A 72,089-nucleotide genomic window follows, 5' to 3' on the forward strand; every position below is an offset into this window, starting at 1 on the left:
CATACCTCTTGCTAAGTAGACCCAAGCCTGGCACTAGTGGCAACTTGCCTCAGTTGGCAGCTTATACCCTCTTTCATGCACCTCCAAGGCAGCACAAGTGGTGATCATCTGCAGATCACTTTAAAGCTCATGCCAAGTGGCTCCAGACAGGGCACAAGCAGCAGCTGACCTTGGCCTGAAACAGAATCTCTCCCAAGAGGCCGCAGGATCAACACATCCAGTGGCCAGCTTCAGAGCACCACCCAACAACCTCCATAGATGACACACCTAAAAGGCAGACTGCTAGCAGGCACCAAAGCCCCACTAAAGTAAATTCTGTTCCATAGGGTCAGCCCCTGTGCAACAGTTCTTCCACTGAAGTCACGGCCAGTCCTCACAACCAGTCAGTCTGAGGGTCAATGAGCAACCCTTACTGATGTCCAAACAAAAACCAAGGAGGTCTAACTACAACCCACACAAGGGACACACCTGGAGCAACTGGCTCAGGTGAGAAGGGAGACTGTGTCCCTAAGCCCTATAGGACAGCTACTACATAAGGCCACTCTACGAAGACTGGGAGACATGGCAGCACTACCTAATACATAGAAACAAACACAAGGAGGCAATCACAACACGGAGACAAAGAAACATGTCCCAAATGAAAGAACAGAACAAAGCTCCAAAAAAAGAACTAAACAAAATGGAGATAAGCAATCTACTAGATGCAGAGTTGTAAACACTGGTTATAAGGATCCTCAATAATCTCAGTGAAAATTTCAACAAAAATACAGAAATTATAAAAATGGAGATAGAAACTGTAAAGAAGAACCAGTCAGAAATGAAGAATACAATAACTGAAATGAAGAATACATTAGAGGGAATCAACAGTAAATTAGATGAAGCAGAGAATCAAATCAACAATTTGGAAGATAAGGTAGCAGAAAACACCCAAGAACAGGAAAAAAAAAGGAAGAAGAGAAGAAGAAGAAGGAGAAGAAGGAGAAGAAGGAGAAGAAGGAGAAGAAGAAGGGGAAGAAAGAAGAAGAAGAAGAAGAGGAGGAGGAGAAAAAGAAGAAAAGGAGAAAAAGAAGAAAGAAAAGAAAAAAGAATACTCCCCTCAAAAAATGAGGATAGTTTATGGGGCCTCTGGGACAACATCAAGTGTATCAACATTCACATCACAAGGGCACCAAAAAAAGAAGAGACAGAGCAAGGAATTGAAATTGTATTTGAAGAAATAATGATGGAAAACGTCCTTAACCTGCTGAAAGAAATAGACATACAAGCCCAGGAAGCACAGAGAGTTCCAAACAAGATGAACCCAAAGAGGCTTACACCAAGATACATCATAATTAAAATGCCAAAGGTTAAAGACAAGAAGGTATCTGGAAACCAGCAAGACAAAAGCAGTTAGTTACCTACAAGGGAGCTCCTATAAAATTGTCAGCTGATGTCGCAATAGAAACTTTGCAGACCAGAAGGGACTGGTACAAAATATTCAAAGTGATGAAAAGAAAGAACCTAAAACCAAGATTACTCTGCCCAGCAAAGCTATCATTTAGAATCAAAGGACAGATAAAGAGTCTCCCAGACAAGAAAAAACTGAAGGAGTTCATCACCACCAAACCAGTATTATAAGAAATCTTAGAAGGACTTCTTTAAGAAGAAGAAGAAGAAATTAAAAAAAATATATATGAAGAATAAAATGGTAATAACTATATCTATCAACAATTACTTTCGATGTAAATGGATTAAATGCTCCTATCAAAAGGTAAGGTGGTTGAATGGGTAAGAAAAAAAGACTCTTACATATGCTGCCTATAACAGACTCACTTCAGATTGAAAGACACACAGACTAAAAATAAAAAGATGGAAAAAGATATTTCATGAAAATGGAAATGAAAAATCTGGGGTAGCTTTTTCAGACAAAGTGGATTTTAAAACAAAGCCTATAACAAGAGACAAAGAAGGAGCCAGTAATCCCACATTTGGGTATTTATCTGAAGAAACCCAAAACACTACTTTGAAGGGGTATGTGCATCCATATGTTCATTGCAGCATTACTTACAATAGCCAAGATATAGAGGCAACCTGGATGTCCATCAATGGATGAATAGATAAGAAAGAGGTGGTACGTATATACAATGGGATATTGCTAAGAAATAAAGAAGAATGAAATCTTGCCATCTGCAACAACATGGATGGACCTAGAGTGCACTGTGGTGAGTGGAGTAAGATGGACAGGGAAAGACAAATACCATGTGATTTAACGGAGTATGGAATCTAAAGCACAAAATAAACAGAAACAAACTCATAGATACAGAGAACATTTTGATGGTTCACAGAAGGAAGGGGCATTGGGGCGATGGGTGAAAAAGGGGAAGGGATTAAGACATACAAATTGGTGGTTACAAAATAGTCATGGGGATGTAAAGCAGCATAAGGAAATAGTCAATAATACTATAATAACTATGTATCATGTCAGATGGTGACTAGATTTATTAGATTGATCATTCTGTAAGTTACATAAATGCTTAATCACTATGTTGTACACCTGAAACTAATATATATAATATTGTATGTCAATTATAATGGAAAAAAATTTTTTTAAAGAAATAAGAAAAAAAGAACTAAGAAGAAAGCATTGTTAATACTCCACATTGTTATTTAAATTCTTCATAATGATTTTAAAGAATACTTAGAATTATGAACTTTAACAAGATTTAATAAAAAGTTGAAAAAAATTTAAATCTTTGTATTATTTCTACACTATTATAGCAGGAAATGATTTCTAAAGGATCTCTAGAAAACTGTAAATTGTCAAAGAAACAATTTCTAAATTAGAATATAGTAAGAGTAAATACCTCTATTGAGCAATTTGAGTCAAAAAGATGCCCATGATATAGTTTAGGTGAAAAAGTCATTTAACAGAGCAGTGTATATTTTAATAGTATTTCACTCACATATGTGGTGTATCTCAATGTGGGTAAATCTGTATGGCTACACATGTCTGTGACAAAATGACTGGAATTCTATTCAACAAAATATTAGTTATTATCTTGGGGCAGTGAAATCATGGGTAGTTTTGATTTCCTTTTTTTATAGTCTGACCTATACAATGATTATATATTACATATTTAATTCTTGAGAAGAAATACCTTCTAGTTACCTAATACAATATATCTATAATTTATAGTCTTGATTGACTTAGAGATGGAAACAGGGGTAAAATCTACTTTTTGAATATGTTTTAGAAAAGGTTAAGTGTTGCTGTAAGTTACATAGAGGACTGGCTAAACTAATCAAATCTTTTAACCAAAATTAAGATCTATAGTTAGATCAGTAGTCTAAGATGCAGCTTTCCAAAATCTAAACCTTTTCTCTGTGACTTTAGGAGAAAATATTCAATCCATTCTCACTTTTTAAATAATTCCCAGACTCAGTAAGTGCCTCTTATATACAGGCAATAAATGCAACTATGCCTGTATTCCAGAAGTGCATTGCAAAGTACAGAAATGAATTAAAACATTGTGTAAACTGAAGATTATTACAATTGGAAAGAACAAAATACATGATGCTTTATGTGAAGCCATAGCTTAGGTTAATGTTATTATATATTAAGGAATAATATAAAAACCTTACATCTTATAATAAGGTAAAATTATTTTATATTCATGCAAAACTATTTTAGACCATCCTCTGTGATACGATTTCTTATTACCACTTCCATCCACCACTCAATTTATTTTATGCTTTAAAGTTTTCCCCATTACATTTAGTTTAATCCTTACTTTTGTTCCTTATCATGTCATAGCCTGCGTTTTTCTATTAAATTTGAAGCTGCTTGTAAGGGCATACCTTACACATCTTTGTCATGCTGATAAATTCTAGTGCATAATGTACTGTATAATGTAGGTGTCCAACAAATGTTTATTGAATTGACCTGAGTAATAAAAAATATTTACATGATCTGTCTGTCTATTATCTATCATCATCATTTGCAACAACCAATATTGGGCTAAGGCCATTTCCAAAGAAAACTAAAATGCAAAAAAAAAATCTTTGTATACATAGTTCTATTATGAAGGTTAACCTATCAGTGACCTTTTAATTTTAAATAATTTAATTTATTTTAATAAATATTATTTTAAATAATGACAATTTTAAAGACTGGTACCCACAAAACAAGTGTTGTTATTTAAAATGTTTATTAGAACTGGAACCCAGCTAAGAAATGTAAGGTTATGAAATTCACATAGACTTTTATAGATTTTTCCCATGTAATTCACTCATCAAATATTAATTAAACAGTAACCCTGGGGACTCAAAGAATAATGCAGCATAATACCTAACCTTAAGAAGCTTACAACTTTTGGGGCAAGACACGACATTCATCAAAGATCACTGAATAATGTATGGATGCTACAAATGCTGCAGGTTAGACATCAATGCAATGTTATGGGATACTTATGAGGAGTGTGAATCTAGTACATATATGCTTCTGGAGTGAAGTGGTGTAGACATGTGAAAGTGGGCCTACAAACTTTGCAAACTGTAAGTACTATTATGCAAATATAATCTAGTATTATTGACGTATATTTTTACTGAAGATACATGTCTTTAGAAAAAGACAGTTAAATACTCTGAAGAAAAAAAAATATTACTCAGTTTTGCTAAGACACATATTTCTCATTTCTTAAATGGAACTGCTAGGATACTACCCAGGGACTAATGGGGAAACCAGGAGTAGCAGTGTTAAAGGAATTAAAAAAAAAAAAATAGAAATGAAAAATTACTGGTATATTTGAGAATGGCTGTTCATAAGTGTTCTTACAATATGGTGTGAAAGACGTTAACCAGGATTCATCTTTAATCAGAAATCTACCAGTGAGCTGCAGAATGACAACCTATACATGGTGTCAACTGATAAAGTTTTAAACCTAACTTGTTCATGTAAAAGTGAGATAAGCATTGCTACGTTATTGAAATGTGCATTAAATATACAGTTCTGTCAGTTACTGATGCAATTTGGAACATAAAAAAAAATCTTTGTTTCATATTAACAATTTCATTAACTGCAAATAAACATAGAGTACATTTTCCTCTAGCATAGGTTTAACTTTCTAGTTTGTCATCTTGGTACCATCCTTGTTATAAGATAATACAATGATTTTAGCACATTTTACTTTCTTAAAACTACCTTGAAACATTTGGTTTTTACAGTGTGCTGTGATCTCATATACCCATCAAATGGTGCTAATAAGATGATTAAAAAAAAAGCAAGCCCAAATATAGGCTCAGAAATTGCGAGACAGTACTTAGATATACAGTGTTCAATAAATACATGCTGATATTAATATTTTATGTTAAACATCAAAACAAGAACTGAAATAAAAAATTTATCATAGTCAACTCCTCAACCTTTGAGATGTTCAACAGAAAAGCATATCTTCCATTTGGGAACAAGTAATTGAGAATGTAAAGAAATGGTTTATAAACACTTTTTATTCCTGGAAACATCATTCAAGCAAATTTGATGTGGCTGTCTCAAATATAAACAGATGCCACTCTCTCAACTCACATGTATTAATTTCCATTCAAACTTTCCCTAGAGAGTAGAAAAGAAAGTGAAAGGATATGAAAAATATGATGAACTTGTGAACCATCAACTTCGTTCTCCATTATGAATGCTTTGCATGTAGTGAATATATTCTGAACAAACTGATATAGATTTGAAAAGTCCATACCTTTCAGACCAGTATAAAGAAAGGCATTCACATCAATCATAGAATCAATAGTTAGAAAGTGTAATTGATTTGGAATTTAAAGCAGTAGTTCTGGCTCACTTTTTGGCTAGAGATAGCCTAGATTTTAGGCACACAAGCAAAGCACTGCTCTTCAAGTCTAAGCACTACTGGATGAAATAACAGAAAGTTGATAATTAGGTGGTCAGCAGAATTATGGGCTGTGGCCATTAGTGGTTTTGGCAGATGTGATGTGTACTGGTAATGGTGTCACTATCTGAGCAAATAGAGTGACAGAGTGAGCATCAAAGAAAATTTTCTTACTGAGTCACGTTGCCTCACCACAGTAAATGAAATATTTCATAATCTAGGTCAATAACTATTGTGCTTTTATTAAATCTCTATCATGAATCGAAATTCCTCCTAAAATTACCTTGGGAAATTTTTCTTTAGATACTCAAAAGTTTTTTCCACAATTATTATCTGTGTCTTTTGTTCGGTTTTATTTTAAAAATTATTTTAAATTTATACTAAAATTTATTTTAAATTTAGACAAATAGAAAAAAGACATAATATAATAAATGTCTGTGTACTTTCCACATGTCTGAAGAATAAATTATGAATAGATTTGAAACCCATGGTGTATCCCTTCCTGAATATATGCTCCTCCTTTCCTACCAGAGGAAATCGTGATCTTTATGAATCTCTTTATGCGTTCTCCAGAGAAGAAAGAAAACCAATAGGAAGTGTGTGTGGTGTATCTATATACAAGTATATCTATCTGTCTATCTTCTATCTATCGATCTATCTATCTAATCTATCTATCTATCATCTATCTATCCACCTACCTACCTATCTATCTCTCTATCTATCATCTATCTATCAAAGAATTGGCTGACATGATTGTGGGGGCTGGTAATTCAAAATCGGTGGGCAGGCTGGCAGACTGGGGATTCAGGTAAGACTTGAGTCTGGAAGCTGGAAATTCAGACAGCATTTCTTTGTTGCAATATGGAGGCAGAATTCCTCTTTCTTTTTTAAAAAGATATATATTTTTAATTTTTCAAATACATTTGACATACAATATTATATTAGTTTCAGGTGTACAACATAGTAATTTGACACTTATATAACTTACAAAGTGATCACCCCCATAAAAGTAGTACCCTTCTGACATCATATGTAATTATTACAATATTATTGACTATATTCCCTATTTAGAATTCGTTTTTTCTTCATGAAATCGTAAGCTTTCTTCCTCTCAAGTTCCTTCCTTGTAAGGCCTTGAACTGATTGGATGAAGTACACCCATATTATGGAAGGTAATCTGCTTTATTTAAACTTAACTGACTGTAAATGTTAATCACATCTAAAAAATGCCTTTACAGCAATATATAAACTAGTGTTTGACAAAACAATTAGTCACCATAGTCTAGGTTAGTTGACACATAAAATTAACCATTACAGCTTCTATTCTTAAAATATATATAGTGTTATTCTGCACATATTAAACTTTATATCAATGGCATAAAACATTAGCTTTTGATTTGCCACTTACTTTTTTCTCACTCACATTTATTTATTCATGTGACTACCTGTAGCTGGAATTCAATCATTTTTTTTAATGACGTGTAGAATTCTGATGTGTTATTTGTACAGTTCCTTTGATGGACAGTTATTTCGAATTTCTTGTAATAATAAACACTGCTGCTGTGAATATCTTGCTCACGTATTCCAAAGCACCTGTACTAGAGTTTCTCTCTAAGAACGGAATTATTGCTTCAGGAGATACACACATTTTATTAATCTTTACTAGATGTTGCCAATTTGTATTCCAAGATGATTAAACAGATCTATAATCCCTAATGCAAAACTCTTGAACCAGCTATTTTTTGTAATTCATAATGTTTAGATTTTAGGAAGGTAATATGGTGATTACTCCCATATATCATGTAACAACCAGTAGGCACTATAGCAGAATTCCATAAACAATATGTTAGTGTTTTTGCAGTAAAATGTACAAATAGTTATAATAATTAGGATGAAGAGTATAAAGAGTTTCACTTCAGTTAAGCTTAGGTTTTGCTTCCAAATAAGGTTAGGTCATGTTGGTTTTACTGCAAAGTGAAAAATGAAACACTCATTTTTCAGAATATGTTTGAACTTGAAATTGTAAATAAATGTTTTTTGTCAGAATTTGTGTTTTTTGTGACAGTTCAACAGAGATGAAATATGTGAAAGTATGATTTATACTGGTTTTTCTTTGATGAGGCTGAGCATCTTGTATTGCCTGGACATTTGGGTTCCTTCATTGTGAATTGATTGATTGCAGTATTTGCCATATTTTCTATTGTTTTGTTTATCTTTTAATAATTTGATTTATAGGACTTTTTTAGGGAAGAATATTTTTAATAAAGAGAAAATATATAAATATAATATCTAGGTTGTTAAGTACAAATATTGTGATCCTAAATATAAATTGAAAATGAAATTTTTTAAATAATTTTTATTAAGTTTATTGAGGTGACATTGGTTAGTAAAATTATAGGCTTCAAGTATACAGTTCCATAATACATCATCTATATATTACATTTTGTGTTCACCACCCATAGTCAGTTCTCCTTTCATCACCATATATTGACCCCCTTTACCCTCTTCTACCACACCCCCACATTTACCCTCTGGTAACTACTAAACTGTTGTCTGTTATCTAAGAGTTTTTCTTTATTTGTCTTGTTCATTTGTTGCTTTCAATTTTATATCCCACATATGAATAAAACTATATAGTTTTCAATCTTTTCTGTCTGACTTATTCCGCTTAGCATGATAATCTCAAGATACATCATGTTGTCACAAATGGCAGTATTTCATCTTTCCTTATGGCCAAGTAATATTCCATTGTGCAATATATACGTACCACATCTTCTTTATCAAATCATTTATCGAAGGACACTTTGGTTGTTTCCATGATAGCTGGGTCATATGGTAACTCTAGTCATAATTAAAATAAATTTGTACTAACTGGACAAACCATTGACCAAGTTTACAATTTGGAGGTGCTGAAAAGGCTGCATGAAAAAGTTAGATGAAAACGACCTGAACTTTTCACCAACAATTAATGGCTCTTGAATCACAACAATGCACCAGCTCACATGGCATTGTCTGTGAGGGAGTTTTTAGCCAGTAAACAAATAACTGTATTGGAACACCCTCCCTACTCACCTGGTCTGGCTCCCAATGACTTCTTTCTTTACCCACAGATAAAGGAAATATTGAAAGGAAGACACTATGATGACATTCAGAACATCAAGGATAATATGACGACGGCTCTGATAGCCATTCCAGACAAAGAGTTCCAAAATGGCTTTGAAAGGTAGACTAAGTGCTGGTGTTGGTGCATAGCTTCCCAAGGGGAGTACTTCAAATATGACCATAGTGATATTCAGCATTGAGGTATGTAGTACTTTTTCTAGGATGAGTTCACGAGCTTAATTGGTCATTCGTATATCTGTTGGCCATTTGTATGTTCTTAGGAGAAGTGTCTGTTCAGGTTCTCTGCCCATTTTTTGTTAATTGGATTTTCGTTGTTGCTGTTGAGTTGTCTGAGTTCTTTATATATGTTGGATATTAGCCTCTTGTTGGACGTATTGTTTGCAAAAATCTTCTCCCATTCTGTTTGGTGCTTCTTTGTTTTGCTGATGGCTTCTTTTGACGTGCAGACGCTTTTTAGTTTTATATAGTCCCATTCATTTATTTTTAGCTTTTACTTTCCTTGCCTTTTAGGTCAAATTCATAAAACCCTCTCTGAACCCAATGTCCATTAGTTTAGTACCTATGCTTTCTTCTATTCAATTTAATGTTTCTGGTCTTATATTTAAGTCTTTCATCTATTTTGGCCTAATTTTGGTATATGACGACAGCAGTCTAGTTTCATTCTTTTGCACGTGGCTTTCCAATCTTTCCAGTGCCATTTTTCCAGTACCATATTTTTCCAGTACCATTTTTTAAAGAGGCTTTCTTTTTCTCCATTGTATTTTTTTGGCTTCTTTGTCAAAAATTATCTGCCCGTATACTGTATGTGGGTTTATTTCTGGGATTTCAATTGTATTCCATTTATCTGTGTGTCGTTTTCTACCAATACCATGCTGTTTTGATCACTATCGCTTTGTAGTATAAATTGAAGTCAGGGAGAGTGATACCTCCAGCCTTGTTCTTATTTCTCAGGATTGCCTTGGATATTCAGGGTCTTTTGTGATTCCATACAAATCTGATGATTTTTTGTTCTATTTCTTTAAAAAATGCCATTGGCATTTTGATGGGCATTGCATTAAATCTGTACATTGTTTTGGGTAATATGGCCATTATAACTATGTTAATTTTTCTGATCCATGAACACAGAATATCTTTCCATTTCTTTATGTCTTCTTCAATTTCTTTTAATAATGTCTTATAGTTTTCAGTGTATATGTCCTTCACATCCTTTGTTAAGTTAATTCCTAGGTATTTAATTTCTTTTTGTTGCAATTGCAAAAGGAATTATTTTTCTCATTTCTTTTTCTGAAATTTCACTCTCAGTATATAGGAACACAATGGATTTTTGTACATTGATTTTGTATCCTGCAACTTTACTATATTTATTAAATCTACTTTATATATATTTGTTTCTAATAGTTTTTTGGTGGAGTCTTTAGAGTTTTCTATATAAAGAATCATGTCATCTGGAAAAAGTGACAATTTGACTTCTTCATTCCCAATTTACATGCCTTTTATTTTTTTCTCTTGCCTGATTGCTCTGGCTAGGATTTCCAATACTATGGTGAATAACAGTGGTGAGAAGGGACATCCCTATCTTGTTCCTGATTGTAGAGGGAAAGCTTTCAGTTTTTCACCATTAGGTATAATAGCTGAGGGTTTGTCATATACGGCTTTTATTGTGTTGAGGTACTTTTCTTCTATACCCAAATTATAAATGTATGTTGTTAAGTGCTTTTCTGCATCTATTGATATGATCATATGATTTTTATCCTTTATTGCACTTCTGTGGTATATAACATTTATCGATTTGTATATATTGAACCATTCTTGTGCCCCTGGAATGAACTCTACTTGGTCATGATGTATATTCTTTTTAATGTATTGTTGTATTCGATTTGCCAGTATTTTGTTTAGGATTACTGCATCAGATATATTGGTCTGTAGTTTTCTTTTTGTGTGTGTGTTATCCTTACTATGTTTTGGTATCAAGGTAATGTTGGTCTCAAAATAAGTTAGGAAGTATTGTCTCTTCTTCAATTTTTTGGAAGAGTTTGAGGAGGACAGATGTTAAATCATCTTAGAATGTTTGGTAGAATTCACTGGTCCTGGACTTTCGCTTTGTAGGAGGTTTCAGATGATTGTTTCAGTTTCCTTACTGTTGATTTGTCTATTTAGATTTTGCAGTTCTTCATGATTCAGTCTGGGAAGATTATATATTTCTAAGAACTTGTCCATTTCTTCTAGGTTACTGAATTTTGTTGGATATAGTCCTTCATAATATTCTTGTATGATCCTTTGTATTTCTGTAGTATTTGTCATAACTTCTCCTTTGTCATTTGTGCTTATAAATTTGTGTCTTTTCTCTTTTTGCCTTAGTGAGTCTAGCCATGGGTTTATCAATTTTATGAATCTTTTCAAAGAACCAGCTTTATGTTGCATTAATTTTTCCTATTGTATTTCTGTTCTCTACTTCATTTAATCCTGCACTAATTTTTATTACTTCCTTCCTTCTCCTGACTTTGGGTTTTATTTGTTCTTCTTTTTCTAGTTGTTTAAGATGTAATGCTAGGTTGTTTATTTGGGATTTTTCTTGTTTCTTGAGATAGGCTTGTAATGATATAAATTTCTCCATTATTACTGCTTTTGCAGCATTCCAATAATTTTGATATGTGTATTTTCATTCTCATTTGTTTCTATGTATCTTTTGACTTCTCCTTTGATTTCTTCTTTGATCCAGTTGTTTTTTAGAGTAGCTTGTTGTTTAGTCTCCATATAATTTGTGGCTTTTCCTGCTTTCTTTTTGCAGTTGATCTCCAGTTTTAAAGCATTGCAGTCAGAGAATATGTTTGATATGTTTTCAATCTTCTTAAACTTGGTGAGGCTAGTTTTGTATGCCAACATATTATCTATCCTTGAGAATGTTCCATGTGCAGTAGAAAAGAATATGTAGTCTTGTGTTCTGGGATGAAAGACTCTGTAAATGTCGAGTGTGTCTATTTGGTCTGCTGTGCCAATTAAGGCTGATATTTCCTTATTGATTTTCTGTTGGGATGATCTATCCATAGCTGTCAATGGCATATTTAGGTCCCCTACTATAACTCTGTTTTTGTCAGTTTCTCCCTTTAGTTCTGTCAGTAGTTGCTTTATATAGTTTGATGCTTCCTGATTGGGATATTGATATTATGTTTTCTTGTTGTATTTTCCTCTTTATCATTTTGACATGTCCATCTTTGTCTCTTGTTGTCTTTTTTTGTCTTGAAGTCTATTTTGTCAGATATAAGCACGGCTACATCCACTTTTCTCTGGATGCCATTTGCTGGGAGTATAATTTTCCACCCTTTTACTTTGAGTCTATATTTGTCCTTGCAGCTGAGATGTGGCTCTTGAAAGTAGCATATAGTTGGGTTTTGTTTTTTGATCCAATCTGCTATTCTGTGCCTTTTATTGGTGAGTCGAGTCCATTTACATTTAGGATGATTATTGATACATGAGGATTTCCTATAACTACTTTATCTTTTGTTTTCTGGTAGCTTAGTGTCTCCATTGTTTCTTTGCCTTTGTGTCTCTATCTGTTACTTTAGTTTGGTGGTATTCTATTTTTTTCTTCTTTCCTCTTTTTTATGTTATGTGTCTCAGCTCTGGATTTTTTTTTTTTTTTTGAGTGGTTACCATTAAGTTTATGTAAAAAAAGTTTCATATATACAGTAGTCCTTTTTCTTTTGCATGCATCTTATCTCTATCCCCATTTGCAACTTCAGACCTTTACTCCCACCCCTTTTATGTTTTTGTTATTACAAATTATCCCTGTTTATGCCTTGCATTCATTTCCTAGTTAATTGTCTTTTTCTTCTCTTTTTCTTTTTTATGTTTTTATCTCCTTTGCCTTTTATGTTATATTTATGTATATAGGGCCCTATTCTAAGTAGGGCTTTCCATTTCCTGCTTCTGTGCATCTGTTAGTCATTTAATTCATAGTTTTGTATCCTTTTGTCTTTTTGTTTCAGGTAGAATAACCCCTTCAGTATTCCCTATAAGGCAGGCCTAGTGGTGGAAAATTCCCTCAGCTTCTGTATATCCGGGAAGCTCTTTATTACTCCATCATATCTACAGCGTAACTGTTAGATATATTATTCTTGGCTGGTAATTTCTCTCTTTCAATAGTTTGAATATTTGATTTCACTCCCTCCTGGTTTGTAGAATTTCTGCTGAAAAATCTGATGATAATCTAATGGCCTTTCTTTTGTAGGTTACCATCTTTTCCTTTGAGAATTCTTTCTTTGTCATTAATTGTTGACAGATTTAACATTATGTGCTTGGAGAAGTCCTTTTAGGACTGAAATAATTAGATGTTCTATTTGCTTCTTGGATTCAAGGATCAAGCTCTTTCCATAGATTTGGGAAGTTCTCATTGACTATTTGTTTGAATAGGCTCTCTGTGCCCTTCTCCTTCTCTTCTCCTTCTGGAATACCCATTATTCTTATATTGGTCTTTCTGATGAAGTCAGATAATTCTTGTAGAGTTCTTTCAATTCTCTTAACTCTCAACTCTCTCTTCTTCCATCTGTGTCATTTCCAGATTTCTATCTTCAATATCACTAATTCTTACCTCCATCTGGTCAGCTCTATTGGCTAAGCTCACCACTTCATTCTTCATCTCTTTTATTAAGTTCTTCAGTTCCAGAATTTTTATTTGATTGTTTTTTAAAAATTTAATTTCTTTGGTAAAGTATTCATTTTGTTTACTGATTTTATTCTAAGTTCATTAAACTGCCTATCTGAGTTTTTTCTTGCATCTCGTTGAGTATTTTCAGAACTGCAATCTTGAATTCTCTGTCATTTAAGTCACATATTTCCATGTTTTTAATTTTCTTTTCTGAGTTTTTTTTTCCATTTTCTCTCTGAACTGCCTTGTTATCCTGGTCATTCATAGTAATTGATGAATTATTTCTTTACGTATGCATCTATGGGAATAAATTCTGCATCAGGTTAATATGAAGAGGTATTTCTTTTGTTTTCTGGTACATGGTGTTTGACTTTTTAATTTTCTCTTGCTCTGTTCCAGCTTCTTACAGTGTAAGATTTCCTGGGGAGGTGGACATCTCATCTGTGACCAAGTCACCTTGGTCTCAGGGCACCATGCCCATCGGAGAATGTAGTGGGAGATGGGGTCCTGAGCCCCTGAAATCCCAGTGCACCATGCCCATCGGAGAATGTAGTGGGAGATGGGGTCCTGAGCCCCTGAAATCCCAGTGCTGCTCCTTCAGCCAGATGCAGAGCTGCTCTGGGCAGCTCTGGGTGCCCCTGCTGGGATCAGCCAGGGAAGGTGAGGGATGGGAGAGGCCGATGATGTGTTTGTTGCTTTCTCCACCCTTGTCAGTGGGATTAACCACACTGTGTGTCTGCCACTCAGGAACTGTGCTCTAGATATTCTGCTCTTTAACCCGACACTGGTACAGATTTTTTTCGGGGGCCTGCTACTAGCTCTGGGAGGGTGGGGGGAAGCAGCCAGGCTCTGTGGTTTTGTTTTCTGCCTGGCATTTCTGGCTACTAGACCACAGCTGTCACACTTCTGTGTTTGGTCTCTGCCCTGATAGTTGGGTTCAGCCATATTATATGCTGATAACTCAGGCAGGAATGCTCAGCGCCAAAAAGAATTCACCTGCAACCTGTATCCTCCCTCTCCCGGGACCTCAGTGAGCTCTGGGCTGTGTCAGTGGCCCCCATCTCTGCACTTCTCCCTTCCCTCCTCCTCTTCTCACCCCCACTCGCCCACCTTTAGATGTTTTGATATGTGGCTCTCTCAGACATGTTTGTGTGTTGCACAGGGAATCATTTGTTGAATTATAGCTGTTCAACTTCTTGTAACTTCTAGGGTAGAGATCAAGGGGGACCTCTCACACTGTCATATTTCTGACATCACCCTGTAGGATTTATATATGTATCCTTATATTAATACTTTGTTGTATGCATTACAAATATTTTCTTCCTGTCTGTGTCTTGCCTTTTCACCTTTAATTGTGTGTGTGTGTGTGTGTGTGTGTGTTTCCTACAGAATTTTCTTAATGTGATCTAATTTATTAGTCTTTTCTCTTTTGATAAATGCTTTTCACAAATTATTTAAGAGATTTATTTAAGAAATGTCTTTCTACTTTGAAATCACTGATATGCCCCTAATTCTCTTAAAAGTTTTTAAATTTTGCTTCTCCGACTTAGTCTTTAATTTTTATAGAATTGACATTTAAGTGACTTATGAAGAAGTGATACAATTTCATTATATTTCATGTGGTTAGCCAGTCGCCCTAGAATCATATCGAATAGTCCATTCATTTCCTACCAGTTTTTTGTGTCATTTTGTCATATTTACGTTTAAATAATTCTATTTCTGCACTTTCTGCTTTGTTCCATTGGCTAACTTATTTATTCCTGAACTAATACTAGACTATCTTAATAAAGTTTTAACATAAGTCCTATTATCTAGAAAGGCGTTTCTGCATAGTAATGTTGGCTACTCTGTTTTCTTTATACTTTAATGTAAATTATTGGCTTATTCCATAAAAAGCAAACAAATAAATAAACAAAACCTTCTGTAGGTTTTGAGAATTGTATAGATTAATATGTGAATAATTCAATTTTGTACTATGCCAATTCTTCTTTTTCATGAATATTTATTTATTTAGATCTTTTTAATTTAGGTTTCCTGCATTTCTTTAGGTTTTATTTAACGGCTTTCAATACAGTACTATCATTTTTTCATAAGAATTTGCATAGCCTTCATAGATTTTGTATGTTTGGGTTTTTTCTATTGAAATATATTTTGTAATTAAAGTTTTTAAACTGAACTTATTTCCTAAGCTAAAAATAAAACTTTTAAAAGAAAATGTAAGGAAAAATTATGTTATTTGGTTTGGCGATGAAAGCTTAGATGCTTATAATGATTAATTTTATGGTCAAATTGGCTGAACTACAGTGCTAAGATATTTCATCAAACATCATTCTAGATGTCTTTGTGATGTTATTTTTGGATGAGATTAACATTTAAGTTGGTGGACTTCGAACAAAGAAGATTGTTTTTCATAATGTGAATGGGCCTCATCCAATCAATTGAAGGCCTTAATAGAAAAAGACTGACCTCCCCCAAGCAATGGGAAATTCTGCCAGCAGATGGCCTTTGGGTTTGAACTCCTCTTTCTTAGGTCTCCAGCCTGACAGCCCACCCTGCAAATTTTAGACTTGACTGCCTCCATAATTGCATGATCCATTTTCTGAAGACAAATTTTCTATATATATATATATATATATATCCTATCAGTTATGTTTCTCAGGAGAACCCTGACTACTACACCAAAAACACCATCCATAAAAGAAAAAAAAGATATACTGTACCAAAATTAAAAACTTTTGTTCTGCAAAATCACAGGAGAATGAAAAGACAAATCACAGACTGGAAGAATGTGTTTGTAAATTGTATATCTGACAGGGGTTTAAAAAAAAAATATGTAAGTAGTTCTGAAAACCCAACAATAACAGACAACACAATTTTTTAAATGGGCAAAATATTTAAATAGACATTTCATCAAAGGACATAAATAGATGGCAACTAAGCATAGCATTGCTCTTCATTAGGGAATTTTAAGTTAGTACGACAATGGATACTACCACATACCTACTAGAACGTTGGGGGAAGCATGACAATATTAAGTACTAACAAAGATATGGAACCACCTGAACTCTTGTAAATTACTGGTGAAAACTGAAAACATTGCAACCACTTGGAAAACAGTATAGCTGTTTCTTTTATAGTTAACTATATACTTATCATATCACCCAACATTTTGACCCTTAGGTCTTTATCCAAAAGACATGAAAACTTCAGTTCACAATAAAAACCTGTATGTAAAGCTTTATATCAGCTTTATTAAAAATCACCAAAAACTGTAAACCACCCAAATATCCTTCAACCAGTGAATGGAAAAATAAATTGTGGTAAAGCCATGTAATTCAATAAAGAGGAATCAACTATTGATGCATGCAACCACATGAATGAATCTCAGTTGCTTTTTGGTAAGTAAAAGTCGTCAGAACCAAGTATTTGATTCTGTATGATTCCATGTATAAGACATTCAAAAACGACCAAAAGCACTGGGACAGAGAACAGATCAGTGGTTGTATAGGTTGAAATTGGAGTGAGAGGTTGACTATAAAGAGGAAGCACAAGGGAAATTTTAGTATAAGGAACTATCCTGTATCATGATTATGTAGCATGGTAGCTACAGAAGTGTCAAAACTCATAAAATAATACTATCACAAAGACTGAATCTACTGTATGCCAATGAAAAAAGTTAAAGTATAAAAAATGTCTGCAATATATTTATTCAGCTCTCCTGTCCCAGACTTTGTGTAAGTGCTGAATTCAAATTCTTTTATTTCTGGCTCTTAAAGAAGAACTTTATGGTAGTTGATATAGCGTTGCTATATTCCCAAGCAAAAATGTTGGAATAAGAGAAACTAATTTAAAATGTTGATACCCACTTTTTGTCAAGTACAGTATTATGCCTTTTATATCCATTATGCCATTGAGTTTTCACATCAACCCTATCAACAACCCTAGGTAAGTTGATATCATACAGATATTTATGATTTATAAAGAGCAGGAAATCGAGGCTTGGAGAGGCTAGCTAGGTAAATGTCTGACTCAGCACTTCTGCAGTATCCATTACACTATTATAAAGTACTTATTTATTATTTATCAGAGTTCTTACGATTTGTGGATGACGGATGTGGAAGCAGATGAAGTATTTTGATTGCTAATTCTTTGTTGTTCATTTTCCTCCCCAAGTAACAAATTGTGTGGCATATAAGACAAGTGGTCTTGATGAGATGATGTTGTTTAATAGAAATCCCTCCCTTCAGGACCTTCCTTGTCTTCCCAGGAGCTGGCTGGGCAGGTGGCAGCAGTATATCCAGAGCCACAATGCAACTAAAGTGACATACTATAAGCAAAATTATAGGTGCTTCCTTTTCTATATTTCTTGCAATGTTCCAGAGCCATCAAATGTATAATCATCAAACAATTCATCAAATTATTTTTCTGTGAAAAACAAGACTGATCTTTTCTCAGTTTTTTGAATATGTGTTTGTAGGTGCCAAGGTAAATGGAAAGTATTTCTTAGAGAAAATCTGAGTCATTAAGTTGTCTAAATAATCATTCACTTTGCAAACTGTATTTCTTGTATTATTTGTAATGTTTAACGTGTGCTGAAAACTCTGCATATAAACCTTTCTGTGAAATTGCATGAACACAGGGTTTCTGGGATAATGTAGCTTTTTCAAGGTTAGTACTCAAGTTCATTTTGTGTCATGTACGTAGGTAGAAAACTGGGTTAGGGAATGAGAGAAGGCACTGTTAGTAGCAGGGCTTGGGGGCAAAGTTCAGAAACCCGGAGAACTCAAAGACAGAATCTTTCAAAAAGGCCTAAAAACAAATCTCACAAATGTTAAAGGGCATGCTGAATGGTCCAGAATGCGGGAACTCAGAGGGCCATGGAAGTTAGACAGGGAGTCAAGAGAATCGTTACTACACATTGGCACCAAAGAAACCATAGTTGGGGCAATCTTTTGCAATAGCCTTCTTAATTCATCTCCCACCAAGGCTGACACTGTTTCTGAACAAGAAATCCAAAACTCAAGTATGGAAGCAGGCAGTGAGCATCAGGTGACTGGAGAGAGAAATGTAGTTGGATAGGAAGGAGGCAAATCTAGGCAGTTTACTGATTGTTCAGATATTTACACTTGTGATTTTAAAGTACAAACTTGGTATAATTGTCTTTATTTAGATATGGAGTTTTTTATTTTGCTTTGTCTTCTGTTTTTGGCATTATGAACTGGAGATTATCTACTTGACCTAGAGTCAATTTTAAAACCAACAAAAAAGCACTCATTAACCTGATTTGATTTACTTGAAGCCAGTGCTAATTTTCATCCTTATTTTATACTAGTTAAATGAACCACTTACCTGGACCCTTAAAGCTAGCAGGTATATGCAGGACAATCTATAGGTTATTACTGTGTGTATGGTTTTTCTTAATTTCCTCTCTTCTCATTCAGGCAGGTAGACTGGCCTACATATTCATTGCCTCAAATAATTTCACAGGAGAGAAATCATATAGCAGCCTTTGTTCAATAAATGTCCAACATATTGAAGAGACTATGGAAAAAGAATGAAAAGGGAGAGAATTCCTAGAAAGCAGGAAGAAACAAAGGTCAGTTGCCCCTGCTGTTTGACAGAGCTGGCGCTGTGCGGTAATGCCCTGAAGGGAGGCAAGACCTCAGAAGGGTCGAAGCATGTTGCCTGTAGGAGGCTGGACCCTGGACAGAGCCATGAACCTCTGCAAAGATGCCCATGACCCATGAGTAGCTCAGAAGTGGAGGTCTGCCAGTTACAGAAACTGGGGATGGCAGCAGTCCTCATAATTCAGGCAGAGAATGAAGGTCCTGCCTATTATTTCAGAGGCACATTATCTTCCAAGTCTCTAGGCCTATTCTGTAGAAAGGAAGGACCCTGACTCTGCTTAAAATTGAGTTTCCTTCCAGAGGGTAGAGGTGTAAACAAGGAAGGGGATTTAGAGGCAGTTTTATGTTGGTTTACAGAAAATTTTAAATGTGTCTTTGTTTCTTGCTCTCCAGAGTTTGCAGATTAACATTCATGCATGATATGTGCTTGATAATAATACTTTATATATTAAGTCAATAAGGCTAAATTGACACAAAGGATCGCACATAGAAGTACTGTTCTTGTTTAGATTGAGTTGGTATTTTCAAACACGTGGGACTATAATAATCTTTAATATATTTATAGACTTACAGAATTTTAGGAAGAATAACAAACAAGAGACCATTTAAGCCAATCTTGGTGTTTTGTTTTGTTTCTTTCAGATTAAAAAGAATTTAAAATCCAAAGTTACAAAATGATCTTTAAGATTACACAGGTTGAAAGAGGAAGTTGGGACCAGAGCTCACATCTCCTGGAATGCACCCAGAGCACTACCTGCCTGCCCACATTATGTTCATAAGGCATCCAACACAGTCTGGCCCTCCTTCAAAAATGATGAACTAAGAAGAGAAAACCTCTGCCTTCCTTTAGGGCATATTTGTCTGGTTACTACTGCTGCATTCAGAAAATAATATTCTTCAGTATCTTGTCTACAGAATGGTATTCTTGACAGTGAGCACCTAAGGGTTTCAGGTTTACGATTCTGATTTGCCATCTCACCCAAATTTCATCATTCCATGTGTGGGGTTGAGATGAGAAATTCTGCTAAGAAAAAGAAGGAATGAGTTGTTTTCACTAAGAGTCCTGTAAGAAAGACACTGGAACACAAGTTAGTTTCAGGTAGCAGAGTAGAGGGCAATGCTGATAGAAAGGGAGTCTCCCTATTCCATCCATGACTTGGTGCAGTGTGAACTGGAGAGAATACCGTGTGCATCTGGCATGTGAGACATTCAGCATCGTAGTAGCAGTGAAACAGGGGTGGGAGCCATGGGAAACGGAGACTGGGACATTGGCAAGGCTTCCAGCTCTCTCGGGGAAAACAGCAGTGCCTGAGACACAGGTCAGGTCTCTCTTAAGTGAAAGTGGCCGCAGAGGTTTCTTCATCATTTCTAAAGGGAGCAAGAAATGAAAGACACTATGTGGGAGGAGAGAGGACTTAGCAAGCACGTGACTAACACCCTCTTAGGATTCTCAGACATACTAAGGGTGAGAGGCAAAGTGTGTGCAATTTGTACGAGGCTGAAATCCTAACAATTTCTCTGATGGAGGGCCAGAACGGCGGAAACAGAATCAAGACTTGTTAATGTAATCCAGTGTTTACTCATTGGCTGCTGAGGTTTAGTGACTGTTAAAATAGAATGGAGACCAGGCTTGAAAATCCTCCAAGCAGACAAAGCCATTTAAGCCACATAAGTAAAACTAAATCGCACATATTTCATGAACATAAACGAAACTTAGGTTATTTCTTATACATGCCTCTGATAATCATAAAAGAAATTAAGTCATCTTCCTAAAATGGAATAAGATCATCACTTTTAACCAATTCCCTTTTGTTTAGAAACCTACATGGTATTAAACTGATCACCGGAAAGGTTAAACAACTTCCTCATTTTCACTCTATAAGACATCCTGTTATGTCATTTCCTCTAAGCTTCTTATCAGTTTTGGATTTGAAAGTTCCCATGCTTATTTATTTGTTTACAAACTGTTCTTTTGTGCACAATAAACTGTTACTAAATATTATTTTACTGATCTGGTTATAATTTTCACTGTTTCTGGATTTTTTACCAGACAAAGGGGTTAGACTGGAACTATTATTTAATATTTGCTATATTTATTTAACCTGAGTTGCTTTCTCCTTCATCTACTTTCACCCTCTTCCTCTACCTGTCTCAAACATTTTTTTTCTCAAAATTTTCATTTTCAGAACCCCAACGCTGACAACTATTTTGAAATGCATGCTCTCCAATCGCATCCAAAATGACATTTCTGATCCTATCACCCGGTTTAAATTTATCCACTGCTATCTTGTCTTATTGGTCATCTTTTCATAGCGTATTTAATTTTTCCCTCCTAGATTGTAAACCTCTGGTTTTCATTTTTGAATAAATACCAAACACACAGGAAGGCATCTGTCATGCAGGGTCTCTGGTCCCGCTCCCCGCACAAAAACGCAGTATATGGTGAGGCCAAAAAGGAACACCCACGGAGCCATAGATAAGGGAGTCATACTCGCTGGGAACTGGGTTGGAGACACAGGAAGCAGGAGCCACATGATCCGCAACCTACCATCTGCTTCTCTGCCAACCAACCAACCAACTCCCGAGTGTAGCCACGGCAGTTACATCAGTGGCTAATGACTAACTGGTCACAGCGGATGGCCATCTGATTACAGCTGATGGCCACCTAATAACCAAGCCAGCACCTTTCCTTCCACGTGAGGCCGATGCGTGGAAACTGCTCTCTGGGACTCTGTCCCCACACTCCACCTCCAGGGTCTTGCCTAACAATCTACGCAACAAGCATCTTCTGCAAGGGGCCCTGTGCCAGGAACCCAGCTCATGAGAAAAAGTTTCAGTCCAGTTCAAGTAATGTCTCAGGGGGTGTCCCTTGATGTCCACCTACTTTCTGGGCACAGCCAGTGTTCTCATGGTATCACCAGCCTTTCTAGGCACAGCCAGACTTCCTGCACACAGCCAGGGTTCTCAGGGTACCAGCAACTTTTCGAGGCACAGCCAGACTTCCTGCACACAGCCAGGGTTCTCAGGGTACCACCAGCCTTTCTGGCACAGCCAGACTTCCTGGGCACAGCCAGGGCTCCTTGGAGCACCATGCTGGAACAAGAGTGTCTCATAGTCAAGGTGCTTACATATTCTCAACGGCGGCCAGTCCAGTTCCAATACATGGTGGTACATCCCAAGCACAGTCAAGCGGTCCATCAAATCAGGGATGGAAGGCAATTCCCCATAGTCCACAGTCATCCACCAGGGCTGTGCATTGGCCTCACAATATGTGCCCTCCCCACAGGGCGAGGGCTCCAAGTCCTCCCCAACCTGGGGATGAGGGACAACCTTGACCTCACCCACGTCTTCCACCGAGGACTCAGCAAACGTTTCACCCTGGGACAAGTCCCACATCTGGGCCGTCCCAGCAAGCACTTCCTCCGAGTTATGACACAACACAGTGAGAACCTCCTCTAACTGGTGGTCCTGAGCTTCCAGCACCTCCCCCCGGGGCTGCTGGTCCTGCACCTGGGCTATTTCATTAAGTGCATCTTCCCTGTTATGGCAAAATGTGGTGAGGAACATTCAGCCCACACGGCCAGCTGTAGCCTTTGCCTCCTCTAGCAACCGCTCAGCTAGAACCTGCAGGGCCTTCTCCACACTGGCTGGAGAGCCATCCATGTCCTCCCAGCCCCTTTTGGGGGTCCAACTCCTGAAAATAGTGACTACCAGGTATCGCACACTGTGTGGGGGACACATGTCCTCCTGCTCAGAGTCAGGCACCATTCCTACCTGGCTGGAATCCTGCTTGCCGGCCAGGTATCCGATTGGGTGGAGGCCTCTGTGTAAAATGTCCACAACTCTAGGAACCCATGGCAGCGGCAACCCACCAAAAGGAAGATGCTGCTTGCTTTGGCCAACAGGGCGGTGTGCCATCCAGAGGCTTGAGAAGACCACAAATTCACCAAAGGGTCACGTTTCTCCCAAGCAGATCACGTTTCCTGCTCTCGGTGCTGCTCCTCCTGGTCTTCCTGAGACTGAGTGCTCATATGCACAAACTGCTCCACAGTCCTTCGGAGAGTTTTGGTTGGCACCATACTGTGCTCGCAAAACTAAGCTTTCATATGTATAAACTGCTCCATTACCCCTTTGAAAATTCTGGCTGAAACCATACCCTACTCACTGCGCCATGTGTCATGCAAGGTCTCTGGTCCCGCTCCCCACACAAGAACGCAGTACATGGTGAGGCCAAAAAGGAATACCCACAGAGCCATAGATAGGGGAGTCATGCCACTATATTCTCACTGGCAGCTGGGTTAGAGACACAGGAAGCAGGAGCCACATGATCCGCAACCTGCCATCTGCTTCTCTGCCAGCCAACAAACCAAACCCCCCACCGTAGCCACGGCAGTTAGGTTAGTGGCTAACGGCTAACTGGTTACAGCTGATGGCCATCTAATAACTGAGCCAGCACCTTTGTATGCCTGGAAACTGCTCTCTGGGACTTTATCCCCACAACATCTTAAACTTTGTAAACTTTTAATAAATGTTTGGTTTTGGACTTATCCACATAGAGCGTAAGCATTCTGTACGTACTTTAAAAACACACACATACACAACAATAGCACAACTCTATGAAGTAGCTGATTCCCCTCTGAGGGGTTACGTAAATGGAAACATTCATAGTAGTTTGCACTTGTTATTGAAAGACTTCCTGCTAGAGATGTGTTGTAATAGCAATAATCACTTAGAACAGATGACAAGTTTCTGGTTTTTGTATTTTTTAAGTGCTCCTAAATACTTCCTAACTAAAAGAATAAATAAATAAATAAGTGGGTAGAGAACAGCGATGTTATTGCAGATCAGCTGTCAAAACATCACATTTCACACATTCTATAAGATGTGAAGCAGTTAAGTTTGTTTATTTCAAATACATTTGACTGTTTTCCTTTTGAAAAAGATTCCCCTGAGGCCTCTTTTCAAAAGATGAGTTCCCTAACAACCTTTAAAATCTGAATCAGGCAAATGAAATCTACTCCAGAATGAACAAAGAAACAGATATTTCACAATGCCCCCAGACCTTTCAGAATGCCTTTGGAGAACATTTAGGGCTGGTCCTCATCTATCCTCTGCCTACCCTTCAGCCCCTGGGCTTCTCCTTCCCCAGACTACATGTTCTGGTAAGTCTTATAATTCCTGGAAGGTGCCAGAACTTTCATGCCCTGGCTCTTGCATTTGCCTCTTCATCTGCAGAATGCTCTCCCTCACTCGCTTCATAGAGACGACTCAAGTAGGGCAGTTCCTCCAGTCCCTCTGCCCAAAGGGTTTCTTCCTTGGCTCTTGCCATATTGGCTTCATCCCTATTCTCTTGTCTCAGCTCAAATGTCACAGCCACAAAGATGTCTTTCCTGACCACATTGTCCAAAGAGGTTTTCCTAGTTTCACCTCTGTCTCACTGCCTGATTATTTCCTTCGTGGTAATAATTTTTAATTGTCTTGCCTATTTATTCATTTAATGTATGTTGTCAGATTACCCATGTAAATATTAATTCTTAAAGGATAGAGATCTTGCTTGCCTGGCTCAGCCTGCTGTATTCCTAAATTGCCTCAATTCCTGTAACATAGGCTGCATTCATAAGAAGAGGAATGGGGTTTGAAATGTGCTACATTATCAGACGTAAAAGCAGCAGGGTGGTGTGTCAAGGTAAGTAGCAGGAGACATCTGAGATGGTCTGGAATTTGAGAAGCTGAAGGAAGCCCATCAGTGGAACTTTGCTTCTGGCTTTCCCACTGATAGGCATGAGATCTGGCGTGTGTGACTTACTTTGGATGATATATTTGAGACACTTTTAGGCTTTAAAACTCGATAGTTCTGTGATTTATTGACTCTGCTTTGGATTCTAGTGATTAGTTTGTGCTGTGTTTATAAGGGTGAAACTCAGGGAATCAATAACGTAGACTTAGCTGGCTTGCAGTTTACTTCACGACTTAGCTTGCTATCTAGCCACCTGCAGTTACACATAGCTTATAGTTTGGTCCACCCTGATATCCCTGATATTCAGCTGTTTTCTCTTTGTTTCTCCCGTCATTAATTGATTTGAGAACTCTGTTTTTTTCCCTTCTTAAGGCTACACATACCTCGTTAATCCATTAATCAGCAGAATCCTAACCTGAAAAGAGCAATTTGTTAATCCTCAGGCACTCGGACACCGGAATCCATTTTCCAACTCCCTTGTAGTTTTTACTGGTAACACATAAATCCCAGAACTTGGTGGCCGAGTCCGAGTCTGGAGTCCGGAGATCACATTCTCTTAAAACAGACCAGGAAACGATGTGTGGGGAAAGAGCCAGAAGTGCAGTTTCCAGGCTCGTGCCCTCACGTGGAAAAGTGCTCACTCGGGTAATAAATGGCCATCAACTGTGATTGGATGGCCATCAGCTGTGGCTAGTTGGCCGTCAGCTGTAACCAGTGAGCCAATGGCCACTAATATAACTGCCGTGGCTACGACAGCAGCAAATGGGGCCTAGCAAGTAGATGGTGGCTGAGCTAGCAAGAGCGGATTGCAGTTAGCATGGCGGTTGCAGATCGTGTGGCGCTGGTGGTCCAGCCACCAGCGAGAATATAGTAGTATGACTCCCCTATCTATGGCTCCGTGGGTGTTCCTTTTTGGTCTCACCATGTCCTGCGTTCTTATGTGGGGAGCGGGACCAGAGACCCGCAGCGAGCACCCTGCATGACGCGATGTCAGCCCTTGGACCTGCCTGACCAACTCCCCTTTCCTTTGTTCTTCTTCTTGTGTACCTATAAAACCTGACCATTCTAGGAACAAGGAGGTAGCTTTTGGACAGGAGTCCGCTATCCTCCTGGAATGCCGGCATTCTGAACAAACCTGATTTCTTTCCACCAAACTTGTCTCTCGATTTTTAACTTTTTCAAGAATCCGGCAGCTGGACCTTAGCACGATGCTACTTTTCCTAAAATAGTCAATAGTTAATGCTTAATTTTCTTTATCTCTCTCTCCCTCTCTCCCTCTCTCCTTCTCTCCCTCTCTCCCTCTCTCTCTCTTCCCCACCTCTCCCTCCCTCCGTCTCTCTCTCTTTCTCTTTCTCTGTCCTCCCCCACCCTCCTTCCCTCCTTCTCTTTTTCTTTCTTTCTTTACTAGCTCTCTGAACTCAACCCAGCAACTTAACTTTTTGGGGGGTTTCTTTTTTTATGTATATGTCAATTTCTTCACCTATAAATTGAGAGCGCATGATGAAAGAATGATCATTAAAGTTTCTTTTTTGTTTGTTTGTTTTTAATTTATTTGTTTGTTTTGCTTTTATAACATAGAATGTTATGAAGAAGAAACCAAGGGAAGAAGAAGAACAGATAGACACCAGAAACCTGCCTTGGGGAGAGTTTAGGCTGCTACTCACAAACAGTGTTAATTGCTGGTGATTAAAGCCAACTTCCATCTATTGCCTACAGGTGGAAGTGTATGCATTTCCTGTCTCACCTGTAGTAAACAATTCAGTAAGTTTCCAAGTGTCATTAGCTTGTAGTTTACGAACTAAGAAAATGCTTGTTACAGAGTGAGTCTTAACTAAATGTTTAAAAACATAGTCTTTCAAATAAAAGCTTTAAGTATCGTTTATTTTTTTAATTTCCCAGAGTGATAAAGCTCTGAAACAATAGCACAGGTGGAGGAAACTCAAGTACTGGAAGAGTGAGCATGTTACAAGAGTTTTAGGATGGTCTATTATCTTAGTTGTTGATAATTTTAGAATCTATTTCCTTTTCCCACTAAATCTCGTCAAATACAAGTGTCCATTTTCAGCAGGCAAATTGATGGAGCAAACAGGTTACCCCAAGTAGCACATAGCTTAGGAGCAGCCACCTCTGTGTTCATTTGGAAAATCCATCAACAGAAAACCAAGGTCTACTTCTGCCAAAGGGATGTTGATAGCTGACACCAACTTCATCTGTCTGAATATACCCTGAGCTAAATGGCTATGTTTTCCAGGCCCTTGCCCTATAATAAAATTAAGATTAGTGCTTACCTGATCAAATTCTCTTGATTTAAAAGTGGCCATATTGATAATTAGAGTAAAAATCACTAAGGTTTGTTGAATTTAGTGATTAAGAGTTGCCTGGCTGTGTGTCCTTGCTTTGCCACTTACTTGACTTTTGAAAATTTAAGTTCTCTGTGTTTGTTACCTCATCTGTAAAAGTGATACAGTATAGTACCAGGCACTGCAATAAGTAATTTTTTTAAAAATCCATTTTTCTATTTAAGAAAACGTCCTCCTAAATGGGAATGTTGAGCAAGCACATAACTTTGGGAGGGATGTGGTTGGAGAAGTGAGAAAAGGTTGCATACTGTAATGCAGGAGCTCGACTCCTGGCAGGTTTTTGGATCTGGTAAGGCTGAAAAAAGACAACAGAGCCTTAAGCAAAGGGTTCATACCACAGGTATACTCTCGAGGGTGGCCGATCGAGACACAGGAACAGTATCCACATATGCAAGGGCCTCTGCATGTGCAAGGGCATCCCCGCTCACTGGGGCCGCCCCATCAGTTAAATAGCATGTAGAACAAAGGTGGCTTACAGGAGCTAGTTACATAAGGGGGGACATCCAGGTGATCTGAGTGGGCATGGAACAAACTAGTGACCTTGTAAGCAAGGCTGAGAGCCTGGGAACTGCTCTCCTGGCCCTTTCCTTACACATGCACCTACCCATCATTCAAGCAGATTATTCCTGGTGATAACAGATACTTCAGGGTTACTTTCTGAGACAGAGAAGCTCGATGAAAAGGAAAATCTCTTCCATAACACATTAATTAAATAAAAATTATGCTGCCACTAATTGCCTTCTTTAAGCATTTTATAAATATCGGAAAGTCTAGCTCCTGAAAATAAGTTTTGTAAGTTTTAGGCATATGTAAAGGACTTTTTTAAACTTGTTGACTAATGATGTAAATTGTCAGGAATGGGGGAAACAGGGGACAAGTGAGATGGGAAGAAGAGTTTTTGGTCTGTCAAACTCTATCTTAATCTCATTGGTGAGGTAATATGAACACATTTTCTGGTGATAATAACTAAAATATAAATTATCTTGTTATGAATTATTTCAAGTAGGCTTCCAGAGATGAGTACTTGATACTAAAACTTTAAATGCAGAAATAAACCAATGAAATGTATAAGCATTTTTACATTGTTGTTTTTGAAATCTCTTTTAGGAACATTATTAGTTTCAGTTCTCCAAGATTTACCAGTTAGAAATAATGTCCAAGTCAAAACTCTAACATGTAATGGGTATTTTTAAGAATTTGGTAAACAGTTTTCGTCTTTGTGTTCAATTTTATGTCATTTCTTCTGTGAGTGTACTCTCTTTGATTTCGTTTGCTTTATTTTGAATGACTCTAGTCTGGTTTAGTTTAGGTAAATTTTTGTTGTTCAATTTTGCTATTGGACCTTAGTTATTAAAGTCTATTGGTTAAGAAAATAAATTGTCATCCTATAAATTGTCGTTCTGTGTATCCAATATATTTACGAACCTTCTGCACATATTAACATTTTAAAGGCAAAATGTTATGTTTACTATGGTTTTTAAATAGGTCTTAATAGAAATAAATGGGTCTTATTTTATATTAAAATTAGATTTTATGGAATGTTTTAGAGCTGAAATAGTGAAATTCAGAAGCATTATCTTGAAGTAGGTGTTCTTTTGACTCTAAACATGGATACTTCTGAAGCCTTTACTTACTTGAAGTGTCATCATTATCACCATGTCAGCAAGTAACATTTTGTTTAGTAATTATTAAATATCAGACACTGTGTTTACTGTAATATTTTTCAAGTATTATTTGATTTAATATTTACAGAAAACTTAATATAAGTACCATTATTTCAAGAAATTAAGTAACGACCAAAGTTTCATAGTTACTAAAAGTAGTGAAGCTAGGCCTTCCACGTGATTTATTTGTCCAGAAACTTATTAGTCTTATCTATTAAGTTTGTTCTTATTCTGCTAAATATGTCTATTAAAAAAAGAACCCTCAACACAAAATTCAATACATTTAAATCTATATTACTTGTGCTTTCTCTCTCTCCTTTCTCTTCCTGTCCCTCTCACTTTCACCTCCTTAATTTGTGTGTGTGTGTGTGTGTGTGACAAACAAGACATTTAAATTTATCAGTATATTCTGTAGTCTTAACAAAATGCGTTATATTTTTAATTTAATGTATTTCATTTAAGTCAATGTATTTTTAGGAAAGTCACACAAACATATTTTGAAAGAATTCTTTACCTACACTATTTATTTAATTCAACAGACTGAAGAAGATTTAAGGGAATAAAAATAGTCATCACATATGTAAATTCAAAATTTTTTAGCACAACAATCCATAAATACTTTCAACATTTGGCAAAATAATTCAGCAGTTATTATATTATCCTGAGTTGAATTACTTGTAAGTAAATTGAAAATGAAGAAAATTAAATTCATGTGTTGTGCAGAATTCAATACAAATCTTGCAATAATTGTATTTAAATTTGAACTCTTGCTTAGCTTAAGAATTGCATCCCTGTGAGAATTACTGGGAGAATTGTGAGGGGGAAAAATAGGTATACAATTTCTAGGCAAAAGGAAATTTTAAAAAAATGTTTTAGAATATAGTTGCATATTGAAACACAGTCTTGTTTATAATTAAGTAAAAGCCAACTGTTTTAAGTTGGTAGTCTCAAAACTCACTCATTATACTATATCTCCTGGATTTAGGCTCAAAACTTGCTGTTCAGCTGGGAGTGGGAATTGTTGGTAAAGGTGGGGGTGAAGGATGGAGAGGCTATAAAGTCTGCATAGCCTGGTTCGTGATAGCTGTGAGGAAATAGTCCAATTCCATAGCATCCCCAGTTGTTTCTTCTTGCTGACTTGAATGAAAAAAATAATAATTTAGTAATAGAATTATGATTTGATTTACAATAAGAAAGAATTCAGTTGAGATTGCATAACCTCACAAATCATGATACTGTACTATCAAATAAGAAGGATCCAACAACCCAGAGTGGCCTTGAGTTCTCACTGAAGAATTCTTTTAGTGCAGTGTTTTTTGAAAATGTGGTCCATAGACTATTTACATCATATACCCTAACAGGCTTAATAAAAAACATAGATTCCTGGGAATACCAGGCTACTAAATCAAATACCTATAGAATCTTTATTTTAGCAAGTACCCTAAGTGATTTATAAAACTGAAGTATCACAGTAAAGAAACTTCAAGTGTGCATCTGGATAAATATTTACACATAAGTATACCCATGTAACCGCCATTCAGAATCAAGATATAGCAAATTTTCCTCACCCTAGAAAGCTATTTGATGCCCCATTTCAGGTAATAACATACCCAGAGGAAAAATACCACTATGTTGTCTTTTATTAAACTTCATACAAATGGTATATTTTTTGAAACTGATAGACTTCTTTCAACATTGTATACTTTAGTTTCATCCATGTTGTTGAGTGTATAGTGTATTCTGTTTTATTGTTTTATAGCTGAATGACGGATATTTGAGTAGATTTCCAGGTGATTCCTAGGAACTATACCATTTGAAAATCTTTCGCTTGGATCTTTGAAGAAATATTCTGTGTTTGATCAGGGTAGCCTTTAACCAAAATAAGAACTTCAAAAATACTATCAACAATTTTACCATGAGGTTTGTATTTGATTCACTTCTTTGGTGAATCAGTTACAGAGGTTGAATTTACATTTAAATAAATGTTGTCTGAGAGAACTTTATATGCATAAACCACATAAAATGCTTATCACATTACCACATATAGATTTATTAGATTAGTTGGATTTAGGAAGGTTGACAGGAACACATTAGTAGGAAAAATCAGTAAAGAACATGCAAATAGGTGAAGCCTTGGGAAATCCTATTTTAATCATAGAAAAGAGGGATAGAAAGGTAGTAAAGAGAGGATGGTAACGAAGTGGGTTGTAGGGCTGTGGTGCCCCTTTCTCAAATAAATACATTGCAGCTTCTCCCAGTCCCCTTCACTTCTTGCCATACTCCACCCTGCGACTTGCCACCACTTCATTTGGAAAGTCATCCTGGATAGGAATGAGCATCTCACTCTCTTCCCACGTGTTCTGGGAAAAATATCAGCATCTAATAGGCAGGATTACCTCCTCTGTTGTCTCTTCCCAAATCTAGGCACCAAGACCTACATTGACAAGAAAACCCTCATTGCAGCGATTGTGTGTGCCTTATCCAATACAGCAGTAGACATTACCTTTGCCAGCCAGTAAATACAGAAAGTTCCAGTGATGGTCTATGAATAGACCATCTATGAATAGGTGTTTTTCAAACTTTATACTTCACTCAGCATGGTGTTGGATCTAGGCTACGGAAATTCAGAGACTAGGACAATTAAAACCTCATTCAAATTTATTTGTTGAATAGTAGTCATATTTCTTATGTAATATAACTGGGAACTTACTGAATAAGACTTCCATTTGACTTTGGAATTGGTTTCTTGTTAGGCCCCAGAGTATTCCACAGGAAAATGACTGAACCAAGAGTCAGTGAAGAAGTCTGGATTTATAGTAGCACTCTAAAGCTTTTTGCAGTCTTCTGTGTGAAAATAGTTATGTATATTTACGTATGTGTCCATGTGCATCACACACACACACACACACACACACACACACACACAGTTTCTGAACAGATTTTCTGAAATATGCTTTACTAGACTAGGAGTCTTATGTTTCATCTTCATGTCTCAGTGTTGGAAGCTATGTCAACACTAAATGGTGATAATTCTTTATTGTCAAAGTTTGGTCAAAAGCTAAATATCTAGCATATCCTTAGATCACTTTAAAAAATACCCAATATTTACAAGAAAACATGTTTACTTCAGTGATGTCCATAGAATATTATATACTTTGCATGGAATAATTCATAAACTCCTCCCCCTCCATTTCTTAATTATTTTACCACAGTAACAACTGCTCATTTTGGGGGTATATATATATATATATATATATATATATATATATATGTTCTTTAACCATTGATAGCCATTTACATAATGACTTCGAAGAGTTGAAAATTTTTAGGAATTTAATGTTTTCAAAATAGTGCATGCTAAAGGATTAAGAAAGTTTTGCGACTTTTACAAGACCGAACAGAGTTTTCACTTTTGAGAAATTGGGCAACTAAGGCAAAAAGAAGAAATCGTTGATTCAGTTAAGTGAATCAAGGAAAGATGCTAGCTATAAATCTTACTGTTAAATCATTACCTATATCTCTTCACAAGTTTCTGCTAGAAAGAGAATAGCCAATTCCAGAAGCCTTTTGCGTAGTCTTTTATGAATTTGAGAAAATCATATGTCAAAACTAAAAGAAATGTTGTTCTTGCATAGGGATATATTTTCAAGGCTAATTTCAGGATCACCTTTGCCTTTCATTGTGGGAAAATGCACCATTAATATTTTTATTATAAAGACTGTGAAAATTGTCTCCTCTGGGGAATTTAACACCCAATTAGTTTTGACAAACCCTTTAGGAGACACCTAGATGTTTGACTTCCTCACTTATGTACGTATAGGTCATACTAGCACAATTCAACTTCTATTCTCAACATGCAGTTCAATTGACCTGTGAAGACCTAAGTCAGCTCATATCACTTTGCCAGAACCTTATCTCACTTAGAAAAAAATCCAAAGTCATTAAAAAAAAAAATTCAAATTTCTTACATTGGCCCATAAGATTGTAGATTATCTGTTACTTCCCTAACTTCATTTCCTATTCTTCTTTTCTATGCTTCTTTTTCTTTTTACCCCAGCCATCTTGGCTTTCATACTATTCCTTAAACACCTAAAGCGTAAACCCAGCTCAGAGCCTTTGCACTCAATGAACCTTTGGCCTGAAATGCTCTTTCCAGAACTACTCCCATGGCTTGTTCCTTCACTTCTTTCATTTTCCTACTTAAATATCATTGCATCAAGTAAAGCCCTTATGACTATGCTATATAAAATAGCAATTTATTTTCACTTTGGCTCTCCCTGGCCCCCAGACATACTACATATTCACATTTAAAATTTTTATTGCCTATTTCTCCCAACTAGCAGTCGAACTCCATGAGGTCTTCTCTGCTTTGTTTCCTACTGTTTTTCCAAGAATGGAGAACAGCATGTAGTTGATGCTCAAAGCATCTTTTTAATAAACGAAGAAATAGGAATAGATAATAATATAGTAAAACTTAAATTGTGAAACAGCTGAGTTTGGTTTCGGTTTTATTCATCTTTTATTAGCAAAGACATTATTGTAAAGACATTACAGTTGGCCTAACAGGTGGCAACACAAATGTTTGAAGCTCACAGATAAAAGATTTTGGGGGTGGTGTCTATGTGTGTCAAAGAGGGAGAGTATATTTATGTTTTACTTCTGTGGAACTGATGTCTCTGTAGTATGTCCTCAGAGGTCACTGACATAAATCATGAACCTCACTCAATGAAACAGGTGTGACCTGACACCCTTATCCTCCCTTTGGAGCTTCAATGGACAACTAAATTATCACACACCAATAAAAAGTAAGGGTTCAAAACTGGTTTTGAGATTCTGTTACTTTTAAGGTATATGTTTTAATCCATTTTTCCCTTTTCCCTTGACTTCCCAATTCTTTTTTCACTCTACACACATCATCTTTTCTACCTTTCTGAAAAGTGCCAATTTCTCCAGTTGTAGAATATCTCCACTATTGTTTCTCTTTCTACCTGCATGCCATTTGTTGAGAAAAGGGCCATTAGCTTTTCTCACAGGTCTTGAAACAAACCTACCTCCACTTTATTTACTTGCCAAATATAAGTAAAACTTTGCTCACTAAGTGACATCCTCCATCTACTCTGTATCATATTGAGAGCCAGAGCACATTGAATACTATGGCCAATGCGCCATGGTGCCTGTACATATACAGTGTACTTCTACTAAGTTAAAAGCATGCTGGTCATCTGCTTTATTCCTAAATCTGTTTGTGCCAACTTTACATGTTATTTACTAAAAATAAATAATTTAGTTAGATAGGACATAAAATTCTGAAGTAACAATGGAGAAAATGTTGCTGAATTGATGAAAATTAAGTTGAATGCTTTCAAAAGCCTTAATGAAAATGATTCTTTAAGTGATTACTGTGGAACTAGGTGTGATCCAGACAACTGAAAAAAGACTGGGGGCAGAGGTGGGGAGAATCACAATATTTGGAATGATCCTGTAACAGTTTGATTACTTTAAAGAATAAAAAACTAAAAAATATAGAGGAAGCATTATAAGTGGACTTATATAAAAAGACAATTGAAATTTTAATTGCAGAATTCATGTGTCCTACAACAAAAATCAGGATGTTAATGAACACGTATTTATTTTTCAAAAATTAAAAATGTCTAGGAAGCAACTTTTTGGCTCCTTCTCGAGTCTGTCTGGTTCCGTCTCCTCGTCGCCTCGCTTCCACTCCGGCCTCCACCATGTCCACAATGTCCACAAGGGTGACCCAGAAGACCTACAAGGGGTCCATCTCTGCCCCCCGGGCCTTCAGCAGCCGCTCGTACCCGAGTACACCCAGCTCCCGCATGAGCTCCTCGTCCTTCTTCCGGGCGGGCGCCGGCTACCGGTCTGGTCTGGGCATCATGAATATGGCCGGAGGTTACGGGGGGCTGCGAATATGGGGACCATTACAGCTGTCCAAGTGAATCAGAGCCTGTTGAACCCCCTGAAGTTGGAGGTGGACCCCAACATCCAGGCAGTGCACAACCAGGAGAAGGAGCAGATCAAGACCCTCAACAACAAGTTTGCCTCCTTCATCGACAAGGTGCGGAGCTTGGAGCAGCAGAACAAGATTCTGGAGACCAAATGGAGCCTCCTGCAGCAGCAGAAGACGACCCGCAGCAACATGGACAACATGTTTGAGAGCTACATCAACAACCTTCGGCGGCAGCTGGACACATTGGCCCAGGAGAAGCTGAGGCTGGAGTCAGAGTTTGGCAACATGCAGGGGCTGGTGGAAGACTTGAAGAATAAGTACGAGGATGAGATCAACAAGCGCACAGAGATGGAGAATGAATTTGTCCTCATCAAGAAGGATGTAGATGAAGCTTACATGAACAAGGTAGATAGAGCTGGAGTCCCGCCTGGAAGGGCTGACGGATGAGATCAACTTCTACAGGCAGCTGTATGCAGAGGAGATCCGTGAGCTGCAGGCCCAGATCTCCGACACGTCCGTGGTCCTGTCCATGGACAACAACCGCTCCCTGGACCTGGATGGCATCATTGCTGAGGTCAAGGCCCAGTACGAGGAGATCGCCAACCGCAGCCGGGCCGAGGCTGAGACCATGTACCAGATCAAGTACGAAGAGCTGCAGACGTTGGCTGGGAAGCACGGGGATGACCTGCGTCGCACGAAGACGGAGATTTCTGAGATGACCAGGAACATCAGCCGAATCCAGGCTGAGATCGAGGCCCTCAAAGGCCAGAGGGCTTCCCTGGAGGCCTCCATCACTGATGCTGAGCAGCGTGGGGAGCTGGCCCTCAAGGATGCTCAGGCCAAAATCTCCGAGTTGGAGGCCGCCCTGCAGAGAGCCAAGCAGGACATGGCCCGGCAGCTGCGCGAGTACCAGGAACTCATGAACGTCAAGCTGGCCCTGGACGTGGAGATTGCCACCTACAGGAAGCTGCTGGAGGGCGAGGAGAGCCGGCTGGAGTCTGGGATGCAAAACATGAGCGTCCATACCAAGGTCAGCAGTGGCTTCTCCGTTGCGCTGAGCCCAGCCTATGGAAACGTCATAAGCCCGGGCTTCAACTACGGCTTAAACATCCAGCCCAACTTCAGCTCTAGCAGGGACTCTGGCTACTCCAGCCGCACCAGCACCAGCTCCTCCAGGACCGTGGTTGTGAAGAAGATTGAGACTCGAGACAGCAAGCTGGTGTCTGAGTCCTCTGATGTCCTGCCCAAGTAAAAGGCTAGGCTACTGGGGTCCTTCCTGGCCTCCGACCCTGTGGGAAAGGAGCTGAGCAAGGGGACATTGGTCACAGGAGACACCCCAGTCCTCAGCCCACCCTTGGGGGAGGAGTCTACTGCTTGGGGGACCGCCTCTGACCCACACCCCCAACTAAAAGCCAAGTCAAGTGTTTTTTCCAAAATAAAATCTCAGCTGGCTATATGCCCACCCTAAAAAAAAAAAAAAATTAAAATGTCTATATCACTTGTCATGATTTTCTGCTTTAAATAAAGGTATTGATTAATAAGCCAACTCATCTTGATTGCTTTATTGTATTAGTTTTCTATTAGCAGCTTTAAACAACACAAATCTATTATTTCAGTTTCTTTAGATCAGAAATCTGGCCATGGTGTGGCTGGATTTTCTACTCAGGGTATCATGTAGCTGAAATCAAGGTGTCAGACATGCAGGGCTACCATTTGGGGTTCAGAATCCCTTCCAAGCTCACTGGTTGTTGGCAGAATTTATTTCCTTGCAGTTCTAAGACAGAAGTAGCTGTTTTCCTGTTGGGTATTAGCTGGGGACCATTCTTAGCTTCTAGAGGCTATATGCAGTTTCTTGACATGTGGCCTCCATAGGCAGTTTATAACAGTGATGTTTGGGTTTTGTCCTGATCAGCCAGAATGTCTCTGACTTTCTCTTCTGTGACCAGGTAGAAAAGATGTCCTGCTTTGAAAAGTCCTGTGTGATTAAATTAGCCTCAGCTGGATAACTCCCTTTCTTAAAGTGAAATGAACTGTGGTCACAGCCTGTGGAATTATATAGGGTATGTGCACCAGAGGCTCAGAATGTTAGGAGGCAACTTAGATTCCCGCCTATCACAATCACATAAAAGGTTGATGAATGCTCACAAGGGATTGGAGTGCACCTCTGTCCACATTACATAAGCAAAGCCCAACTGGAACCAAATGGCCACCTGTCACCTCTAGCTTTTGCTTTCATTTCTTCTTCATCCTTCTATCCCTTCCAAAGCAATCTAAATGTTTATAGGATAGTAAGAAGCTCGTAATAATATTCACAATGAGTGGTTGCTGTATCTAGAGAAAGAGAAATTCTGATTTTATTACAAAAACACTTTGGGAGATACTCTTAATCAGACAACCTCCTACACTCTGACACTCATATCACTTTTCTTTAAAATTAGACTTAGTTAAAAAAGAAACTGCATTTATTTGGAGTATTATTAGCTTGGGTTGGTGAGATTAGATTAAAATTGTGATTCCTAAAATAATCATTTGTACTTTCCAAGGAGAAAATACTTCACAATAAACAATTAAAATAATAACAAATGAGAACTATAGCAATAATATTCTGATGCAGTATCAGAATTGGAGAGTGGCCTATAATCAATCAGCAATAAATATAGTGTGAAGTCAACAGCACTGTGCTGATGACCACACGCAGGAATCTCGGAAAAGAAGGTGTTTTGGGGGCTGTGGCATTGTGGTCTTTAGCTGCAGACACCATGATACTGTCCAGCTGTATTAAACTGTGCTTTCCATTTGAAAGGCATCAAGCTGCCTCCCCTTCTTTATAAGACAGGTAGGAAGTATGCCTTTTGTCATCATGCACACTCTCCATGTTCCTTTTTGTCTTGGAATTAAAAAAGAATCATGGCAGATATGAGTGAGAAAAGAATGGCTAAACTTATTTCCACCTCATAAATATATGTTCCATAGACCTCTATGCCCTATGAAGCAAATACTTCCATTAATGAAGGTAAATAACAACTGGAAAAGATGGTTCAGAAGAAATTTAAGTATCAAATGAAAGTTTTGACTAGATGATTTTAAGGCTACCCTACCATACCATTATATGTACCTATGAATAGAAAATACATCATAAAATGTTTAGAAAATTTTAGGGGTCAAGCAAAATTGATATGAGTCACTCAGTAGCTGTAAGTCATTACTCTTTCTGTCTGCTAAGCCAAAAAATAAAAAAACAAAAATCAGTGGACACTTCTTCAACTTACCCGTATCTTTTTCCCTGGATAAATAGACATTCTCTCACACAAAATGTAAACATGTGAATTTTTTATTGTGAATAAATGACCTTCTAAAGCACACCTGTTTTTAAAATGCTTCAAAAGAACTGTCTGAAATATTATTAGCCAAGCTGCTCTGCAAATAGTCCAGATTTAAATAAAATTTGCAAAACTCAAGTTTCTTTGTAAATAAATTCTCAATCTATAGAACTGAAAGGAAAATTTTTCTATATTCAACATCCAATACCTTATTGTCATTCAATATCTCTTATTTTAATGTAGACATGAAATATGAATTTCCAGAATATCTACCAATTCTACTACACAGGAATAAACTGGATAGAAATTTTGCACCAGCTTTTGTAACTTAATTGAAGAACATTTTGCAGTGAAATTATCAGGACACTATATAGAAATGTAAAGATATACCTAAAATCTCTCAGCCACCAAAGGTGAATTACATCTTAAGAAAACTTTGAGTCACAAATGAAACAAACTCAAGATATATAGCTGAATTTCTCTGAATTAGACCTTAAAAAAATAGGCTCCTATTTTTCTCATCTTTTCTGACCATACCTATTTCTGTAATATGTACTTCAGCATTTCACACTGTACACTATAATCTGTTATCAGGTGTTTGACACACACACAAATAATGAGAGTGTAAAATGGTACTATCAATTTAGATAACAAATTTTCAGTTTTGTAAAAAATTTAAACATACATTTATCCTATGATTTGTTGAATCCACTCCTACAGATTCATCCAAAAGAAAGAAAAGTATATGTCCACAGAAAACTTGCACAAGAATGTTCACAGTAACATTTAGTCATGATAGTCAAATAATGGAAATAATCTTTACCAAGAGGAAAATTAAAAAAAAAAACAAATTGAGATTTACAATGAAGTACTATTGAGAAACAGAAATGACTGAACTACTGAAATATACAAAATGACCAAATCTCAAAAATAGTATGTTGACTGAAAGAAAACAGATACAGAAAAGTGTATATGTATAATTCCATTTATATGAAAAAAGCAAGAATGATATATAATGGCACAACACAGATTCATGGATACATCAGGACTTGCAAAAATTGACTGGGAGTTAAAGGGAACTTTTTGCAGGGATGAAATGTTTTATGTCTTGAGAAGGAGATGTGGATTACATTGATGTTTGCATGTGTCAAATATAGACAAAATGTAAAATGAGATTGGTACACTGCACTGTATAAAATAATACTTTCATAAAAACAACTTATAAAATGCTATAAAAATTTGGTCAATAAGTTTAGAAAGTATAGGGTTAAAGTAAAATTTCTTTAATAATACTATTTTTCTAATATCATTAATGTGCACTATTAAACACCGAGAGCTATAGTATGTAAACTTTTACCATAGTCCATTTTAAGGATGCCTTTAAAGACTAAGCTTCCTCATAACATAACACAAGAATAAAACTTTATCGTAATACATAAAAAACATGGACAAAATGATGTGTATCTGTGTGTGTTAGAGCATAATAATAGGAGAGAGACCAAATTAAGAAGACATCTATTTTCATGGCATAATGACATGTATCTTGGGTACCACCTGTTAATAAGATCAGGAGAAAAATGGAAATTGTTACTAAGCCTTCAGGGGAGATTAAAGCGGACAGCTGAAAAGAATAGTAAAAGGAGATGCCCAGGACAGTAACCCCCCCACACACATACAAAAAAAAAAACAGGGCTTTGAGACTTTGATATCGAGAGGCAAAGTAGTTATGTGGAAAGAGTCAGGAGTTTTATTTTCAGCTCTATTGCAGACTTAGCCAGGGGCCCCTGGGCAATTCACACATATAATTTATGACACTCTGGTTGGCTTAGTATATCTGACCTGAGAGTTTTTAATTGTCTGACTGGTGGCAGCTGTCACTGGAGTATAGTAAGCAAGGTTACTCCTCTGTGCTGTATGCTTTGGGAGACACCAAAGCTCCAATAGAAAATCTGCTAGTAAAGAAAATGAAATATTACTAGCCAATATCAACTGTAAACTGATCATTTTGTGAATACTGTTTATAGATTGTAATCCTCATTGTAAGAATGCTCAGGTGGTTTAGAGCTTTTAGAAAACGGTAAAATACACTCTCAGGGTTGGAGGTGAGGAATGGGTTAGGGATGATTCAGGTGGCAGTCTGATTGATACTAAGTGCTAACTTAAGTGCATCTACATAACCACCATTACCAAAATCAGTGGGTAGTTTGTATCTTTCACATTAATCCTTTATGCCACATATTTATATTCTACATCTTCCCTTTCAAGAAAATGGGCCTCACAAAACAAAACCCAAAGTGCCCAAGGTCTGAATCAAAAAGCTCGCATCACACTAAGAACCAGGAAATTCTCAACTTGCATGAGGAAAACAAATCAACACATACCAACACCAACACAACACTGATGTTGAACTATCTGACAAAGATTTAATGAAAACATCACTGTCAAAAGCAGTTTTGACAGGGCTTGAAACAAATAAAAAATAAAATAAAATAAAATGTGTCAACAAAACTATAGAGGATGTAAAGAACATTCAAACGAAAATTTTAGAAATGAAAAACAATTGAAATAAAGAGCTCAATGATGAGTTCAACAGAAGAATGGAAAGGACAGAAAAAAGAATTCATAAACTCAAAAACAGAACAATAGAAATTATGCAACCTAAACAAATGAGGGATAATAAACTGAAAAAACATAAAGAACAGAGTTTGAGAAGGAAAGGAGAAAGAATGTGGGGCTTAAAAAGTATTCAAATATCCTCACTTTAGTTATGAGTCTAAAATTTCTCTAAAAAAATTATTTTAATAAAAAAGGTATTTCAAAGAAATAATGGCTGATGAATTCAAACTTTGACAAAAATACTTAAGTTTACAGATTCAAGAAGCTGAGCAAACTCCAAACAAGATAAGCCCAAATAAGTCAATAGCCAAACTACTGAAAATTAAAGACAAAGAAAATATCTTGAAAGAACCAGAAAGAAATGATATATTCCCTATACAACAGCAAATTACTCACCAGAAACCCTGGAGACCATAAGAAAATAGCACAATACTTTCATTGCTTAAAGAAAAGAACTATCAACCCAGAATTCTATAACCAACCATAATGCCTTTCAAAAAATGAAGGTGAAATTAACATACTCAAATGAAAGAAAGCTAAGAGAATTTGACATTAGTATCCTAAAATACTGTCTAAAGGGAGTTCTTCAAACAGAAATAAAATGATTAAGAAAGAAAACCATTTTTCATCACAGATGAGGATCAGAAAATTCTCTCTGGATAAATTAATTAATCCTAGAGACAAAGTTATCTAAGTTATCAGGCTTGGATACTGACACAAGAAAAAATGTGTCTTTCTCTTCCTCTGTATGCTGATGATGTTTAGTCTATTAAAGTCAGCTGTGACCATAATGGATGATACAAAAATGGGAAGCGGACAGATGGGGCCAAAAATGTGCATCTATGATTATGTTGTTGAGCTACTGCATGAACCAGATATGGAGTCAAACTACTTCAGGACTTCTTGTTACATAAGATTTTATATAATCTTGAAAACTTTGTATCTCTTATGGTACCTTGGGTTGCAAGTAACAGAAAACTAAACTCAAAAGTGAAAAATAAGTAAGAAGGGTAATTGCACAAACAAATGTACTCATCAGCCACCAATGAAGAGAAAATTTATTTGTATAGACCAACAAGAAACATGAAATGCCAATAAAGAAGAGATGAGATTCAGGTAACAAGAGATTCAACACAGGCAATCAGCAAGGCAAATCCAGAAAGGCATAAAAAGATGTCTGCTGAATGGGAGTAGTCCTAAAAAGTGAGTCTCACTGAATAAGTAATACAGAAAAGACTAAGGCCAATAAATGATAAACAATGCTGATGGACATTAAATAGGGATATTGAAATATTTAGGAAAACATTAATCACAGTTGCATTGTAAACCAGACACATGCAGAATAGGGTAGTCATTAATTTTAGAAAAATTAATTCATGTAACAAATTTCAAAGCTATTTTGAATATTATTTGCACAGTCAATATAAAAGCTGGCAATCAACTTAACCACTGATTCAATAATGTTACTGTGCTAGAAAATAAGGGAGGACAAGTGGGATGAGTACTGTAACAGAGCCAATAAATGACTCATAGATTGGTGGGACTCAATAGAACATGTTCAATATTTATACATCCTATTGATAATGTAGAAAAATGTTAGAAAGAGCATGAATAATAATTGAGTGATTTTTGAATCACCAGGCATACTTCTGTCTCAGGACCTTTTCATTTGTTGCCCAGAAACCTCTGCCTTTAGATATCTTGACTAATTCACTGACTTACCAAACGTAACAATAGTCACCACTCATTGAAATCTTCCCTGGACAATCTATCTAGTATTTCCCCAAATATCACCACACTATCTAGAATTTCTCCAAATATTTCATATTTTCTTCCCTAACCCATTATTTTTTCTGAGCACTTAGCACCATTCAATGGATAATTTATTATTCATATATTTGTTTGTTGTTTGCTCCTCCACAAAAAATGTACAGTCCATATTGAGAAGGACTTTTACATGCTTGCTGACTGCAAATTCATTGCACTTAGAATAGAGTCTGGTACATAGTAGGCCATCATTAACCATTTAATGAGTAAATAAATAAATTTATGTTGAATATCATTACCTGTGAGGAGGAAAATGAGAGGTGTGAAGGGGTAGCACAGGGTCCTGGGTCCTGCTGGGTTTTGTTTGTTTGTTTGTTTGTTTGTTTGTTTGTTTTTTCATTATACAAGATGTATTATGACTTTTTTAAAAAAATGAGTATGCACTCCCTCTCATTGAAAAGTATATTTTTTAAATAAAAATGTGTAGGTCAAATTAAAGAAACAAAATTTCTAAAATGATATTGAATCTGAAAAATATTTGGCTAGTCCCTTGGAGGTTTTTGGATGTATGTCAATTTAACCTATTTTAATACCTGATTTGGATGCATAAGTATGAAATAATGAGGAAATTGGAAAGATTAGCTGTTGGACCAGCTACTGAAAACAAGATTGAATGCTTCATAGAAGAGTTACTGGACAAGAGATTAACAGGCAAAGAAAATGATGGGCTTATCTTGTAATTCTACACAAATCAGGCCTGGGAAAGAAAATTGTTTTAGTTCTTTTTTCTTATAACAAAAAGGAATATGTTTCATTATATAACATTTAGAAAATAGGAACTGGCAAAAAGAAGAAATGTAAAATCACCCATAATCCTACTGCTCAGGAACACTTTTCACACATCTGTGAACATTCTTTCAGTTCTACTCCTGGATGTGGATGAATGTATGTGTATTTGTGTGTTTATGTGTGCTTGTGTATGTGGATAAACCACCTCTTATTATCCAAATGGAACTTATGATACAAACACATTCAAAAGCAAGCAAGGTTGCTTGCTTTTCACAGCAAGGTTGGAGCACCTTTATTCCTTCCTCTAGGAAAATGGCCCGCATTTGTACTCTAATAACTTAACTGGCCACGATTGACTAAAGGTAGATTGGAGCTATTGACCTTGAGATTAAAGTTTTCACGTTGCCCATTCCTAATTTCCTGCGACAGCTTATCCCCAGACAATGTTTCTTTTGGTCATGCTTTTGTGTAACTCGCTTTTCACAATAACACACTAAGAATCTATCAGTCTGAGCATGGTGAAAGCTGATCCTTAAAAAACCATACCGTCCTTCTCAAAGTACGCTTTTGAACTTTGATTTTCTTGTAGAAATGTCAAGGTTGGTATGAACTGTCCTACACAGAAAATTTCCCTCTGCTGTTGATAAAGAAGAACAGTTCACATAAGAAAAGATTTTTCCGGATAACAGTGTAAGTCCCAAACACATAAGGAGCTCACCAAACAAAGCCCTCCAAAACAGAAATCCATTTTTTCCCACGTAGCATTCTTTGTTTTTATAAATGATCAGATATTTATTCTCTCTCTCTCTCTCTCTCTCTCTCGGTTTCCTTTACTCTCTCCTATAGCCCTGCACAGAAGACCTGATCCCATCATGACATAGTCAAAGAGTCATTTGTCTCTAAACTCATGCATAAATAGAGAAAACAAAACCAACATAGTATTTGAGCCAAATTTATCCTTTTTCTGCATTCATCCATCACAGATAGATGAAATAGTTACCAAACTGAAGCCAGGAATAAGGAAAATTCTCTGTGACATAATTGAGATTGAAATACATTAGTGGATTTCCATTGGCCTCAGAATAACATTAAACTATTGCTTCACATAAGATCTTTACATTACAAATGCCTATACTGGTCTAACAAAAAGTAAATTATTTTACTGCTGCGGGAAATTATGCACCTACTTTGCCACCATTTCAGTACAACCCTTAATGCAGAGTAATATAAAAAAATTTGAGTACCAATTGAATTCTTTTCTTGCAATCAAATTTGTTTAAATTGCTACATGTAAAAATCGGATCCTCCAATTCCTTAAAGTACCTACAGTCTAAAATCTAGTTAAATGTTAAACTTATTATATGCTCAAAAATGCTCAATGCCAGCATTTTTGTTGTCCAAATTATTGGTATTTATCTGTTGCAATGACATTTTTTCTATTTGTGTTTCTAATTGAATAAAAAAATGCATACATCTGAAATTTACTGGAAATCTAATCTTAATAGAAGGGGGTGAAACCACACTTCTGGTTTTCTGAAGTAGTATTTCTTAGCATAGATTAGATGAAAATGCGTATGTTCATTTGTAATTGTTAAACGGTAGAAAAAGAATCCTTCCCCTTCTCCTGAAACGCATGTCAAAAATAAGAAAAATGAGAAACAGACTTAAAATTCCCATCTTAAGATAAATGGAAGACATTTATATCTCAAACTACAATGTGTGAGAAACTATGTAGTGGAGGTAAAATAAGTATTACAAGATGACCAGAGTGAATGATTTTAAGACCTCAAACCATCGGTGCACAGCTGTCCATAGGAAATGGTGCACCAGAATCCATATCAGGAACAATAAAAATATTATGTGGAAACTGGTGTTAGGTTCTTCCAGGGGCTCTGAAGTGGCCCTCAGAGCAACAAGGGAGGTGATGCTGAAAGCCTGCTGCTCACACAGGAAAGAGATTTGCACATTTTGTTTGGGAAGAGATTCTGAATGATGATCCCTGTAGCTTCAAATCTTGCTGGTTGAAGAAGGGAAAGAAACAGTTCGTGAAATGCATATAATCCTGTGTCATAAGGAACTTCCATGTGAATTGGGAAGGATCGCCATTATCTGGAAACCCTGCGCTGTTCACCTTTCCAATAACTATTCTGTAATTCAGTCATCTTGTTAAATTTCTTCACATTCAGAGATGAGAAATGATAAAAATGATGCAGAAAGCATTAGAAAATACAACAAGAGAAAGAACAGGAAAAATAAACCACACAGGGAGAAAAATATTACTGTAAAATAGAAGCATGTTTCCATTAATTTGTAAAGTTTAACAAATCAAGAAAAGTCACGGTACAAATACAATAACTGCAGGTAGCAATGATGAGACAGGAGGACACAATATGAGCTAACAGTTCTTGTAGAAAAGAAAGGAAAATAATAAGATGAATAAAGGCAACATTTATGTAGCCATTAATGAAAACACAGAATTCAGAAGAGTAAGCAAAATAAAAATGCAAAGGTTTATAAAAAAAATGTGAGCTCTGGAAGACAGTCAAAGAAGATACTGCATGAATATAACTACTCCTGAAAAAGAAAATCAAATTTCAAAGAGAAAAAATATATTTAAATATATATTTGGAAGTTTTCTAAAAATAGAAAAAGAATTGAATTTACAAATTAAAAGTGCATATTGTGCCTCCGAAAAGATTATTTTATGTAGAATGATGTCCATCAACATGAATTCTAGTAAAATTACTGGACTTCAAAGATAAGTAAAAAATAAAGACTCCTTTGAGCATCTATGCAAAAAACAAAAAACAACACAAACAACAACAACAAAAAATAAAAATGAGTCACCCAAAGGAAAAAATTCAGATTGTCCTTAGATTGTCAGCAACATTATTCAACACCAGGATTCAATGGAACAATATCCAAAAGTCTCTAGGGGGTAAAAAAACAAAACAAAAAAAATTTTAAGATATGAGACTATTATATGTAATGAACTGTTGGACTCTTGGGCCAACAGTGCTCTTGTGCCAACCACAGACTCTGGAAAATAGTAAATGGTTAAATAAATAAATGAGCTTGGTGTTCGCATATGAGTTTGATTCTACATTGGACATCCATGAGAGGGTTCTGGTAAATGTAGAGATATGAGAGTAGACCCCAGTGGGAAAGAGCCTACATTTGTGAACCATGATAAATTAAAGTGTAAGGCAGGAAGGAGATACAAAGCTTGAGAAAAAAATAACTTTTAAGAACAATCTTTTCAGAACTAAACTCCATTAGAATAAGAACACAAATAGAGTAAAATAATAATTACTATTTGCCAGGCAGTGTCATAAGTCCTTTACTCGAATCAACTCATTTAATTCTCACACGTCCCATATAAGTAGGCATTTATTATTATTCTTACATCCATTTTAAAGATGAAGAATCTGAGGCACAAAGTTTTTAAGTAACTCCCTCAGAGTCACATAGCATTTGAATCCAATCTGGCTCTATGTGTATTGTTGCTTCAATTAGAGAAGAAGGGGGACCATCAGAAGAACACGATAGAGGGAAAGAGCATTTCAGGCAATCACATTGACAACCATGTCAGACACTATAGAGAGGTCGAATGCTACATGGCAATTAGGTAGGCTTTTGTGACATTTGAGAAAACAATCTCAACAAATGTTCAAGGCAGAAATCAGACAAGGGTTAAAAGAGTAAATGTAGGCAAGAAAAACGATACAGTGTAGATAAATATTTAGGCACATTTGATAGGGAAAGTAAGGCATGTGTATCCCCTAAAACATTCTGGACTTTTTGTCTTTTCTCTCTAAGAGAAGTCTAAACTTGAGACCATTACTTTTATCTAACTTGAGAACCACATCTCAGTAAGGTACATATATGAGGCATTTACATTTTATCTCCTTGTCTTAACTATTGGTATGTTGACTTGTAGACCACACAGCATAAGGGGAGAGCTACAAAATGGATAACTGGAACACATGCCACAAAGAACTGTAGAAAATATCAATAGCTCTCCTTTACCTAAATTAGTCTTGCTATTAGGGGAACCTATTTGGAAGACTATTTTGCATCTTTGTTTAAAGTGTTGGTGATTTTGTACTTGTTGGTGTTTTAGTTCATGATATTGTTTATGTATTATAGTGATCTCAGGTATTAAGTAGCTAAAAATCTACTGTTTGTTTTTTCTAGGATAGATTACTTCTATTTCTTACTTAAAATTTATTGGGGTGACATTGGTCAACAAAAGGACATAGGTTTCAAGTGTACAATTCTATAGCACATCTTCTACCCATTACATTGTGTGCTTACCACCTAGAGTCAATTCTCCTTCTGTCACCATATATTTGACCCCCTTTACCCTATTCTACCATTACCCCTCTCCCTCTTACCCTCTGGTAACCACTAAACTGTTGTCTGTGTCTATGAGCTTTTGTTTCTTTATTTGTTTGTCTTGTTTCTTTGTTGCTTTCAGTTTTTTATCCCACATATCAGTGAAATCATATGGTTCTCGACCTAATCTATCTGACTTATTTCACTTAGCATAATAATTTCAAGCTTCATCCATGTTGTTGCAAATGGCAGTATTTCATGTTTTCTAATGGCAGAGTAGTATTCCATTGTTTATATATACCACATCTTCTTTATCCAATCATCTATCAAAGGACACTTTGGTTGTCTCCATGTCTTGGCCACCTTAAATAATGCTACGATGAAAATCAGAGTACATATATCTTTATGGATAAATGTTTTCAGATTTTTTCAGTAGATTCCCAGGAGAGGGATTGCTGTGTCATATGGTAATTCTATTCCTAATTTTTGGAGGAACCTCCATACTGTTTTCTATAGCGGCAGTATCAATTTACATTTCCACTAACAGTATATGAGGGTTCTTTTTACTCCACAGCCTAACACGTTATGTTTTTTTTTTAGTTTCAGGTGCACAAAACAATGTAATAGTTAGACATTTGTCATTTATATCCCTCACATTGTGTCAACCTCCCTCCCCCCATCCACTATCCCTCTGACATCGCACACAGCCATTACATTTCCTCTGTCTCTATTCCTAATGCTGTACTCCGGTTCTTGTAACTATATACATATATATAAAATTGTAGTTGACATTCATTATTGTTCAGCTTCAGCTTCAGGTGTACAGTGCAGTGATCAGGCATCTACATCATCCCTGCAGTGGTCTCCCTAATGGGACAAGTGTCCATCGGATACCCTACAAAATCTTTACACCATTATTTAAAAATCTACTTTTGACAAATAGCATGCAATGTGCGTAACAAGCTGCAGAACAATTAACAGTGTGTTTTTACCTAAATAAGAAAAGGAGTTTTGAACTCTGTCTTCTCTTTGGCTACCTAGTGATATTGCCCAGTAACAGTCTGTTTTTCCAAGCTGAGTCAAATAAAGCAGGTCTGCATATGCTGCAGATTTTAAAATTGCAGATATACAGTGCAGAGTAGACCTCTCGACTCTCGAAGTCACACATAAATAGTGATGACACACTCAGTGTTTTCGGGTACATCTCTCCAATAGTACAAAAGGAGCTTCTTTTTTAAAATCACAGAAATATTCAGCAAGCCGTTGCAGCATTTTCCTGACTAGTTTCAAGGTAATTTCTCTTTCCTTTGATGGAGACGGTCAGCGACTTTTCCCTCAGCCTTCTATCCTTTTTTAAGCCTCTTATAGTATCTAGGAGTTGATGAAGGGAAGATTTCGTGTTTATGCTGTCACAAAACAGTCTCACTACTCAGAAGCAGCAGAAAATATGTATATAAAGCATTATGTATCAAATGAGGCTTCTTACAGTTGGCAGAAGAGAATGTGTGAGCAGACACAAAATTGACTGTTACTCATACTAGCAGTATAAAAGATGTGGATCCTTGCAGAATCGAGCAATAAGCGAAGATCTCATGCCATACCAATGGGTAGCAGAGGTGCTAAATAGAAAAAGAAAAAGCCCATGTTGACTTTAGGTTCTTAATAGTATAGTCTTCACCCCAGGCAATCCACTCTAAATAAATAGACAGATGACAGATAGATAGATAGATAGATAGATAGATAGATAGATAGATAGATAGATAGATAGATAGATGATAGACAGATTCCTTACTTTGAGTTTTCTACAAGAGCTAACATAGCTGACTAGAATTTCTGCAAAGTTTGAATCCAATCTTAAGCATCTCTCTTTTTCTAATCCCCAGCATTTGACACAGTTTGGCACATAATATTTACCTAATAAACAAATGAGCACTAAACATATCTCAACTCCCTCTACTACTACATATACACTTAGTGTTAATTTTCTTTTAATTGAACCAAAAGTAAGGCCTCTTTTGTGATCATGACTGACCTAGTCTTTAGAGAATCCCCAAACATGTTAGAAGATATACATTTATAAATTACTTCCTATTAGGAACTTCATCCTTTATAAATATGGAATCCACCTCCTTTTCCCAGCTACCAGCCACTGTCACCTTACAGTCATTCTGTTCACGCCCCTCTGTACTTCCTTCCTCAAACCTACAGAATCTCATGCATCTGTTCGAGCCTCTCATCCTTAAGTCACTACTCTAGTTTCTGCAAAGCTCGGTCCTCTGCCTCCCAAGCTGGAAGAAGGGGTCAAATCAGGGTCTAGGACAGCTGAGAAGGGCACAGCTGGAGCCAATCCTGGAGAGCAGACTGTAATTAACATCTATTTATTTGCGACCATGGTTATTCTCTCGCCATTACAGGGATTCATTAGGGTTGCTGCATATACTACTTGGGTAGATGGATTTAAGCCAAAGAAATAGAGTTTACCTATCAACTATACATGTCATAAAATCGCCACAGCAAATTGACAGCAATACCAGCCTAGCATAATATCGAGGATTTTCCACTTTTTTTTTTTGTAGTGACTGATTTATTGGTTGGTTCCCATACAGTTCCTTTCCTAGCAGTCCTAAACTCAAAGATTGGAACTACATCATAAGATGGTGATGTCATTACACATTTGTACATCATACTCTGATTTTTTTTCTTATGTGTTGCCTTATTTGAACTTGGTGTCATGCAGAATAATGTTATTAAATTATTTCCTTTTATAGAAAAAAAATCAGAATTACATCTGGCAGAACTTGTCCATATAAAAGTATTTCTTTAGATCTACAGAATTTGATAGCTGATATTGGAGGCAACTGATCATTTAAAAAAGAAAATGAATGACTAAGGGTGATTAATCACCAATCAAGGTCTAAATATAAAAGATCGATGACCTCAGTGGCAGCATACAAAGAGACTCTCATCTTTTCCAGCTAGAGAGCTTTCTGTGCCTTCAACATGGTTGCTACTTCTAGCTCATCTACTTTAAGTAACATGATGTCATTGATGGAGTGGGTGCATGTGATGTGCTATGAGATGTTTTCATAGTCCTATTAAGCCTGAGGCTACAGCTCCCTCCCTCCCAGTTACCTCACACTCTGTGGGCTAAGGGCTCAATGGGTGAGAATGAGGAATCAACATTTTTACAGATTTAATTGACCTTCATCTTAAGGAGCTGTTGGGGATGTTGTTATACCCATGGGACAGTGAATAACATATTTGCTACCAAGTCATCTTACACAAATTACTTAACCTCTATGACTTAATTTTCTAATCTGTAAAATGGAGATAGTAATAGTGGTAATAATAACAGTCACTATGAAAACTAAATCCATTAACATATGTGAAGAATTTAGACCAATTTTTGATATATAATCTTATATACAAGTACTATATAATATTAGCTTATGTTATAGCTTCTATGAATTATACCCAAATTTCACTGCTCAGAATTTTTAAGATATATTGTACTTTTATTTCATTAGCACCTTGTCACATTTTCATATCTTTATTTATTTATTATTATTATTATTATTATTTACATTTTGTTGCTGTAGGATTTATTTTCACCTTATGGATCTGTGCAACCAAAATATGACTTTCAAATACAGTTCATTTATTGTTAGGCACTGCTCCACAATTCAGTTGAGTATCACCCCATTACTGGTGGATACTGGCCATGGCTGTCATCTGGTTAGCTAAACCTTTCTAAACACTGTTGATGGAGAACACAAGGACCAGGAGGATTATTTCCTAGATTTTCTCATTAAGAACCCTCCCAAATACCTTGCTAATCACGGTGAGCCTATGTAATCACTTATGCCTATGTAATTCTTCACATGCCAGATATATATATATATATATATATATATATATATATATATATATATGTACATCTGAAAACTGCATCTGATTGTTTATAGTACTGATAGCCCAAATATTAAGCAAACACTATTTCTAGATCAATAGATCTCAAATGGGAGATTGGGAAAGTGTAGAAGAATCCTAAAGAAATTTTGTTAAGCTTCAACATCTTTTGCACAGCCTCACTCTATTTTCTATAATAACTGTTCTCACATTGGGACAGGCAAGAATGTTGGACACGGGCAATTAAAAAATCTCCCAGGTAATTCTAACGATGCCTCATTGCCAGCCTCTACTCCTCAGTCCTCTGATGAAAAACTCTGAACCATCCTTTTTGTCCTTTCTGTCCCTAATTTTGTTCCCAGGAAAGTTATTCAAACTTTTTAAAGTTACTACCTCTGTAGAGCTCATTTTACATATTTCTTGAGATTTTTCTTTTTTCCACATTAGAGGCAATATGATCTTCTCATTATCTATTATGTTTGAAATCTGGCTATTTCTCAAGACTTTGACTCTGAACTTTCCATTTTATTATCCCTAGGAGGTCCTTCCCTGACAAACAAAAAATTACTTGCTCTTTTTTCTATCGCTTGATAGAACTTTATTCAAAAAGGCATTGACATGTATATATATAGTTGACCATTGGTCTGTCATTTTTATGTATTCTTTGAAGGCACAGAGAGCTCTGCTTTATTCAATCATGTGTCCCCTGATATGTTTCTAATGCCTGAAACATAACAAAAGCTTACTATCCATTTTTCCATTTTCTGTGGAGTCAACATAATAGGGTGTGGTAATTCTTGCCCTATTCTCTGTATACGAGTCACAGGGGAATTTGCTTAAAAAGTAAACTTCTAGCCTCTTACAGAAGAGAATTTTATTGAATGGATCAGGGAAGGAGTTAAGCAATCTGCTTTATCAATAGCAATCCCAGGTGATTTTGATAATGATATGGTCATTAGACTAGTTGAAGAAAAAAGAGCCTAGAGTCTAGTCCATAGCTATGCATGTCTAGAAACTTGATTTTGCCGGTGAATCTAAAGGTGATCAGGATCGAGCAACTAAGTCACAATAAACTTGATCACAATGGCAATATATTAATTTAAAATGAAAAAATAGAACTATAGAAAACTAATCAGCTAGTCAAGTTAATTTTCTCCTATAGGGAAATTAACATGAAATATAAAATCATAACTACAAAATTGCTTTGTGAGCAAGGCTAGCTATATGGGTGTGTTCTATTACAACAAATGACCTGCTTGAACTTGCTTTTATAAATAAGAAAGGGATATCATACAATATAGTTTTAATTATTTTTATAATTTTCCTTTAAGCAAAGAAATGTAAAGTGTAAAGTTCCTTTAAGCAAAAAGTTCTAATTTTGCTGCTGAATTTGGTAGTGTTGCTATCGGATTGCAGTATATGGGTACTGTACATTTTCACTTAGCAGATGAAGTCATGTTATGCACCTGTGCACACGTATACTAAAAACACATGCCAAAGTTCAGAAAAGATGAAACAGTATACCTTTACACATTGCAGGGACAAATTCAGAAATATGCAAAAGAGACTGTCATAGTACCATCGTTATCAGGGGCTAAATGGGCAGTTGTAGGCAAATATCCACTGGCAACAATTAAAAAAATGCATCAAGTTTCTGTCTATGAACAAAATAAGAAACTTCCAGGAGAATTACCCCCAAAAAGCGGCAGAATATCTTGAGAAAAAATAAAGAAAAAGAACTGATTTGGGTAAGAAGAAAAATCCGGTAAAAAACTAGGGGGAAGCCCAAAGAAGGCATGTGGGGACAGAGACCCAGAGAGCAGTTTCCAGGCTCTCGGCCTCATGTGGAAAGGCGAGCAGGGTCTCCCTCATGACAGCGCAGCGAGCAGAGTACGGTTGCGGGCCAAAGCTCTCCGAAGGCCGGTGGAGCAGTTTGTGCGTATGAACACTCAGTCTCAAGAAGACCAGGAGGAGCAGCTGCTGGAGAGCTGGACTCCCATGGAGGGGTGGGAAGATGTGGACGGTTCCCCAACCAGCATAGGCTGGAGAAAGCGAAGGTCTTTGCAGCCCTGTGAGCTGGGAAGTTCTTGCTGAGGCAGCCCGGATGCAGGATTTGTAATCCCAGGAGGAAACACTGCTGAGTCTTCCGTGGTAGATGCGGGTGAGGTCAAGGTCATCCCTCACCCCCAGGACAGCCCTGACGAATGACTATGGACTATGGGGAATTGCCTTCTATCCCTAATTTAATGGACTGCTTGACTGTTTGCTGGGGTACCTACCACTATGTAGTGGAACTGGCGGATGTTTGCTTTTGTGTCTTGACCAGCCACTAGCGAGAATATGTAAGCACCTTGACTGTGAGTACCCTGAGAGGCCCAGAGAGAGTGGCAGTGCCCTGAGAGACCCTGGCTGTGCCCAGGAAGTCGGGCTGTGCCCACAGAGAGTGGCAGTGCCCTGAGAAACCCTGGCTGTGTCTGGGGAGACTGGTGGAACCCTATGAAGCCCAGGAAGTCTGGCTGAGACCAGAGAGAGTGGCAGTGCCCTGAGAGCCCTGGCTGAGTCCAGGAAGTCTGGCTGTGCCCAGAGAGAGTGGCAGTACCCTGAGAAACCCTGGCTGTGTCCAGGGAGACTGGTGGTACCCTAAGAAGCCCAGGAAGTCTGGCTGTGCCCAGAAGGACTGGTGGTGCCCTGAGAAACCCTGGCTGTGCCCAGAGAGCCTGGCTGTGTCCAGGATATTGCATTCACCTTCAGGCTCCTCGAACAGGGCCCCTCGCAGAAGACACTTGTCGCATAGATTGTGAGGCAAGACCCTGTAGGGGTGGAGTGTGGGGACAGAGCCCCAGAGAACAGTATCCAGGCTCTCAGCCTCACATGGAAAGGTGCTGGCTCAGGTAGTAAATGGCCATCAACTGTGATTGGACGGCCATCAGCTGTGACTAGTTGGCCATTAGCTGTAACCAGTGAACCATTGGCCACTAATATAACTGCTGTGGCTACGCTAGCAGCAAATGGGGGTTAGCAAGAAAATGGTGGCTGAGCTAGCAAGAGCGGATTGCAGTTAGGATGGCGGTTTGCAGATCGTGTGGTGCTGGTGGCCCAGCCGCCAGCGAGAATATAGTAGTATGACTCCCCTATCTATGGCTCCGTGGGTGTTCCTTTTTGGCCTCACCATGTCCTGCGTTCTTATGTGGGGAGTGGGACCAGAGACCCTGCATGACACCCTGCATGACAAGGCAGCTTCATTCCCCAGAAGTGTGACATAAATAAGCTTCTAGAAAATATTTTTTATTCTCTCCTCCACCCCTCAATATAAAAGCAGTTTAAAATAAATGTAAGGAGCAAAAAGTGCTAACATTTTAACTTCTGCTTATTGATATTTCAATAAATTTTCATGAGCAAAATATGTTAAATAGGCAAATCTTTGTAATATCTACTTGACATTATAGTTCAATTTTCAGAAGATAAGGACAAACGGCAATTCCATGCTATAGAATCACTAGGATAAAATAACCACTGAGAAATATTATATGTGCAGTAGTTTTTTGTAACATGTCTCTTTAACATCAGAGACTGAAATATTAGTAGATTTGGAGATGGAAAAAAAAAGAAAACATTAAAATGAGAACAGATTTCATTTGCACAAAAGCCACTAATGCACATAAACAAGAATCTTTAAAATGTCATCCTGGTGGATTTGAACATTCAGGATATATTATTCACTTTAAAAATACTGAACAACTGGAGGATCTGCTGCTTAAAGAATTTAGAGATTTATATACATACAGAGGGTGCCAAAAATGTATATACATTTTAAGAAATGAAAAACTTGTATTAAAATTGTAATACTCAATATATACCAGTTACAAAAGATGAACACAAGTCACGGTTGACTTCTGCAATTACAGGAAGTGTTCAAAGTGGTTCCCATCAGCGTAATTTTAATAAGTTTTTTCCTTTCTTAAAATGTATATACATTTTTTGCACCTTCTGTATGTATGTATATATCTGTATCTATATCTATATCTATATTTATATATCTCTATATATTTATATATCTCTTTACATCATCTATATATATTTACTTTGTCAATTTAGTATAGCAAGGCACTTAACTGCTCCAGGCCTAAGTTTCTTCTTAATTTTAAAACATAAATAAAGTCTACAAATCTGGGGTCTGAGTTAAACAAACAGTGTATGGTAGATTAAAGACAGTTACAGAATTTGTTATTCCTTCCATTGATAGGTAGAGTCAACTTCCCTACCGGTTGAATGTTAGCTAGCCTTAGAATTGCTTAGTGAGGAAGCTGCAGCAATCCATGAAGTCACACGGAGAGAGAAAGATAGCCAGCCAACTCCTACATGTTCCAGCCATCTCACGCAATATGCCAGATATGTGATTCTAGAAAACTTAACTGACTCCAGCCCCAGCTACCATTTGACTGCAAGCACCTGAGAGATCCCAGGTAAGAACTGCCCAGCTGACCTAGTCATTCAAGAAGTGTGAGAAGTAACGATCAATTGTGTGAAGCAACTGAATTCTAGAGTGGTCTGTTACAAAACAATAGATAATTGGAAAAGCATAAAAAACTTTGTAGAACTCTAGTCCTATAGTAGTTTTCTCTACTAGGTTCTATTGAACTCTAGAAGACTGTAGATGTTGATAGGTGTTCTACAATAGATAGTATATTTTTTATAAAAGAAGCATAAATTTTGAGCTTTGAAAACTGCGCAATGTTTGTGTTCACAGTACTGGACAGTGACCAAGCAGTTCTATTATGAATTTCAGTATTGACCCCATATGGAAGCAAATAGTAAAACTGTTTATTTGGTTGACTCCATTCTCCATATTTGGCACAAAAGACTTGACAATTAGTGTTTTCTGCATTGCAAGAAGGGGATAATGTTAGGTTGATGATAATAACCTCTCCTTCCCAAGTTATCTTCCTCAATTTCCTATTACACATCACCAGTTGACTTATGGACACAAACAAGCTCTATTAGTGTAATAGAATTTGAAGAGACATTTTCACTGCAAGGAATGAATTATGATGCACTCAGCTGTACTTGCCTCTTTTGTGTTATTGAACATGTTGCAATACATGAATTGTGTAGATTAGGAATTAATTGTAATGGTATAACTTATTTTATTTTATTTTTTTGCTGTTTCCCCATTCAGTTATTTTTATGAAGAGGCAGTATAAGGAGGAAATGGAGGATATTAGGTCTTCCCTAACGTAATTTTAAGAAGACTCATGATGAGGAAATTGAAAAGATTCTGATCACAAATTGTAGACTAAGTCCATTTATTGATGACATGTCACATGATGTTGGAAAAATTTTGTGTAATAAGCTGAAAACTCATAGCTTCTCTACATAGTTTGAATTGTTAACAGATTTGAATTGTCTGAATTGTCTCAGTAAATGTTATGGTTTAGAATTTGTAAAATTTGAAAATGATAGTGAAACTCATAATATTTTTTTTTTTCTGTTGCAAAAAAGCTGTCCCCCAAAAGCAAAAGCCAAAGTATTTTTCTCTTCATGCTCAGAAATACAATATGTGTCTTGGAAGAACTGTCTTGGTATCTGTACTGATGGTACACCATTAGAGGTTTTTGTTTCTTTTAGGAAAAAAGAAAATCCTGAATGTGATCACAATATACTACTTTTTTCACACCAGAAAAGTGCTAGTATCAAATATTCTTGGAGGTGGAATGACAAGAGTCTGGATGATGATTCAAAAATGGTGAGTTTTAGTAAACAAAAACTATTTCACTTAAGAATATTTTAGAAAACTGTGTGAAGATGTGTCAACAGGTGTTTAAACTAAAAAGATAATTGCAGGAGTGTTGTCAAGAAGTTCATCGGCCAGATTTTGCCAAAATGCTTTGAAGATAAAATATGGCTGCACATTGGTCCATAGAACACAGCAGACACTTTTCATCCATGAACTATTTGTCTGTGTCTCTGCAAGGTCCTAGAGAAAACTTTTTGACTTTCAGTGATACAATTAGTGGATATATATCGTGTTGCAAAAGAAATCCTAAACTATTTCCTTTGATGCTTGGGCCTGAGAGTAAGGAAAGAGATTAACAAGTCCTACTGGAAACTCTTGAAAGTATGACAGAACAGCCTTTATGTATAAATAGATAAAGGAACCTTTCCCTGAGTGTTCTTCTCAGCCCAACAACATGAATTTGAGAAACAAGGAAGAACTTTATGAGCTACATCAGATCATACACTAAAGAAAAAATTGACTTATCTCTTCCTGACAAGTTCTGGATTTCTGAAAACAAACAAATAAACAAACAAACAAAAAAACCCAACCTGCCATTACAAGAAAACAATAAACATTTTCCTATACTTTCAATTTCTTACATTTGTTTAAGCTTTTTCTTCTTGATCAAGAATCAAAAACATCTGAAGCTGAAGCTGAATGATATTGAATGCCAACTATAATTTAATATATATATAGTCACAGTATGTGAAGTACAGCATAGGGAATAGAGTCAATGAAATTTTAATAGCTATGTACGATGTCAAGGGGTAGTGGATTGGAGGAGGGGCATTATCACTTTGTGAGAGAGGTAAATGTGTTAACTATTACATTGTTTTGTACACCTGAAACTAATAAAAGAAATAACCAGTAAAAAAAAAAAAAGAATCAAAAACATGGGTAGAAATTGTACTATTTTAGTTGAAAATGTAATCTGTGTGTCCTTATGTTAGTTGCAATCAGAAATCAGTATTTGTGCAGCAAAAGCACAAAACAAAACAAAGAAGAAACCATAGGGTTTACATTAAAGAGGTGAAATTTTATTTTTCCATTTGTTTTCAAATATTATACTTTTATGATATATAGATACATAAATAAGATCAAGTAATCAACTCATGTGTATAATTTTGATATTTCTAATCCTATGTCTGAGTCTTATCATATTACTTATTAGAAAAATGTAGTTTCAAAATTTATATAAAATTTGTGTCATATGACATATTTTTACTCATAGTGCTTTGGATTATGGTTTTATAGTTTTAGTATTCCATATTGTCGATAGATATTCATGTTGCAAATAACATTAATTACGTCAGCTTGCAGTCTGAATTTAAATGAAATCTACCAAACCTATATTTGGAAGACATAATATGCTTTGGCTTGAGCCAGTTGTTTAACAGAAATTGGTTATGTATACTTTATGAGTGTTTTAGCCTTATGTAATGGAAGGAAAATGATTAACTTCATGAAAGGTAGGACAAATAACTACATTTTTTTTCTTTTTTGTTATTTTAAAAAAGTTTGGCTAAAAGTTTCTTTCAGTTTCAAACAAAGAAAAAACTATTATTACATATAACCTACTCATTAGCAACCCACTTTGAGGAAACAAGTAATGAAATTTTAGGTTAATGTGGACAAGGTTTTTCAAAAATCAAATAAAACTTTTATTAAAGAGAAGTAAAATCGAAGTTACTTTTGCCTGCAATATTGACTTGCTTTAGCATTTATCATCTTTGTGGAAAAGGGAAACTATAAAAAAAGAAAAGCCTAATAATTTGGTTATAATTATATAACCACATTAAAATGCCATTTTGAGTCAAAGAACACTGATATTTATTATTGAATTATTAGATCTACAATGTACTGATCATGCCAATATACTCTGAAATATAGATATAATGGATTTATATAGGACTTTTCTGAGACCTGAATATCATTTTGACTGTTCTTCCAGGGTAAAAGGTTATGAAAGGCCACCTTAGAGTGACGAGCTAAAAAAATAGTACCATGGTATTATTTTATACTGAAAATTAAGGTATAACAGTATGTTGTTCCCTAGTGCCAAACAAATTTAACGCTGAAATTGATGAACTCCAAAATGGTTACTACTGCAGATTATTGAGCTCAACTATGACAAGTATTGACTCAAGAACATCCAAACCTGCAGAGACTTGAAGAAAATCTATTTGAGCCAAACAGAGGATACACCTGGAAGCAAGATCTCATCTGATTGAGAAAAATGCTTCCCAGAATGGCAGCTTCTTTCATGCATTTGGAATTAAGGAGGGAACATAAGGAAGATTATGTGAATCTGGAAGAAAACAAGGCAGGGATTGGATTACAGGATAGTTAACAAGATTATGTGCTTTCTTGATGGTGGTTATGCTTCTGAAAAGAGGCATTTCAAAGGAATGTTAACCTAGCTTCACAGAAGTCATGGACAGGGATTGCTTAAGGCAAAGATAAAAGTTATATGCCTGGGGCATGACTACCCACCTGAGATCTGCCTAGCTGGGAATTTATGATCAGATCACCCTGTGAAGTTATTTTCCATAAACCCCCTTTTTCATTTACAGAAAAACAAGAGAGAGATTGTGGTGGGTTTATGACAACAACAACAGATAAGCCTATGCTGCTAAACTGAATAGACAATGTCGTATGCCAATATTGATGTTTTACAAAAAGGACGTGTACACATCCATATTTGTATATCCATGAACTATTCCTAGAAAGACACCCAATTCAGTGTTTACCTAAAGGGGGGCGACCCAAGGAGATCTACTTTTCCTTTTTGTACCTCTACTGTTTAGAGTGTTTTTCTTGAGTATGTACTTCCCCCCACCAAATCCAGTTAATAACAATAAGTCCCTCTGGTTAATGGCAAAATCTTTGGGGCCCCTACTCCTAGCTTAAGATGAAGAACACATCACTGTGACCAGTTGGGGGTCAGAGGTGAACAAGGAATTCCTGGATGAGGGGTCAAGGAAGAAAGGAATTGAGTGAGACAGGGGAGAAAATTTAGGAGTTGGAAAAATACTATAGGTTGTACAATATGCCCCTCCCTGCTAATCCCCTCCAGTCCCCAGGGAAGTTTATTCTGAATGTGATCGGATTTCTTATAAAACCTGAAGAAGATTTTACATAGTATCATGAGAAGGAGGAAGTTGGAAAAGAGTGGGGGAAACAGCGATATCTTGGTTGTCTTACTAAAATTATCGAGACTCATATCTAGAGACACAAAAGCCGAAAGAAAGGAAGGAGGAAAGGAAGGAAAAAAGGAAGGGAGAGAAAAGAAAACATTAAATGATGTGAGAGAAACCCTGATCCATGTTAAATCTAATCAAAATGCAAATATGTTTCAGTTTTGTAGAGAAAGGAAATAGAGGAATTAGAAATCAGGGAACAGGTAGTTGACATTTTAAGAACTGAGGAGAAGGAAAGGAGTGAGTCAGCCCAGAGATTAGAAGATCCAAAAGGATGAAGAGGGGCTGCAGAGAAATAAAGCTGCTGCTGACTACTTCTTTAGAGAAACAAGTTTAGAGGAAACATGAGAAATTAAGTGCTGGACAGTAGGAGAGACAGTGACATAGAAGAAAGAAGAAGCTTTTTCAGTTATTAGCTGAGACTGAAGTGAGCTGGGTTTCACCAAAAGGCATGATAAATACTGAAAGCAAAGGGATACAGAAGCTGCTGGTAAAGTGGATCATCCATGAAATATGGGGTAGACACGATGTAATGGAGATTCCCTGGAGAAGAATAGTAAGGAAGGGAGTAATAGATATCCTCTTAGATTATCTGACGTATATTCTTATTTGCATGAAAAAGTTGACAAATTTTAGCTGTAACTGAGTGACTAAGCATGTGCAGGGCTAAAGAAATCTTGCAGAGTGAACAAGAGGAAGTAAAAATGGACATCCAAAGTCCTGAGATCAATGACTTGGGAGAATAAGCTTATTTCTCCTTTCTTTAGTGGTGGTATTAAGAGTTACCCAATTATGCAACAAAAGGAGAGTCTGCTTGGGTTTTGCCCGGCTCTGTTTCATTACACCTTTACTATAAACCTGTGTAGAGACAACTTTGTTCTTTTCTTTCTCTGTGGACACAAAGCCAGCATAGAAGATAACTGAGAAATACTGAAATGAATTAATAGGAGAAAAAAACGACCCATTTGGTCCTTGTTTCTGCTTCTTAATTTTGTTTGGGAGCAAAAAATATTGTAATGTAAAGTTTGGTTTAAAATGCATTTAACATGATGTTCCAGCCTTTTGTGTGTATTCTATGCCTATTTTTAAGGTAGTAATCACATAGTCATAAGGTAAGAATAAAGACTAAAACTCATTAATTTCCATGTGAAAAAAAGTCTTAATAGTAAAATGTTCAACAATAATATATTGAATTAAGCATGTCTTATGGTGAGAATTGGCTTTACTTGGCTGTTCCTTTTTCCATATATACTTCCATTTCTCTACTACAACATGGCCATGTGAGTTTTGGATGTTAACAGCTTTCCAAAATAGCAAAATATCTTATTGGTATTTTATAAGTACTCTAACTCAGATCTATTTTCCTAATTACTTCTAGGTTTGTAACTGCAGAACTCTCCTAGCTCCTACATTAACTTATATCTGATGACAAATACTAGTCTTTCATCTTAAAAACATTTCTAAACCTGACAATATAAGCCACAGTGGACTAGAGAGTGTCTTCTCTGATTTTGTATTTTGTCATTTCATTCTGTGAAACTCAGTTTCTATGTCTGTCATCACTCAAATTTCCCTGGCAATCACTTTCTCTGAAGGACCAGGTCAGATCCTTTAATCTTCTTGAAAGCTTGCCTTTCCTCAGTCATAATTAAATGATAATTTTAAAACCCTACATGATCCCAGCTAAGAAGATGTAGGTAATAAAATGAGTTGTTCTTTTTTTTTTTTCTTTCTGATATCTGAACTTCCTGCTGGACTGCTTATAAACTAATCTAACTTAAGAAGTAAAAAGTATCTTTTTGTACATAACTTTATAAAATACAATAATCTAGAACAAAAGAAGTTTTTGATGATAATCACATCTTTCTTACTTGTTTCTGAAGTTAAAGTTTCATGAAGAAAATGTTAATGTTTTGATAGAAGACATGATTTCTATGTAGATGGATGACCTAGATCTATCTCACTTTTTGTAGTTTTGACTTAGTGGTTCTGGGTTGTTCTAAAGAGTATTGGAGCAAGGCTTTATTCTCATATGTACCCTATACATGCTGATTGTTTAAATCTTCATTGCTCAGTTGAACACTATACAACCAGAGGTCACAAAATACTGTAAGGACAGTGTCATCGCCTTTTGACAATGGTGTAAGTAAATATTGGTAAGTCCCTAGGATTCTGACAGTATGACACTGAAAAGAAGGTTAGACAAGCAGAAATTATGGACTTCAGCCGAATCTGGGCTGTTGGGACTTTCACAAGACTGTGCTGTAGACTATGGCATATGGCTGAGCCCTCCCAACACCTCCCAAACATTCCTCGGGGGTGACTCATCCAGTTTTAAGTGTCACTGACTAAATGCTTCACTGATTCTTTTCACTTCTATATAGAAAGCCTATGGATCTTTGGGCAAAAGTAAAAAATGCATTTCAAAGGACGCTTTAACAAGTGAATGGCATAGAGTTTGCACCATGGTGGAAGAAAGGGATGGGGAAGTAATTAAAGTGTTTAGAGATTCATTGAATTTAGCGAGCTAAATAAAGGACCTATGGGTTGGGCTGCTTCATGGTTAACATTTTGCAGGAACACCATCATTTTCTTCCATTCTTCTCTGGAAATTAACTTGAATTATATTCTTCCAGTTCCTTTACAAAAGGCAGTGCTTGTGAGAAATTACATGTCATTGTGATGTGGTACATTGTCATTGAGATGTGTGATTTGATTTAAAGCAAAGGAACTCACAGAGAGCTTTCCACCTGGATTAAGACCTAGTCATTCTGATAGGGGAGTCTTAGAGGTTGTGTAATTGGAAATGAGACATATTCCTCTTCTTGTTGGTCTGTTTATCAGAAAGGCAGAGCACACTGATCTTGGGACAGAATGGTCTTTGCACTGTGTATATCTAATCATATTCTTCAGTGTTTCTACTTCACTTGTGGATAGAATCCAAAGTCCTTAGCATGGCTCAACATGCCCTTCACATTATTGCTTCTGGAGGCATCCAGCCTCATTCCTCACTACTCCCCAAATACAGACCCCAGGTTTTATCATTCAGAATGCCTACAGTTCCTGTAAGGTCTTCATAGGCACATGCTGGAAGGTGCCTCCTCTCCCGTCTATTGGGTAGGTCTCTTTCCTTCAACACAGGCTTTACCTCCTTTGTGAAGGCAACATTTCTCCCATCTTATAAAGTTATTCCTGTTGCCACAACTCCTACAACCTTTACAGCACTGATTAGATTTATATACTTGTACTGCTTCATTCAGACCACCAGCTCGTGAAAGACAGGAACTGTGTCATATTTATGTTTCCATCCCTCAGAGTACAGCAGTGCCTGAACTGAGACAGGAGGTCCATTTATTTTTAAAATTTAGTTTTCATTATTCTTCATTTTGCCTGTAAGGGAAGTATTGTAGATAGCCTCTAAGATGACTTTTAATAAATTTTACCTCCTACATTTACACTTTTGGATAATCCCCTCCACTTGGACAGAATTTATTGACTTACTTCTAGTGAAGATAATGTAGCAGACATGATGGGATGTCACTTCTAAGGTTAAGCTACAAAAAGACTGTGACCCCCCTCCTTCCACCTTGGTCACTCTCTTTTGAACTTTCTCCTCACCCACTCTGAGGAAAGGCAGATATGGAGAGGTTCCCACATGGTAAGGAACTGAAAGAGGATCTGATCAACAGTCAGAGGGGACATGAGGCCCTTATTCCAGCATCTTGAGAGGAAGTGAAATTCAGCCAATAATCATGATGCAATGACTTGAAAGCAGATTGTCCCCAGTTGAGACTTCAGATGAGACTGCAATCCCAGCCAACACAGTGAAAGCAACCTCATGAGAGACCTTGAGCCAGAGGCTATCAGCTAAGCCTGCCTGCATTCCTGCCCCACAGAAATTGTGAAAGAATAAATGTTTGTTGTCTTAAGTTTCTAAGTTTTGGGGTAATCTGTTAGCGTAGCAAGAGATAATGAATACAGGGAGTAAAGAATTACACTAAATTATAAACTCTAAATTGCACAGTGTTGTGCCATGAGTTGGTTAGGTCTTGTTTATTAGTTTAATGTAGGCTTTACTCTGTCTGTACTTGATGAAAAAAATATTTTCTCAGTTTCCCATAACAAACTACTATAAACTGAAAGGCTTAAACAATGAAAATTTATTTCTCACAGTTTTGGAGACCAAGAAGTCCAAGATCATGATTCTGGTCAATTCAATTCCTGGTAAGAGCTCTCTTCCTGACTTGAAGATGGCTGCATTTTCACTATGTCCTCCCATGATCCATGATGAGGGAGAGGAAGAGGGAGAGAAAGAGAGAGAGAGAACTCTAATGTCTCTTCTTAAAAGGACACTAATCCTATTGAATCAAGGCCCCACCTTTATGACCTCGTTTAACCTTAATTACCTCCTTATAGACCCTATTTCCAAATACAGTCAATCTGAGGGTTAAGGATTAAATATATCATTTTTTTATGTGACACAATTCAGTCCATAGCTTTCTGCTTCTTGAAAGCATTTTATTTCTTTTTAATATTTTGTTAATTTCTGTTTAAGTCCAAAACTGCAGGAAAAACTGTTAAAGCATCTGAGGATAGGACAGTGAAAAAAGCAGGAATATGTTCCAGTTCCAGTTAATGGTGGATGAGTATGTATTGAACTAAGCTTCCTACGGATAATTATTATAAAGTCTGGATTAAAAAACTGAAGTTATTTGAAAGCAAAGAGAGGGACCGAAAATGGACAGAAACTGGAGATGATTTGCACTTTAAAAGAAAGTAAGAGGTCCATGTTTATATGCTCTTTATCCCAAGTAAATTCCTTCGTCAGCATAGAATATAGGACAGCTAGAATTTGAAAAGAACACTGAAGTCTCATTGGACTTCTGGGAGGAGAGGTGAACCTGGAAAAGGGGTGGGGGGTGTCACAAAGTACATGTATCCAGAATATATAAATAATTACCCAATAAAAAGCAATGTGAAAGACTTGAAAGGCCCTCAAAGTATAACACTGTACATAAAAGATCTGTGCATTTCACTTTTTGTAATTTTTACCAAATTTTTGGAAAGAGAAGAAAAAAGTAAAGCATGCACTATTCCTCTTTACATGGAGCTTACATTTCAGATGAATGTAATTTCATTTCTAACTGGCTAATTCAGTTTAGGAGTGAAATTTGACTATGCAAATGGACAGAATCTAGAAGGTAAGTGTAGAAAAGAATGGAGTAGGGTGTAGGCAAACAGACACAGTCCACCTCAAAAGAACAACTGAGGTACTTAACAAGGAGATTGCCACTATGTGATGCTTTCTGGATCTAATGAATGAGATGCTTTACTGGGCTGTGATCACAGCCATGCAACTTCATGTAGATTTTATTCCAATATTTGGATTGAATCTTGCTGACAAGGAAAGTGGATTGTATGTTTTTCCCAAATGGATATCTTTAGTGGCACTCTCACGCTAGGAGTAGTAGAAAGATTAGCCTCAGCAGGGAGGAGGATTTTATCATGAACATGGTTTAGATTTACCAGTGCATGATAATAACAAAAGCAGGTTGACTTTCAGTCAATTTTATTGTTATTTTTAAATTCTCTACCAAAACAATGCACTCCTTATTGCCTGCACTAGGATGGATCACTCCCAATGCATCATCCCTTTCTTTGGTAAAGCATTGGATGTCTATTTGTCGGACCATGGTAACTTAAAGATGGGACACTTCTCTTTACTTCCCCACCATAGTCTCTCAAATCCCTAACACTTCCAGGTTCTTTTGTTCCATCTTGGCTCCATTCAAATAATAGAAAGAATGCTAAACTGAGACTCAATATCTGGGCATTATAACTGTAAATTTGTAACATCATTACAAGAGTTAAATGAGGTTAGTATATGGAACTGAGCTCACACTCTTCTTTAAAATTTAAATGAAATTGCTCAACACAATTTTGTGATTTTTGCGAACTTCTCGGGATTTAGTTTCTCATAACTACATCTATCTCTGAGTTGTTGCTTGTCTTCACTTTCTTATTTCAATCTCTTTACTCCAAAGTTAATCTCTTTTCTATCTTTCTAACTCAGCTACAGAACACATCTTTTCCTAGATTTTACCAAATCTACTCATTCAGTACAATTATGTGTATAGAAGATTGTTAAAAGTTTGGGTCAGGAAATAAGTTTATAGTGTAAAAATGTATATAATTAAAACTGAATATTAGACCTCCCTATTCTTAAGTCCTTCAGGGGTCACCACCCATGGATCTGTTCAGCAGCATTTACTTATCAAGAACCAGCTCAAAACAGGTTTCCTGATTCTTTCTCTATTTTTCAAACTCTCTTCCTAGTAAGCCTATTTTTATCTCTAAGGATTTATTTATATGCTTTTCTAAACAGAAATACATCTACTCTGGATCTTAAACTTAAGTGGCCCAGAAAAATAGGCAGAAACTAGACATTCTATTCTCTCTTTTTTCTGTCCCCCATGACACTCTGAAATATGAAGGATAAAGATATTTCCCTCCACTGGTAGGGTTTGTATCATTCCTCAGAAGCAAAGAGCTGTAACAGCTAGGCTTCTTTCTAAATATAAATACTTTTCCTTGATATACATATACATATATATATATATATATATATATATATATATATATATACATACATACATATATATATACACACACATATATATGTATATATATTGAACTTTCTGAAATATATATATATATTTCATTTCTAGAATATAAAAGGCATTTAATTTTTTCCTTTCTTTCTTTAATAACTATTAGTCAAATTATTTCATCTCCCTTAGCCTTGCTGCCCATCTTGACAACATTCAACACAAAAACGATAAAATGATATATTAATATAAGGTAGCCTCTTCCCTCATGCCGTTTATTTCTCACTATAACATACACTAACTAGCCTTTTGACATACAGATAAATACTACTCTGTGTGTGTGTGTGTGTGTATGCATGTGTGTGCGCACACACGTGCTTATGTGTGAGTATACTTATGTGTGCTTCTTTGTCTCTCTGTGTGTCTTCTGGAATATTTTCCTACACTAATTCTACTTCGGCATGCTCAAACACACTCCATCTTCTAGACTCAAGTCTCACGTTATCTCATTCATGAAAAAGTCTTTTATTTTCCATTTTGAAGATTTGTTTCTGAACTTTCATAGCACTTTGCATTTCTTTTATGTACTTCCACATTCAGTCATTTATTCCTAATTTATAAATGTTTTGTACCTCCTTGTAGATTATTGGAAAATATATGAAAGTCTCCCCATTTGATTATCTTTGTGTCCCTCACAGTGTTTACTTTAATGCTTGCTCCTTATAGACACTCAAGAAATATTTGTAGAAATGATACATTTCAGTAGTCATTGATATTTTATCACGTTTCCCCACCTGGGATCTAAGAATCTTCTCTGACCCTGTATGTACTATTTACCACATCATTTGAACCCAATTTCATGCTTCTTTTTTCATAGTATATTTACAATTTTACTCTTTCTGTCTTTCATCTATAAAATCTTTAGTACCTCCCTGTCCTATCATGGTAACTTTAAAAATATTTTCTGGAAATTCATACTAGATTCTGTGGCCAATATGATTTTCTCCTTTCTCTCTTAAAAACATCAGCCACCTCCTTGAAATAATTCATTGCTTCTTCCTCAGCCTTGCATTAAGAAAAAGAAATTCCTTACCTTAGCTTCCTAGTCATCAATGCTAGTTATAGAATCAAATACTGTTATTTATTCCTATTAATATAGATATAAACCACACAGTAAGATATCCATTTTGTTATCTACTTTTTAGAATTATTTTTATCTCTTTTATGTTTTGTTTTCCAAGCAGAGGGAGAAAAATAGGGAAGGATAAAATCTAGAGCTTTAAGATTATAATAGAGATATGGAATACTATAACCATTGCTTTAAAAAAAATAAGAAGGCTAAGAGTATGCACTGGATTATTATAGTTTTTCTATGTTCAGTTAAAGTTAAATAGTTGCAGAGTTATCATCATATTTTAGGATTTATATGTATAAATATGTTATATGTTAATGGTGCAATAATATGTACTAATTGATGGCATTTCTGAAAAAGTTATCTGAATTGATAAAAATGGCATCATATAAATCTGATAAAACACAAGATGATATACAACTTTTCAGAAAATATTTTATGTGAATAACCTCAGACTTCCTGAGTAGTTTGTAGTCATTGAAATACTATCCCCTTAATTCAAGTGCAGCACTGGAAGTGGGAGGTGGTAACAAAAGTAGAAGATAACTTGAAATGACTATAGGAGTGGTTTATATCAATTTGTTAATGTGGTTCTATACTAAACCAGAAAGAAAAATAGTACTGGACTGCCTCACAGTCAATAAGAATCTCCCCAGAAACTTTTTAGATCATTGCTTTTTCCCAGGGAAGCAGAATCTTCTATATTTTCCTGATACTGGAAATATAGCGATCATATATCCTAGCTTATACAGGATCATCTCTATTTTAAAAAGCCTGTCCCATAGCTAAATCATATATCAAAATATATGTCACAAAATGTAATTCTGAAAACAAGGAACCCTAGAAATTTCAGGGCCATTCTTTTATTCTGGTGTTTTAAATTAGTTCTAAGTTTTCTCTTAGCAATAACTGTCTCTTCTATGGTAACTGAACACTGTATTAATCGTACTAAAATGTAGGATTACCTGACTGAAGAATAAAATAATACTTCACCTCCAGTCACTGGAAAGACCAGAGTTGGGTTCTGCAACCTAGAGGCCAATCCACTGGCTGCTCAATGATCAGATTCTGTCTCTCTAACATGAATAAAGAGACTCAGAGACCCTAGTACAACAGGCTTGGACGTGAACTGAAAGTTCATTTAGGGCCAGATTTGACTCCTTCATTTTGGACCATGTGTACAATAATGAGAAGCAGAAAAGGCTGGGGTTTTCTCTTGGTTTGAAGACTAGAACACATACAAAGGAAAGTTCTGGTCCTGAAGACCTCCAGGTCCTCAAAGGTTACCTCTCTGGCTGAGATTTGCTTCTTTGTTCTTCAATACAGCCTTCTATTTAAGCTAGCCTAAATGGGATCTTTATTATAAAGCACCCGGACTAAAACATTAGTGTTTGAGCTGTAAGTTGATACTTACTGGGGAAGAACATTGTACAATTGAGGAAGATTTCTGTGTTGTGTCAATTGAAATATACTTTAAGGTCAGGTACTCCACAGAAGATATATATATGTGTGTGTGTGTGTGTGTGTGTGTGTGTGTGTGTATGTATATATATATATGTGTGTGTATATATATATATAGCATATATATACACACATATAGCATATATATACACATATATAACATATATGTGTGTATATATATATAACATATATATATGTTTTTTTCCCCTTGACAATATTACTTCTCTTCCTTATCTACAACAATACATACTTTTAGCAGAACTTTTGTCCAACATTGTTCCCTTTAAAAAACTGGAAAGTTCATTAAAATTACTCTTTAAACCAATCAAAGAATTCAAGGAGACAGCCTAATTATATCCTCTTGTCCTAACTTTCATCAAACTAGCTGTATGGCTATGGGCAAGTCATTTTTCCATAGCCATAGAAGAAACCAGAGCCCAGTTCTCTCATCTAAAAACAGAGGTTAAATTAGATGCCATGAAAGATTTGTTCACACATGAAAAAATTACAGTTCCAAATTCATAGAAAGTGGTGCCCAAGAAAAATTATAAGTAGCTACATGTAGTTTTTTTTAAGTTTTCAATTAACTTGCTCAGCTGTGAGCATTGTGATAAGATTGCAGTGTAATTGTGATTAATGTTGTAATCGTTATGATAATTTTTATCATAACAAATCAGGAAGAGACATCCCACAGATACAAAGGCAACAGCACAGTACATATTGCTGCTACTATTAACGTCTTTCATTTACATAGGAGCTTTACAGCTTAAGAAATATTTTATATACATTATCTCATTTGATCTCACTCCTACTGTCTGAAATATAACTTGATAAAACATGTGCACAGAAATTTGAAGGTAGAATCATAGAAACTCACAGAAAGAGGATTTGCAACTTGGAGGCTGGGGGGTGGAATTAGTATGATTTAGAAATCAGATAAAACAATGATTCTCAATGTTTTAAGTGGGTATGTAGGTCAAAGATTACTTCAATATCTGAACACCATGAAACTTTACCCAAAAAATGTACATCTACAATTACTGATGCTTAAATGTCCATATATGGAAACCCTACTTATCCATGGCTCCCTCATTATTTACCCTGGTTCTGAGACTAGACTGCTGGACATTTTGGGAACTCATCAAAGGGAAAAAATATGTAATGTTTTCTCTGATGTCTATAAATGTAGGTAGAAGGAGGAAAGATATTTAATACTTATTGAGTGATGCCTACATAAAAAAAATACTTTATATTCTTATCCCATTTAATTCTAACAACATTCTTATAAAGTAGAAACTACCTTCGATTTATAGTTAAGGTTGAGAGAAGTCTACTAACTTTTCATAAAATTAGAAAGCAATAGGGGAAATTTAAAGTTAAGTGTCTCTAGTCTGTAGAAAGGATGTATTCTTTTTTACTCTACCATCCTAACTAACATGTTAACAACATTGTTCAGGAAAAGAAAAGACCAGTTTTGTTCTGACTGCCTTGGTAATCATTGGGCTTAAGAATTTAGATGGCCGTGTTTGCATCACTATATCCTTAACAGTTTTAACAAAGGGTGAAGAGAGATGATATAGTATGTGAAGAAGAGATGTTGTGCTGTACGTGGGGAATTATTTACATTGTGAAGATACATTTGAGGTAGAGCAGACGATAGATACAGCAAGACTCAGGTAAATTCATCTCAGTCCAGTCAGGAAAGATGCTTTATTTGTGACATCAAAGGCAAGGAAGAGATGTAAGCATTCCCACCAGAGGGAAATGTGAGATTGCCATGGAAAATAGGGTAAGTCATAGCTGTCACATGTCTTCAGGTATCTGAGTATTGCTTTGGGGCTGGAGTTCTCCCTACCACATTTGAAAAGGTCACCTCCTGGTTATCTACACCCTTACAATGGTCACACCTCACCAAAGGTGTGATCCTTGGGCACATCCTTACCATGCCTTTATTGGGCCAATCCTATAATTCCTACCTTTACCCACTTTAGTGGACTCCAAAATATTGTCCTTACCATTTTTCAGGGGTCATTGGAGTAGCCTATTAGTGAAAATGGAGCACTTTACCTCTCCAGATCCTTGCTTCCCTTCAGCCCATCTGATTGCCAAAAGACGGAACCAGTACCCTACAGCAACTTCCAACAGAAGGTTCCACCAGAGCAATTCACATGGGAGC

The 72,089-nt window shown here is 36.4% G+C and overlaps 1 pseudogene; it reads left to right on the top strand.

The window, feature by feature from the left end:
• Positions 1 to 34,690: 34,690 nt before the first annotated feature.
• Positions 34,691 to 36,478, top strand: LOC117031567 (keratin, type II cytoskeletal 8-like; annotated as a pseudogene).
• The last annotated feature ends 35,611 nt before the right edge of the window (positions 36,479 to 72,089 follow it).

This window comes from Rhinolophus ferrumequinum, chromosome 2 (genome assembly GCF_004115265.2).
Source record: "Rhinolophus ferrumequinum isolate MPI-CBG mRhiFer1 chromosome 2, mRhiFer1_v1.p, whole genome shotgun sequence".
NCBI lineage: Eukaryota > Metazoa > Chordata > Mammalia > Chiroptera > Rhinolophidae > Rhinolophus > Rhinolophus ferrumequinum.